The sequence below is a fragment of the Panicum hallii genome, chromosome 2 (genome assembly GCF_002211085.1).
Source record: "Panicum hallii strain FIL2 chromosome 2, PHallii_v3.1, whole genome shotgun sequence".
Taxonomy (NCBI): Eukaryota; Viridiplantae; Streptophyta; class Magnoliopsida; order Poales; family Poaceae; genus Panicum; species Panicum hallii.
In genome coordinates this window covers 35,813,779-35,879,610 of record NC_038043.1, presented here as the reverse complement: position 1 = coordinate 35,879,610, position 65,832 = coordinate 35,813,779, and the positions used below count along the sequence as shown (strand labels likewise).

General features: G+C 45.6%; 2 protein-coding genes across 3 annotated transcripts; both read right to left on the bottom strand.

Moving 5' to 3' along the window:
• Positions 1–14,023: 14,023 nt before the first annotated feature.
• Positions 14,024–22,535, bottom strand: LOC112880974. Its single transcript, XM_025945696.1, has 2 exons — positions 21,773–22,535; positions 14,024–14,397 (listed from the first exon to the last, which is right to left on the bottom strand). Exons 1-2 carry the CDS (start codon positions 22,533–22,535, stop codon positions 14,024–14,026), a joined length of 1,137 nt encoding a protein of 378 aa, XP_025801481.1.
• Positions 22,536–59,907: 37,372 nt separating this feature from the next.
• LOC112882554 (methylsterol monooxygenase 1-2-like) lies at positions 59,908–61,943 on the bottom strand. Of its 2 annotated transcripts, none has more exons than XM_025947633.1 (5): positions 61,563–61,943; positions 61,054–61,376; positions 60,789–60,936; positions 60,636–60,668; positions 59,908–60,546 (listed from the first exon to the last, which is right to left on the bottom strand). In XM_025947633.1, exons 1-5 carry the CDS (start codon positions 61,896–61,898, stop codon positions 60,511–60,513), a joined length of 876 nt encoding a protein of 291 aa, XP_025803418.1. In that variant the 5' UTR covers positions 61,899–61,943; the 3' UTR covers positions 59,908–60,510. The 2 variants fall into 2 exon arrangements, with proteins under 2 accessions (XP_025803418.1, XP_025803419.1); XM_025947634.1 differs by having other exon boundaries at positions 59,908–60,543.
• Positions 61,944–65,832: the final 3,889 nt, after the last annotated feature.

The following is a 65,832-nucleotide window of genomic DNA, read 5'->3' as shown; positions in this document are numbered from 1 at the left end:
GTTTTGCTTGCTGTTCGTAATCGTTTAGCTGCCCTTGTACGTGATCTCATGTGCAAGGGCAGCACCTTGCTCTGTTTTTGCTTAGTAGATCTAATCTGTTATGGTAGTTCTTTGTGTTACAAGGAATTGGTTTAATATCCGTATGATTAGGCCCTTCAAACGGGTTAAATGTTCCGGCTGCATGTTTGGTGCTTTGCGGTAATCTAAGAAGGGATTGTTCCGGGAATCGGCTTGTTAGTTGGTTTTTAGGCCTCGTTTTAGGTTAGCGTTCTGTTATCTTCATGTTTGTTAGGCTTAACCACGCGTAGGATGTTCCGGTTATACGGTGAAGACTTTTACCGTCGCAGATTGGATTAGCTTGGTAATTATAGAGCATGTTTTATATCTTTCATATCGGATTCGTACAAGATGCTTGAATATTAGTAGATCCGATCTGTTAAATAGAGCAATCGGCTTCTTCTAGCCGATTTTGAGAGGTACCCGAAAGTCCAACCTGGCACGAAGTCAGGTCCGACCTAGTACAGTGACTCCGTCGGCTTCTCTAGCTGATTTTGGGAGTCGTTGTAAGAGCCGATCACGGTTCGGACTAATGTTTGATATGGCTGTGTATGCAGGGAAATAGCTGACAACAACTTCTACACCTTCCTGATCAGGTATAGGTCAGGTGGCACGCCTAGCACTTCACCATGCCAGGGCGTGTGCCGGACTTCTAGACCGTTGACCGAGGGACCGGGACCCACCAGCAGTCCCGGGAGCCTCTCGGCTCCTCGTGTTGCCTGTCGCTGCTCGCCGGTGGGTTTTGACCGACAATACATTCTGGCATGCCCGGTGGGACCACATCGACTACTTCATCGATAACATCGACTACTTCCTTCGGCTACGTCGACTACAACCGACTGCATCATCTTCTTCGGCTACATCGACTTCTGTTGCCAAGATGCCGAACGAGAACCCGATCACTTATGAAGAGTTGTCTGATGAGCATAAGCAGAAGTATAATGAAATAAAGGCTGCTTTTGAAGCCGATCTCATCGGCTCATTTGAAAGAACTCGTCACCACGGCATCAGGTGGAAGGGGTTTTCACCTGAAGGTGCACTCGACGAGGTGGATCTGTCTACTCCTACGGAGGAACGTACGCGAGCTCTCCGCCAGGAAGTCAACTACATGGTGGCTCATTCGTTACATCGACATTCTGAGAGTCTAGTGAATACCCTTGAGCGCGTTGCGGTACGCGTGGTACAGGAGATTATGAAACACCAGTACTCTTCAACAGGACCTGCTTTAGGGAGTCACAAAGGGGAGTTGCCTTCTCAAGCCAGACCACCGGTGCCTTACACATTTGCAACTCCAGAACGACATAATTCTCCAGCATATGTCATATACAAGGTGGGAGGTGACCCTACTGATCACCAATTCTTCAGTGAACCCCCCAAGGAGGTACCACATGGGTATGTTTGTGCATATATACCAGATGGCGGTGATCCGGCGCAGCCCACACAGAGGACAACTGGGGAAACATTTGCAGTCGATGCTGACAAACAGGCATGGCTGGCTACTTACGCAACAGGGCCGAGTCACGAGGGTACGCACTCGGCCCCAGGAGTCCATATAGTGGATCAGAATAGTGCCATTCTAAGAGATCAGTTTGGCATTCTCCCAAGAAGGCGAGCGATCAGCTACACCAAGCCGTACCCAAGTGAGTATGACTTGATTCCCCTGCCGCCCAAGTATCGGCTACCTGAGTTCACCAAATTCAGCGGAACGGAAGGATCCAGTTCCATACAGCATGTGAGCCGATATCTGGCGCAGTTGGGGATGATCTCGGTGTCGGATCCATTACGAGTAAGGTTTTTCTCGCAGTCTCTCACAGGACCAGCTTTTGGGTGGTACACATCATTGGGTCCTGATTCTATCCGCACCTGGAAGCAGCTAGAAGAATAATTCCATATACAATATCATTCAGAAGCTGCAGAGGCCGAAATTGCTGATTTGGCACAGGTCCGCCAGAAGCGGGGAGAAACAGTGGCGGAGTACATCCAGCGTTTCAGGAAAGTTAATAACCGGTGCTACTCGACTAGAATTTCAGAAAAAAGAGGCAGTCGAACTGGCATCTTTGGGATTGGCAAAACCGATCAGGGATCTGGTTTTCCAGCTGGAGTTCAATTCTTTGGTGCATCTGGTACAAAAGATGACGGTATACGAGAAACGTCACCCAGAATTATATCAAGACAAGTTCAAATGTCAAGTGGTAATGGTTGATGCTGAAGACTCCGAAGATTCTGGAGATGACCAGGAGATAGCAGTTGTGGAGTAGGCATGGGGGCAAAACCCGTGTCCTGCAAGTGGGTGAAACAACAAGGACCTTTGAAGGGATTTGATTTTGATGAGAGCAAAGTCGAACAGATATTCGACTTACTCTTGAAGGAGAAGCAGTTGAAGTTCCCTGAAGGTTTCAAGATCCCAACAGCTCAGGAGCTCCAGTGGAGATTATAGTGCAAGTGGCATAATTCTTTCACTCACGGTACCGGTGACTGCAAGGAACTCCAGCGCCAGATACAATCGGCTATAGAGCAAGGCCGATTAATCTTGGGGCAGTACGCCATGAAGGTTGATACTCAACCATTTCCGAATGTAAATATGGTGGAAGGGTACGACCGATCAACACGTCGTTAGCTGGATTTTACGCTCGGTATTAACATGGCAGGGCATGCATCACGTCAGCATACAAGGAGGCAACAGGCCGATTCCCGCGATCGGCCCCAAAAAGAAGAAAGGAACTACATCACCAAAGAGCAGGTGAGGCATGTCAGGAACCAGCGACCAGTTTCCTCTCATCTTCTGAGGAAGTACCAGTATCAGTATCAACAGTGTCTTCAACGCGAAACTGAAGAGGAAGAATACGAGCGGCGCATCGGGAAACGCCTCAGGAAGCGGGAGGATACGCGAGATCATTGGCATTGCCCTGACTCCCCACCCTTGAAGATTGTCTAGAGTGCAAGTCCCAGAGGCAAGATGCAAGGAATGCCTCAGTTTTTCAGCGTTTGGGACCAGAGCAGCCTCGCCATGGACAAGCCGAGTCAACATGCACAGGGGGAAATTCAGAAGATGAGGAAGACAGGTATCACAGACCACACTGGTGCCCTGATGGGCTCAACCGGTCCTAGAAGCGGAGGGTGCAGCGGCTGCGCAGCCTGGAAGAAGCCGAGGCCCAATACTTGGAAACACTGAGGAAGGCGCGGCCGGATTTGGCGGAAAAGGTCCACAACCCTCGAAAGGCAGAGAGTTCTTCTAGGAAGGTGTGGCGCCTTAAGAAGTCGAAAGCCGATGTAAAGACATCGGCTGATGCACATATGGTGTTTGTTCTTCCTGCAGAGTTTCATGCACCAGGCCATGAGGAGGTGCCAGTGGCTCAGCTTGATTTGGGGCCACGGCCAGTCATATTTGAGAAGCCCCGAGAGTGGAATTACAGTCACCTGAAGGCTTTGTATCTCAAGGGTTACATAAACGGCTAGCCTGTCAGCAGGATGCTAGTTGATACAGGAGCAGCGGTCAATATAATGCCGTACTCAGTGCTGCGCAAGTTGGGGCATTCTGTGGGACTTGATCAAAACCAACATCACGCTAAGTGACTTCAATGGACAAACTTCAGAGGCGCAAGGAGTCCTCAGCGTGGATTTGACGGTAGGAGGAAAAACCGTCCCTACGTCGTTTTTTATGGTCAACAGCAAGGGCTCGTACACCGTTCTGCTTGGAAGAGATGGGATCCACACCAATTGCTGTATCCCTTCTACAATGCACCAATGTCTGATTCAATGGGATGGAGATGAAGTAGAAGTAGTCCATGCAGACGATTCTGTTGAAGTTTCGCATGCCGCCATGAGTGTCTGGGACGCGGAAGACCAGGAGCCGATCTCATGGATTAGCTTGGAGGGCTGCGACCGTGTGGAAGCTACAAAAAATGGGGTGAGGCTGGTCTTATCCACTCGCCTTACAGAGTAGATGGGGTGCCAAAGTTAGTTTGCACCAAGGTAACACGAAAGGCCGAGCCCAGCGATCGGCCCCAAAAAATAAGAATCAAGTTGTTTTTGTCATCCATGTTATATTGTTATGATGTTCACAAAGAGGCCCGCTCGAGCAGCCGGCCATATGTTGATTATAAAGTGGCACAAGTTAATGAAAAGAACAAGTCGGCCGATACATGCAATCGGCCGAATCCTTTTACATCATATTCATTGTTTATTTGCAGTGTCCACTTGATGGATGAAGGAAAACTAGGATACGGGTTTACATCTGCTAACAAGCTGGAAGAAGTCGACATTGGTCCTGGGGATAAGCCACGACCAACATTTATTTGCAAGAAGTTAAATCCAGAGTTGCGAGAGATGATGATATCATTGCTAAAAGAATATGCGGATTGTTTTGCCTGGGATTGGGTTGGACAGAAGTATTGTTGAGCATCGGCTCCCTCTTAAACCAGGATTTCGGCCGTTCCAGCAACAAGCACGGCAAATGAAGGCCGAAGTCCTAGAAGAAGTCAAGAAAGAAGTTGAAAAGATGATAGAAGCAGGCTTCATCAGGGCATGCAGGTATGCTGAATGGATTTCCAATGTTGTGCCTGTACAAAAGAAGGATGGCCGGTGGAGAGTCTGTGTAGACTTCAGAAACCTCAACAGAGCAACACCAAAGGATGAGTACCCGATGCCGGTTGTGGAAACGTTGATTAATGCGGCTGTTGGTCATAAGATGTTGAGTTTCATGGATGGCAACACTGGTTATAACTAGATTTTTATGGCTCTAGAAGATATCCATAAGACTTATTCAGAGTACCAGGTGCAGTGGGATTATTCGAGTACGTGGTCATAACTTTTGGGCTGAAAAATGCTGGTGCTACATACCAACGGGCCATGAATTACATGTTTCATGACTTGATCGGTAAGCTGGTGGAGATTTACATTGATGACGTGGTAGTGTAATCCGCATCGGCTGAGGGGCATTTAGAAGATCTACAGCGGGTTTTGGAACGAACTAGGAAGTTCGGGCTTAGAATGAACCAAAGAAGTGTGCCTTTGGTGTATCGGCCGGTCAGTTCCTAAGTTTTCTGGTTCATGAACGAGGAATTAAGATCGGCCTAAAAAGTCAAGAAGCTGTGAAAACAATGGTGCCGCCTACTACAAAGAAGGAACTCCAACAACTCATTGGCAAGATCAACTTTGTTAGGAGATTCATTTCCAATCTGTCAGGAAGAATCGAGCGATTCATGGAGTTGGTGAAAATTAAAGCCAATGACGAGTTCTGCTGGGGGACAGAGCAGCAACAGGCGTTTGAAGATATCAAAGAATATTTGTCCAAGCCGCCTGTGTTAGTCCCGCCCCAGCAGGGTAAGCCATTCTATATTTATCTGTCAGTAGGTGACACTTCCATTGCTTCGGTCATCGTACAAGTGCAAAATGGCAAGGAGAGAGTTATTTTTTATCTCAGCAGAAGGATGCTAGATACAGAGATAAGGTACCCCGAAATTGAGAAATTATGCCTTTGTTTGTTCTTTACCTGCACGAAGCTCCGCCACATCCTGCTTTCTACCGAGACGATTGTCATCTCCAAATCAGATGTTATCAAGCATATGTTGTCGGCCCCGGTATTGAAAGGCCGACTTGGTAAATGGATGTTTGCTTTGTCAGAGTTTGATATCCGGTATCAGCCTGCGAAGGCAGTCAAAGGGCAGGCGCTAGCCGACCTCGTTGCAGAAAGGACTAGCTCAGACATAGCAGCGCTTTCCATCCACGCGTGGGCAATGTATTTTGATGGGTCAGTCTGTGGAGATGGCTTTGGCATAGGCATTTTGCTCGTTTCGCCTCGGGGGGCAACATATTCTTTTTCAATCAGGTTGCCAATAATTTGCACCAATAATCTAGCCGAGTATGAAGCAGTGCACAAAGGTATGGAATTACTTCTTGAGGCTGGAGCAGAAGCAGTAGAAGTTTTTGGGGATTCAAAACTTGTCATCTCTCAGCTCATGGAGACGTACCGATGTGAGAGTGAGTTGTTGTTTCCCTTGTGGAGACAATGCCAGGAGCTAATGGCCCAGTTCAGATATATAAATTTCTACTGGATTCCAAGAGTACAAAATTCTGAGGCTAATGATCTTGCCCAGATGGCTTCAGGTTACAAGAACACAGTGGATGGAGCTGATTTTCCAATAAACCTGCTGGATCAGGGGGATTGGAGAGCCGATATCTTCAATTACTTGAAGGATCCGGCTCGGGGGGCACCTAAGAAGATATGTTACAGAGCCATGAAGTACGTCCTGATAGGGGACGACTTGTTCTACAGGACCCTGGAAGGGCTACTGCTTAAATGCTTAGGGCCGATTGAATCCAATCGGCTTTTACATGAAGCCTATGAAGGTACGTGTGGTACTCATCAATCAGCCCACAAGATGAAGTGGTTGATTAGACGCTCGGGATATTATTGGCCTGATATGTTGGAAGATTGCTTCAAGTATTATAAAGGATGCCAGGCCTGTCAAAGGTTTGGGAAGATACAATTTGTACCAGCGTCAGCAATGAACCCTATCATCAAACCTTGGCCGTTCAGGGGCTGGAGCATGGACATGATCGGTAAGATTAACCCTCCATCGAGTAAAGGCCATCAGTTTATTTTGGCTGTTACAGATTATTTCACCAAGTGGGTAGAGGCTGTTCCTATGAAGTCAGTAACATCGAGGGACGTCATCAATTTCATCAAAGAACACATTATTCATAGGTTTGGGATTCCTCAGACCATTACAACAGATGGTGGGTCAGTGTTTATATCTGATGAATTCAAAAAGTTCGCTGCCGACATGGGGATTAAGTTGATCAGATCATCTCCGTACTACGCTCAAGCAAACGGACAAGCCGAAGCGTCCAATCAGAGCTTGATCAAGCTGATCAAGAGGAAGATTGATGAATACCCACGGCGTTGGCATGAAGTATTATCAGAAGTGTTATGGGTTTATCGTGTTTCATGCCATGGGGCAACAAGAACTTCACCATATCATTTAGTATATGGGCAGGAGGCCGTATTGCCATGGGAAATTACGGCCGGTTCAAGACGAATAGAATTTCAGAATGATTTGACCGCTGAAGAATATGCCACACTAATGAGCAACAATGTGGAAGACATTACAGAACTCAGGCTTTGGTCGCTTGAAAAGATCAAGGAAAATAAGGCCAAGGTAGCCCGCGCGTACAATAAGAAGGTTAAGATGAAGGAGTTCCAAGTTGGAGATCTAGTATGGGAAGCGGTGCTACCATTGGGGACTAAGGATGCGGCATATGGCAAATGGTCTCCAAATTGGCACGGGCCTTATAGAGTTGACCAGGCTCTACCAGGGAATGCGTACATGCTTGAAGAATTGGATGGAGTTAAATTTCCGGTAGTCGTCAATGGCCAACATCTCAAGAAATATTTCCCGAGCATGTGGGAAGACGAGTGATGAAGCCGATGTAATGCATCAGGCTATGGACCAATGCAATCAGGGTATCTATGAGGGAAGCCGATGTGATACATTGGGCTGCAGGTCGATATGATCGAGTACTGGGTGGTGCATTAGGCTGCAGGTCAGTATCTATCGGGTACTTTAAAAGCCGGTGCAATGCATCAGGCTGTAAGGAGGAATGAGTTAAACAAGTCAGATATCTAAAGAAAAGCAGTGCAGACTAGTGCACGGAGTTAAAGATTGTGTAGCCGATGTTAAGCCATCGACTTCAGGAGCAATAATGGGAACCTGCAAGTCCCGAGTGTCGATAAAAAGCAGAGAAGTTGGTTGCAGGTGTCCTTTGATCTTGGAAGAACAGGTTCGACTTCTTTGCGGGTTCTTCTTGATAATCATATTTTTTGACTTGATCGGGAATAGGGGGAAAGCAGTAACAACATAAGCAGGTTTGACTTGCTTTGTTACATAGCCAGATGGCAAAAGAAAAGAGGGGTAGATCTTGGCAGAATACTCTTGGTCATTAGCGAGATCATTTGAAGGGTACTCGAGTTCTTGGAGGTCTCTGAGGTTTCCGATCCAGGATAAAGGAAAAAAATACAGGGGATTGGATTGGACAATTCAAGGAGAAGGGCCGATGCGATGCCATCGGACTTTAAGATTAGATTTCAGACATTGGCTTGCTGAAATAAAAGGATTCATTTACAAAAGGTTATTACAAAAGAAGCCGATCTACCGGCTCTGCGCACAATGGCGGAAGATCCTATGAGCTACCACCAGTGAGTCCCTAAGGACTTGCGGCGCTTGTACGGGGGGGGGGGGGGAGGGGGCGCTGGAGTCATCATTGCTGTAGCTGTCGCCGCCGCTGGTGCTGCAGCTGTTGCCACCATCATTGCTGCTACGACTGGCATCGTCCCTGGCGTCCTCGTCGTCTTCTGAAGTCGACGATCCACCACGCAGGAACCCTCCTGTTGCTGAGTCGTCATCTGTGGAAGTGTCCTGGACATCTTCTTCCGAGGAAGAAAAGAAGTCGCCATCCCAGGAGTCGTCATCGTCTTCATCCAGATCCCCATGAAGGAGAATCCGGAGGTCCTCATCGTCGGTCAAGGACTCATCGTCCTCTGACCAAGTGCTGAAGTCCCACTCCTCTGCGTCCCAATGCAGAGGAGCGAGAGCCTCGTACGAGGCTACTGGATCGAACTCCGGCGTTGCCTCCCTGGAGGTTTTGGAGTCAAGAGAGGTGATGGAAATTATGGAAGAAGAGGAAGAGGAATTGGACGAAGTAGAGGAAGAGGAAGCCATTGTTGGGGGATGCAGAATATGCTGGTGCGGTTAATGTGCGGAGGAAGAAGATGGATAGAAGTAAATCCGCTGATGCCAGTTTATAAAGGCAGAGATGGAAGGCGAAGCGGCATTATCGCGATGCCCGAGGGAGAAGTCGAAGGGTCGCGCCCGATGGCATTGAGAGGCAGCGCGTGCCTACAGGCCCTGGAAGCCGAGGGGTCGCATCCGATGGCATTGGGAGCAGCATGTGCAAATCTTAGAAGTCGAAGAGGCGATGGTTTCGGAATTATCATTGCCAAAACCAGGGGGGCATGTGTTATCGCCATAATTTGGCTGGGCCAAGGAATGGACCGAGAGCAACATGGGCTGAAGAAAATCATCGTAATGGTCTGCGAATCGGCTTCTGTGCGGACATGTCAAGGGCCGAGATGGCCATGTATCTAGTAAGGATAATTTAAATATAGTAAGTTAGAGATTGTATCGTAATCAGCTAGGGTTAGTTGGAAAAGATCAAGTCTCCGGACTATAAATATGTATCGTGAGATTCAATAAAAAATCAATCCAACATTCACAAAAAACTCTCGGCGCATCGCCACCCCTTTCCCAAGGGTTTCTCCAGGTAATCGACATGCTGCCGCGGTCATGTTCTACATGGCCGGGGCAGCATTGTGTTTATCTGCCTATCTTTGTGTTCCTCGTGCTGAAGCATCATTGATGGTGAGTAACACTAGTTATCTTAAGCGATTATGATGCTGCATTGATTTTGAATAGTAAATCCATGTTTTGCTTGCTGTTCGTAATCGTTTAGCTGCCCTTGTACGTGATCTCATGTGCAAGGGCAGCGCCTTGCTCTATTTTTGCTTAGTAGATCTAATCTGTTATGGTAGTTCTTTGTGTTACAAGGAATTGGTTTAATATCCGTATGATTAGGCCCTTCAAACGGGTTAAATGTTCCGGCTGCATGTTTGGTGCTTTGCGGTAATCTAAGAAGGGATTGTTCCGGGAATCGGCTTGTTAGTTGGTTTTTAGGCCTCGTTTTAGGTTAGCGTTCTGTTATCTTCATGTTTGTTAGGCTTAACCACGCGTAGGATGTTCCGGTTATACGGTGAAGACTTTTACCGTCACAGATTGGATTAGCTTGGTAATTATAGAGCATGTTTTATATCTTTCATATCGGATTCGTACAAGATGCTTGAATATTAGTAGATCCGATCTGTTAAATAGAGCAATCGGCTTCTTCTAGCTGATTCTTAGAGGTACCCGAAAGTCCAACCTGGCACGAAGTTAGGTCCGACCTAGTATAGTGACTCCGTCGGCTTCTCTAGCTGATTTTGGGAGTCGTTGTAAGAGCCGATCACGGCTCGGACTAATGTTTGATATGGCTGTGTATGCAGGGAAATTGCTGACAACAACTTCTACATCTTCCTGATCAGGTATAGGTCAGGTGGCACGCCTAGCACTTCACCAAGCTCTGTGTGTGCCGGACTTCTGGGCCGTTGACCGAGGGATCGGGACCCACCAGCAGTCCCGGGAGCCTCCCGGCTCCTCGTGTTGCCTGTCGCTGCTCGCCGGTGGGTTTTGACCGACAACAGGCGATTAGTCCTTTTTTGATCAAAGCTTGAACCCCATACTTGTCTTTACTTCATACACATCCGCAATTTCAGATTGCGCGCGTATACTTTCTTGCTTGTGTTCTTCGATTCGCTTGCAGGATTAGCTTTCTTGGAGAGGTCAATCAAGTTGTGCTTGGTTGATAACCAACGGAGCAGTGGTATAACGGTTGCAGGGATTCAAATCATGACTGATTAGAAGCTTGGGTTGCCAATATCGTGACTCCACCAATCGAATTTACCATACCTATCGGAAGATCGGGCCAGTGCTACATCAAGTGGTATTAGGATTCAGGTTAACCGTGAGGTATATGTTCATGTTCCCCTTTAGATTCATCTCGTTTTCATTACCTACCGTCCATAAAAAGCCAAATTTTTTTACACTTTCCGCTATCCTATCACCTATTTTAGCTTTTGCAATTTCATTTCAGATTTGTTTTGCTGAGTTTGTGTCCGTGGTCGAGTCGTTGTTGCTGGTTTAGTGTGTTCGTGGTCATAGTTCAATCGCCCGTCACAATTTTTTCTTCCGCCGCTATCCCATCCACCTTTGCCCAAACAACAAGTTGAGCCCTCACGTTACTTGACTTGCCCCCCGCTAGCTGCCTTGTGTGAACTCTCGCTGCGCAAGCCCTAGATAGATTGCAAGCCACCGTGTATTTTTCGCCTTGCATCGCAACCCTCCTTATTTCATCTGGCGATACCTAATGCTGCATACACTAGGGAAGCTTTGCCCTAGGTTGTTCACTTGCTGAGAGGCTTTGCTCAGCCTTGTTTCTATGTTGGTGCACAGGGACGCTTGGCCCTAGCCGCGCTGACGCGTTCTGCCTTGTTTTTGACCTCCAAAAACCCTGATTCGGAGGCCCTTCTTTAAAATAGGCATTACTTTTGCATACGAACTCGAAACAGGTTGAATTTTTTTGAAATTGGATGAAATTAAATTTTGCATCCAATCGTGACTCGGGGAACCCGATCGGAGCGAAAATAGAACCCCAAAATTCGCTTTCTAAGTGGGAGATCTCAAGCTCCAAAGTTGCTGCACACTTTTCAGTGAACGTGCCTGATTTTAATGTAGACCACATCTTAACTCTGTTTGGGCTGAAACTTTTTGTACTTCTAGCTCGTGTGTTCCCTGTTTAGAGAAAAATATAAAAAAATAGTTGAAAATTTTAAACAGTTGCAAAAAGAAAAAACAACAACGGGAGGGAAAATCAGGGAAATAGACAAAAAATAATTGCATGAGTTGCTGGTTGCTTTTTCTTTGAGTTATGTCCATCATTCTTTGTTCCAACTTGTTGTGCTATGCCTAGGGACATATCTTAGCCAGCAACGGTGACTAGTACTTTGGATACTTTTTGAACTTTGCTAATCTGCTTTTTGTGCTTACCCAAGATACACATATACTTCTGTCAGTACAACTGTTACACTCAAGCTTGACAATAGATTGTACCACCCTGTTGGCTTTGGTTAGAACACTTGCAAAATGGTGGTAAGCCGCTTGAGCTATTGCACTCCGCTTTCACCACCAGCCGATAGCTGTTAGTTGATAGAGATAATACCTTGCTGTTATATTTTGCTGTCTTCTAACCATGTCAGGAGGACCAGGGAAAGGAGTGGAGTCCCCTTCGGACTTCAACGAGTGTCTGTCCAAGGATAAGCTTACAAGGCTTCTTGATGACCAGTGCACCTACATGAATGGGAGATTTGAGGAGATGCTGAAAACTGTTAACAATCTGGTCACCTGAATTAAACATGTTGAACAACGGCCTCCTTCGCGACGGCCCCGACATCAACCCCCTGACATCAACCACCGGAGGGTGAGGAGGAAGATGACGATGATGCCGACCTTGATGCTGATCGTCTTCGGCGTAATCGTCATGGTATGGGAGGTAATCATAGTCATGGTAATAATGATCCTTTTGCTAAAACAAAGTTTACCATGATTCCTTTTGCTGGTACTGCTGACCCTGATGTCAGACCTGGGCACACGGTACTGTGCATATGGTGTACTTTTCCTAGGATATGGGATGAGATATGGCCCACACCCTACATCTGTTGTAACTACTCGTAGTGCAGTAGGACTACTCATACAGTAGTGAAACTAGTCGGACACGGTAGGAAACTACCCGAGAAGTACTGGGGTAGGACTCCTGGGCTTGTACCCGACTAGAACTTCCATGTAAACCTGTCCCTCCAGACTATATAAGGGCAGACAGAGACCCTCTTCAAACAGAGGAGATCACCCGATCACCACCTAAGGCAATACAAACCACATAGGACGTAGGGTATTACCCTCTCGGCGATCCGAACCTGTCTAAACTTTATGTTCCTTGCACCTTCAAGTTCCTGATCTCAGCGACAATCTACCTATAAACTCACCACCTCAGGGGTATCCCTCAGTGGGTGTGGTCATAAAACACCGACAGCTGGCGCGCTAGGTAAGGGTGTTCATCGAGCATCCACCGGAGAATTCAATGGCATGCTTCCACTTCACCAGCGCTGTGCTCGACGAGGGCACAACCTTCATCTTCGGCTCCTGGATCTGTGTCGCCAACGGCTTGGGTGGCTACAACAGCCACCTAGTCAACTCCAGGAGCTGGAGGCCTCACATCAACTCAAAGCAGCAGCCTCGACGAGTTCATCGACAACCTCGACGAGCTTTGCTTCCCGATCTAGCCCCGCAAATTGGAAAGATGTCCGTTTTTGACGTGACTTCCACTCGTGATGTATGAGAACTAGTCGGATCGGACTCAAACCAATCTGAGGGACCACACAATCCAAGTCCCTCTCTGACTTGGAGGAGGACTTAGATCTACTGCTCAAGCTCAGGTATGTGGGAGCCACCCCTTGCCGGGGGCCCCTTGTTTTCAACAACTACTTGAACTCCAACAAAGAGTATTCGTCGTTCAGTACTACACCTTCAAGCCAGTCTTGAGGAGGACTCAGAGATGAGGGAGCCACCGTCCGTCGGGCGGCCCCCGCTCTTGAAAACCACTCGCAATCCGATGGCCACACCGAATCATTTTTGGGCAGCCATCGGGGTTTAACCATAACATCAATGCCGCAAGGCCGTTTCGTGTACTGGAAGGGCTTTGAGCCCTCCGAACTACTCAATTACGAGTCCCGCCTTGTGGCCTTCATGCAGGAACTGCCCTTCCAGGAGGGCAAACCTCTCTCTCCCATCGAGGAAGAGGGAGATAGTAGCATAGAGCTACTCGAGTACAGCCTTACAGCTAACAACTTGTCGGATCGTCAAGTCTGCATGGCCTCCCTTCGTGATGTGGAGGACGATGAGCTAGGCCCCGAGTATGACAACGAGCAACTCGTAGACATCTCCGCCGATGAGCCCACAGCTGACGCCCCCAGGTTGAGAACGAGGAGCACCAAAGGATCCGGTGGGTGAAGAACGCTATGCGCGCCCAGCGCAGGCGGAACGCGGAAAATCACGCTCGCGACCCAATATACCAAAGGAACCTCAACAACGCTTTTGCAGCAGTTGCGGATCGGGAGTACCGTACACTGATCAGTGCCATTGCAGAAGCAGCTCTACTTGCCCAACAATTACCACCCAACCCTCAGATACAACGGCTGCAGTATCTGACCCAGCGCGCACTCGTACAACTTGATGTGCAACATCCAGTGTCTTCCACTCGGAATCTACCCTCGAGGTCTGAGCACCATGGCGAAACCTTGCTGATCTGTCATACCCTTGGAGGAGGCCCCGAGAACTGGAGGAACAACAGCTGCCAGCGGAATGAGGGCCACCCATCCGCGTATGGCATTGATGAACAAGAAGTATAATAATCTACTCGCCAACCTCGCAACCAGCGAGGCGCAAGGCCTCAAGGCCAAGCTCCACTCGAGGCCAGCCTTCACGATGCTCCCACGGTCGACCTCAGGCAGAAGATCAATGACGGCCACGATGCACGGCGTGTTGTCGAAGCAAGGAGAAGGGACCGTACCGGCAAGTACCATGATGATGACGACAGCGATCACTTTCCTGCCTTCACCTCCAACATCACCAACAAATCCTATCCCAAGGAGTTCAAACCAGTCGAAATTCCTAAGTACGATGGTAAGCAGGACCTGTGCTAGTGGATTTGATGCCACTCCGTTGCTATTGAAGTTTTAGGGGATCCAACTCCACAAAAGCTCTCTACTTCCCGGTAGCTCTGGAGTCCACACCCCTCACTTGGCTTCAAAGCCTCAAGCCAAACTCCATCGACTCGTGGGGGGAGCTCAAGCGGGCCTTCATCAACAACAACTTCCAAGGATCCATGTTCAGAGCGGGCACTCGCCATGATCTATCCTCGGTGTAGCAATAGATGAACGAGACCATGTGGTCCTATACCCGGCATTTTTTCAAGATGCACGCCACCATCGCCAACATCACCGACGAGGACATCATCCGCTGCTTCTAGAATGGGCTGTTCTCGAAGCACACATACCATGACTTCAGACGCAATCGCCCGACTACTACCGTGGAACTGCGTGACATGATGGCACGGTGCGCTGACCAGAAGGACGAGTAGAACGATTGCTTCCCCAAGCTCAACCACGACAGGCAAGACAATGGCAATGGCCACTTCGACAAGAGCCAGTGGAACCACTCGAGGAACACCCGAAAGCGCAAGCCAGACCAAGAAGTCACGGCTGTTGAGCGCAATCCGCGTGGTAAGAAGTCGGGTAACTATGACACACAATTCGAGAAAATCTTGCACAAACAATGCCTAATACACCCGATGTCCCGACACACGCTCTTCGAGTGCGTCAGCCTCCGCATGTCACTCAATGCTCCACCCCTCCCTCAAGCAGGAAAGCGAAAGGACCAGGAGGATGACTAGGAGGGTGACAAGTCGGGGGCTCAAGACTTCCAGGATCCGAAGAACATCATGAACGTCATCTTCGATGGAGACAGCGGATTCAAGGCTCGGGGGCTATCGGACATGTGTCATCAGTGACTTATTTTTGAAATCTGCTGGAAGATAAGTACCGAAGATTCAAGATTAAATTGACCCTTAGCCTGATTCTACGAGTTAACCTAAGGCTTAGGGGCTACTCCATATGGAGTGCGAGTTCAATCGCGCCCTATATAAAAGAAGACTTAACAGACTACTCGGGGCATGAGCACATCACAGCCTCGATGCAACCAAGGAAGTAATCGGAAGACACCTTCAAGATGAAGTTCAGGAGAACTCGAAGACGCCTTCAGAAGTACTCGGACGCCTGCAGTACTCGACTATGAAGAGCTCGGGGCTTGTCAGACCTGAGCACACGGGACTGTGCACATGATGTACTTTTCCTAGGATACGGGATGGGATATGGCCCACGCCCTACATCTATTGTAACTACTCATAGTGTAGTAGGACTACTCATATAGTAGTAAAACTAGTCGGACATGGTAGGAAACTACCCGAGAAGTACTCGGGTAGGACTCTTGGGCTTGTACCCGACTAGAACTTCGATGTAGACCTATCCCTAAGACTATATAAGGGTGGACAGAAACCCCCTCCAAACAGAGGTGATCACCCGATCACCACCTAAGGCAATACAAACAACACAGGACGTAGGGTATTATGCTCTCGGCAGCCCGAACCTATCTAAACTTTGTGTTTCTTGCACCTTTGAGTTCCTGATCTCGGCGACACCCTACCTACAAACTCACCACCTCGGGGGTATCTCTCAGTGGGCGTGGCGGTAAAACACCGACACCTGAGGCTTATTTAGATTGGGAACTTGCTGTTGAACAAAAGTTTAATTCTCATTTGGTTCCTACTGAGCATAGAGTTAGACTTGCTACTAGTGAGTTTACTAGTTTTGCTCTATTTTGGTGGAATGACCTTTACACTGCTCCTAACAATGCCAATGCTATACCTCAAACTTGGAATGCTTTAAAACAACATATGAAATCTCGCTTTGTGCCTCCTTATTATCAACGTGATTTGCGTTTGAAGTTGCAAACTTTGAATTAGGGTGATAAAGGGGTAGATGAATATTATTAGGAGCTCATTATTGGTTTAGCATGTTGTAACATACATGAGGATGATCAGGATACTTGTGCTAGATTTTTTGGTGGTTTGCATCGTGATATACATGATATCCTTGATTATAAAGAATGGACCAGGTTTAGCCAATTGTATCATCTTGTTCCTAAAGCTGAAAGAGAAGTACAGGGATGATGACAACAGCAGAATTTCAGGTCCAACCCTAGAAGATCTTTTCGGCAGCGTTCCGACCTCAACAAGCCCAAGATACATGTTGCTAAGCCATCAGCGACACCGCCGGCTACTACACCTACTTCCAAGGTAAGTAATGTATCTTCTGTGTAGTCCCAACTGCATAAGAAGGTTGTTTCTACTAGTGCTTCATCGAGCTGCTCTACCAACATCGTGTGCCACCGCTGCAAGGGTATGGGACATGTCATGAAGGATTGCCTGAGTCATCGTGCATTCATTGCTACCAATGATGGAGGGTATGTAAGTGCTAGTGATGTTGAAGATGATCTGGCTCTTGCTGCTAACCATGTTGCAGATTCGGAGAGCGAAGAAGAGGCCATTGATCCTATGACTGCTGCTGCGGGCTACAAATCTATTCTTGTGCAGCGTGTGTTGAGTACACAGCTTGATCACGAGCCGGAGAAGCTACAACGCCATAATTTGTTCAACATGTTTCTCATTATCAAGGATTGTCGTGTTCGTACAATAATTGATAGTGGAAGCTGCAACAACTTGGTTAGTTCGGATTTGGTCAAGAAGCTTGGCTTGACCACACGTGATCATCCCAAACTTTATCACCTCAAATGGTTTAACAATAATGGTAAGGCAAAGGTAACTTGATCAGCAAGAATACACTTTTTTATTGGTTCATATCATGATTATGCTGATTTTGATGTTGTACCTATGCAAGCATGTTCGCTTTTATTAGGTCGTCCATGGGAATATAATGCTGATGCTTTACACCATGGTAGAAGTAATACATATACTTTGATGCATAAGGGCAAGAAAATTGTTTTACTTCTTTTAACGCGTGCTGAAATTGTGAAACATGACAAAGAGCTTGCTAAAATTTCTAAGAATGATTATGCTTTAGACCCACCTGTTGCTACATCCCAAGAGATTAAGTTGAAAGGAGGTGCTTTACTTGCTAAGACATCTCTTAACGCTGAAAATTATATTGATGCAGCACCATGCCGTACCATACTTTGCAAATATGTTTCGTTTTTGCATGATCCTACTCCTATGTTTAGAAAAATGCGTGCTGCTGTCACTAACCTTTTGCAGGAGTTTGATGGTGGGATGGAGTCGAGGACGACTCCAATTCAAGAAGGGGAGGATGATGAGGATATCACCATGCTGAATACACCCAAGATTTGGTCTTCTACGAGTTACAAGTCGTCACCAACTTGGTCTTTATGTCCGGTTCGAACTCAGCCGACAATCCTGAACGGAGACATTGATATCTCCTTTATACGATGTCAAAATGATGTGTTCTTCGATGTGTTGGAAAGAAGACAATGAAAGCTTTCTTTTGGTTCTAGTCTGACAATGAAAGCTCCAGAAGATTCTGAGTGACTACAAAAAGGTGCTGCGTCACCTATTTTGGGCTAAGTCAGCCTTGTATTGTGTTGGGCCTTAAGCCTAGGCTGAGGACGCCCCCACCTGGTCGCCCTCAACCCTAGGATGTCCCTCCTTCGGGATAAACTCAGTAGCAACCTCCACATTAGGATTTGGATTTTGTTTAGTTCTAGTTTTCCATTGAGAAACAGACATCTTCATTGTATCAGTGATGTCGAGTCCTTTTGCTGTGACTCAGGGCCCCATTCTTGTTCTTCATCAATATGGCGATTAATCCTTTTGTGATCAGAGCTTGAACCCCATACTTGTCTTTAGTTCATACACATCCGCAATTTCAGATTGCGTGCTTATACTTTCTTGCTTGTGTTCTTCAATTCGCTTGCAGGATTAGCCTTCTTGGCAAGGTCAATCAAGTTGTGCTTGATTGATAACCAACGGAGCAGCGGTGTAACGGTTGCAGGGGTTCGAATCATGACTGATTAGAAGTCTGGATCGCCCACGTTATGACTCCACCAATCAAATTTACCATACCAATCGGAAGATCGGGCCAGTGCTACATCAACTACCATTGGTAATGTCAAAGCATTCCTTTCCAACAATTAGTTAAAGGAACATACAGTTGCCAACTCTAATAACCAATTGACATTAGATCCACAAGCATTGTCATGTGTCTCAAAACTAACTGATTCTATACAGAAGAAGGGCAAATCTAGTGCTTGCAAGTTGCAACAACCTAAGGGCTATTTGATATAGCTCTACCTAATTTTGATTCTCTGCGAGAGGTAATTCTCTGAGAAAAGTAGCTGAAAGTGATTCTCTATTATTATCTAAGATTAATTTTATGAAAAATAGATTCAATATGAGAAGTGAATCAGGAGAAGCTACTTTTTTCAGCTCTCAGCCCCTAAGTTTATTTCAGAGAGTCACTCCAAAAATCATTTCTCTCGGTAAAACTGTTTGGCACAACTTCTCCTGGATTCAGCCTAGAAGTTGCTCTGGAATCTCTGCCAAACGGGGCCTAAGAGAAACCTAACATGCACTCATACAGTGCCCAAAAGTGAGGACATGATTCAGTTACCGCACTCACCCAGAACTTTGAAAGACGCATCAAGCATATTTCACTACAAGTTTGCACATAAACATGTATGACACAGGAAAGAAACTATTCTAGTCTGAAAAGAAACAGATCATTTTGAATACCTCACACCATCAGCAGCACTCTAGAGTCTGGACCATCAGTTTACTTCAAGATGTCTCTGAAATTGGGTTCAATAGGCATACAATGTGACAGCTCGTTCAACATATGCATGGCCTGTGGGAAGGCTACACTGAACATGTGCTGCACTTGAGGAAACTTAAAAGAGTACAACCTTCTTCTGCTCGACTTCACCAACAGAATAATCAATTATACCCCAATAACAGTCCCAAAGAAGCTTCATCAACCCATTTGCACTGTTGTCATATCAGCACCAATTGAACTGATCTGGAGGGCTACAGGAGGCTGTGTACCAGTAGGTGCAGCAAGTGTTGATTGGGCTTGACCAGATAGCGAGCTATCTGGTTCAAGAATTTTCATCAAATATTGCTTCCGTTGACATCTCAACTTCCAGTGGTATTGGTCCATGTTGCAGTATGGAACTTTGGAAATGATCCTGCTGTATTTTTCTGGATTTATATTGCTATAAGCTGACGAAGTCTCCGAGATATGCTTCTGATCAGAAAAAGGTTTGCAGACTCATTCAGCAGAGATGAGTGCTTGAGCAGCAGATGCGCATAATAGCTTCTAAAGTGCCGCAGCAACCAGAGCAAATGCTGAATATCATAAGGAATATCACCAGATTTGAAGCTGCCACCTTGAATCACAGTAGCAACAGCAATCATGTCTTTTGTTCTCTGCTTGACTTTGCACCTTTTTAAAAGCTTCAACTTACCTTTCTTCACCATAGGACGACCAAAAGTGAGTTAAATATCATCTGATGAGATCTCACCATTGAGTGCCCACCCGGCAGAGTGAAGACAGCTGAACCACTCCAGGATTGCTAGTGTTAACAGTCTTGCCAAGTCTGTTGATTTCAAGCGTCGCTGATCACCGACGGTCCTGACAAATTAGGGGCCCGGGGCAAGATTTAATATAGAGGCCCTTATTATAATAATATATATATAATACATGTTGCTAATAAACATTTAAAAATATATCAAAAAATTATTCATCATAAGAAAAAAAATATAAATATGTGATTACCTTAAAATTGTCTTCTAACATGTCTCGAAGCGAAATCATTGATGATAGCATCAGTATCAATTTTATCCAATAATATTTTCTCGATGCATAAAATAGCCAAACCATTTAGTGTTTCTTGAGACATTTTGGACCTCAAATAATTCTTCAGCAACTTCAACTTTGAAAAACTTCTTTCAGCTGACGCAACGGTCACGGGCACAGTAAATAAAAGTCGATAAGCAATAGAAGTATTAGGATAAGAATCCACTTCTCTAACATACTCAAAAATATCCATGGCAGACATTGGTTTATCTGATAAAGTCAACTGCAAAACACTAAGCTCTGAAATTAGATCATTTAGATCAACATCTGATGAGCCATCAAAAGAGAAAGTGTTTGCAAATTTGGTGCAACATTCTCTTAGTTCAATAGTATCCAATGACTTCAAGGTTATGGAGTCCATCAAAAATCCAAATATGTCTTTGAATGATTGGAGTTCTTCAAATCTACTTTTTAATGAACTAATTGCAATATCAACCATGGCCAAAAAATAATTAACTTCAAAAGCTTTTTCAGCTTCAAGATTTGCTTCCTCACAATCAGTTTCATCATATTGTTTCTTCCTCTTAGCATGACGTTTCACTGGTAATGATGGCTCTACACCCAATTCAGATGCAATCACTTTGGCAATGATCAAACTAGAAGCAAATCCATTATTTCTATAGTTCTGAAAGTAACTCATTGTATCTTCTATTCTCATTAATGTAGCATCAATGCACATGGATGGGGATTGCAACTGCTTGCTCACTTTGTTTACTGTAAATAAAATATCATACCAAATAACTATACCAAGTATAAAATCAAAGGTACCAAGAAGATCAAATAAATTTTTTGCATCACTCCTATCCTTTGATTCGGTATCCTTATCGGTACTCAACTGAAGCAAAGCTGACCTTATCTGAGGAGCTTGAAATCTTATTGCTTTGACACTTTTGATCCGACTCTCCCAACGAGTATTGCACCATGACTTCACAGTTAAACTTTCAACATGATATTTCAAAACATCCCATCTTTTAGTAGAACTAGAGAAAAATGTATATATTCGTTGCACAATTTCAAAAAATGAAATAGCTTTTCCACAAGATTTAGCCATGTCACAAAGTGTAAGATTAAGACTATGACAAGCACATGGCATAAACAAAGCTCTTGGATTTATATCAAGCAGTCGTCTTCGCACGCCCTTGTGCTTTCCTTTCATGTTAGATCCATTATCATAACCTTGACCCCTAACATCTTCAATATTTAGGCCAAAGGACTTAATGGAATCAAGTAATGAATTAAAAAGTCCCTCACCAGATGTATCATCTACCTTCATGAAACCCAAAAAATACTCCTCAACTTTACCAGTAGACATATTAACACATCGGATCAACAAACTCATTTGTTCTTGATGACTGATATCAGGGGTACAATCAAGGATAACTGAAAAATATTTGGCCTCTTTAACAGTGTTTATGATAGATTTAGTGATGTCAGAAGCCAAAAGAGAAATCAACTCATTCTGAATTTTATGACTAAGATAGTGATAATGAATCTCATTGTTTTGAATACGTCTGAGGTGATCTTGCATAACCAAATCAAATTCAGCAATGATCTCAACACAAGCTAAGAAATTACCATTTTGATCATTGTAAAGTTGCTCACTTGGTCCTCTGAAAGCTAAATTCTGCTTACCAAGAAATTTCACAACAGCAATTATTCTTTGTAAAACTTGCCTGATACGCTCTTTCTCCTTGGTGATTTGCTGCTGAATGTTTTTGTCAATTGTTTCATGCTTACCGAGCCTCACCCTCAGTTCATTCCAAGAGTTCATGCTTGTAATATGTTGTATACTAGCTTCATGTTCTTTCAACCTCTCATTAATATGCTTCCAATCTTTGAACCCCTCATGACCCAATGAACTCTTGCAGTTTTCTGTATTGAAAAGCTTACATGAAAAACAAAACACTCTATCAACATGTTTTGAATATACCAACCACTTTCTATCATAAACTTCTCCATTGCTCATCTTTCTAGAGTAATGAGTATATGAAAAATGTCTGCCATTGGTATCCAAAGGAAATTCAATATTTTCATCTACTATTATGTCCCTTGACTTGTTATCAAGATTATCCCAATTTCTTGGATCATAAATATCCTCAGTAAAAACAGGTTGTTCATCAACACTAGCATTTTCTGTAGGAGGTGAATTAACCATAGGCTGATGATCACTCACATTGTTATCATTCCTATTGGTGTCAATATTTTCTTCTGGTGTAAAGCCCTGATCTTCTGGGTTATTATCAGGTTGCTCCTTCATAGCAACTATAGCCATCTCATTTTGATTCCTTGAAGTTCTTGAATTACTAGAAAAAAATTTGTCCATGGCTCCTCTCTGTGTTTCTATGAACTCATCTGCTTGTTTCTTCCTCTTCCTTTTCTCAAAACCGGATGGATACCTTCTAGATGACATGGCTATATGCTGAAATTAAAAAAAAAATTATGAATTGAAGCTATCGCTTAGTTACAACAATATTGAATAAACTTAAAAAATTATTACCGATTATGTGGCACTGATGAGCCAATGTTCACCAATGAGCAAAGCGATAACGAGATAATATTAAACCGATGAATTACAAATGGCTTGCTATAAATTCCCAAACAATTCATTTAAATATCTAAACAATAGTCTAATTAGTAATCAATAATCATCTAAAGCATAGAGAAAAAATTATACCACGGATGGTTGCCCTACAGCGAATCAGCGTCTCAGCGATCTGCTACTGCACTGTTGATGCAGTGTCGCACTTGCGCTGTGCGTGGCCGGCGTGGGTGACAGACTGACAGTGTAACATCCCAGTTTTCATCACTATTGAAAGAAATGCAAAATAACCCTCTAGTTCCTTCTCCACTAAGTAAGAGTGGGATATTTTCAAGGCAATACTCTAGTTCCTTCTCCATTAAGTAAGAGTGGGATATTTTCAGGGCAACCCTCTAGTTCCTTCTCCATTAAGCAAGAGTGGGATATTTTCAAGTCAACCCTCTAGTTCCTTCTCCATTAAGCAAGAGTGAGATATTTTCAAGGAATACTCTAGAATTAGTAATAAGTGAAATTTTGAAAATGCTAGGATATTTTGGAATTCTCTAGGAAGGGGATACTTGTCCTAATACCATAGCTTTCCTTGACCTATAAATAGAGCCCCCCCTTTGCCATGCCATCCACCCATGAGCAAGGTAGATAAGTTGTGGTAAGGCTAGAAGGGCGAGTGCTGGACTAGCCACTTAAAGGTGTGCGTTCCTTCATGACTTTGTCGATCCAATAAGGTAAGTGTTAGTCTCCTGGTTAAACTTGAGTACTTAGTATATAGGTTGTGATTCATCTGTTGGTAGGCTCCATCTCGCCATAAATCGGGGTCGTCGCACACAATGCCGGCCGAGATATTTTTCCGCCGCGCGAACCACCTCACCTCATTTAAAAAGGAAGCCGACGCACCTCCCTGCCGTCCCCACCCGCGCTCGCTTTCGCTCGTGCACGCGCGACACACCGGCCCCACGACGGGACCGCGCACTGCCGCCGGCACCGCGCCGTGCCGCCCACCTCCGCGTCCCCACCTTGCCCATGCCCCTGCAGCGTCCTCGCCGGCTTTGCCGCCTCGACGCTCGCGTCTTCAGTGCTGCCACTGTTTGAGCTGACGGCGAGCTGCCGCAGCCCACGCCGTCGCCCGTCCCTGTGTGACGCCGCTGCTACTCTCCTCGCCTATAAAAGAAGCGAGGCCGTGATGAACTACTCCATCAGCCCTAACACACCGAGCCGCTTCACCTTGCTAGTTGAACCACTTCTCCCGAGCCCAGTTCACTCACGAGACGAAGCTCCAACAGTTGACCCTCTTCCTCGAGCTGTTCCACGCCAAGGTGAGATGGCAGGCGGCTCCCCAATCATTACCTCCACAATACTAATAAAGGCCCAAAACACCCACCAAGCCGTGAGCACCTAATCCAATCATTCTATTTAAAGACCAACCAATACTATAAACTCAACATCTCCTTCGTATCAACTCCTTTTCACATAATTCTTTTCCTAAACTCTCCTCAAATCATATACTATCTATTTCTCCTATTTTCATCTCCATTTGAGCTTATTTTATAGCTTGCTTGTGTTGTTTGCCGGTTGTGCCGTTTCCGCTCGTAGATCACGGAGTGACCGAGGAGGAGCCGGCCAAGGAGTACGAAGGCCAGTACAGCGCGCCGGAGCCAGAAGACCCGTACCGCAAGCAGGAAGCCGCCGCCGCCGCCGACGCGTACGTAAGCGAAGGCAAGTTTCATCGACCCCTACGTGAGCGGTTGCATCCATGTGAGGACGTCTAGTTGTAGCTCTGGTTTAGGATCGATTACATATACCGGTGCTTGAGTGATTGAGTGTGCTCATACATGCATGTGAGTAGTTGTGCATATCCAGAGTTGAGACTACGATATGAAGGGTTTTGGCTGAGGCTAGGGCAGCTGGGTATGCTAGAGCCGGCGCTACCGTGGTGGTAGACTGGCAGGTGAGCGCTACCGTGGAGGTAGGCTCGAGTTGACATGTTGAGGAATGGTTGCTGCCCTGGTGAACCATAAGGACCGAGTTGTTTTGACATCTCACCTAGCTTACTTTAGTACGACCACAGGTTCCGTTATGGGCCGGACTTAGCCTAATCCCACTGGTTAGCCTGACGGTCGTAGGGATGGTTCACGGGTATAGACCATTGGGGTCAGGGCCCGAGGGTTTGTGCGGCCGGGCTGGGGCGTGACCATGGCTGGGTGTCGGCTATGTTGGTTGTCCGTTCGGGCAGTCGAGCTTATGGGTACAGTGTACGACCTCTGCAGAGTGTAGAATCCATTCGAATGGTCCGTGTCCACGGAATGGACAGGCTACGGTGTGGTCCTGACAACTAGTGAGCTACCTACTGTGGGATGTGTCGGGAAGAGTTGCATATCATAAGGAGCATTACTAATGCATTGTGCTTAATGTGTGTCGTGCATGTCATTCCCCTCCCGTAGGGTGAGGTGGAACTTGCTGAGTACTTTTGTACTCACCCGTTTATGACTTATTGCAGAGGATCCTGATTTCATGCCTGAGGAAGGCGAGTAGTTCGTGCCCTATACCCAAGTCTGGAGTGGTGCCGTTGCAGTAGAAGCCACCATGTCAGATGAAGAGTTTACCCTTGCGTTTATCACGGCTACTGTTGTATTCCTAGTTTATATTATTATTGTAATCGAACGTATTAAATAAAGCTATGTATGACTGTGGCACCACTTGTGTAATGTATTTTCACCAGGGACTATTTTTCTGGTGTTTAAATACATGTTTAGCTCTGGTTGTTTAGACCGGGGCATTTCAAGTGGTATCAGAGCCATGCTTAGCTGTAGGACACGAACCGGTAGTAACGATGACCGTAGGAGCCCTAGGATGGTCAATCCTTGAGACCCTATTAGTCCTTAAAACTTTATCCTTAATATGCTAACCCTACCTTTGTAAGTTAGATGGCGGATGACTAGACCACCACCTACTGCATCAACGAAGATGGATTTCCCAGGGTGCTTGATGCTGCCACGGTGCGACTAGGTATTCCGGAACGACCGGAGTATGCGGGTCGCGAGTTCATGGAGCATGGCACCGAAAGCTGTGAGGTCACCGTCCATATTGGCGCCAGTGATAAATACTTGGAAATGCAACCCTGGAGCGTCACCGCCACTGGAGCCCGTATGCCTGACACCATTCAACTTGCCGCTCGCAAGGCACTGCGGTACCTATGCCAGATGTTCGAATGGCACCTGGGTTCCACTCCCATGAAGTACTTTCCACCGTTGGACCGTAGCCGTCCTGCTTGGGCGGCGAGGATCCGCAACCTGGAAAGTCCCGCAGGGACAGAGAAGAACCCCACAGTTGTCGCTATGTCGGGCTATTTGCTTAGCCTCGATGATTTGTGCGACCAACTGCATCAGCGTGTGAGAAATTTAATCCAACGTGCTGAGGGAGCGGAGTCCCGTTGGCATAAGGCTAAGCTGGCCTTAGCTCAGGTAGAAGCCCGAGCGGCTGAAGCTGAATGCCGCCTCGCCGTGGCCGAAGAAAACCTTAGGGAACAGGCAGATCGCCACAGTCAACTCCTTAGAGGTGTCTACCTAGTGGACCGTGCCAAGCGCAAGGAACGCCATCCCAGGACCGCCGCGGAGCCACCAATCTTGGAGGGGATCCCACTGTACCCTTTGTCCCAACCGCGCAGGAGGATTTGCGAATCAGTGCTGCCCACGCCTCCCGCGTCTCCCCGAGATCACGGAAACAGTGACCCCGAAGACCGTGTTGTAGAGTTCAGTAGTCGAGTCATCCCGGCCGACCCTTAAAAGTCGAGCTGCGTTATTGTAATCCGTCGTGTCATGTATCCCTGCTTGTTTGAATGAATGCTTGGTGCTTGAATGATTTGTTTGTGTTGTGTGCTATTATATATATATATGCAAATCTACCCTAGTAATAAATTAGGAGAGCCACCTAATCGTACCTTATCCCTCCTTGACCGCAAATGTCCCATCGTTCGAGTTGAGTCCAGGGACTCCATGCTCAGGAAGATGGTGACGAAGTCAACCTGAGAAACCAGGCCCATTTGAACGTAGCCCCAAGAGCACCAGAAAATGGACACCCACCGCCGCCACCTCCCCGTGCCCCAGCACCCATTGATCTGGCAGCCATACTGCAGCAGCAGAACCAACTCCTTCAAGTTCTTGTGACGACTCTCACAGCTCAAGCTCAAGCCAATCCTGGCAACAATAGACCTGCAATGTATCATGGCAATGGCAGCAGAATTGCAGATTTCAACCGCTTGCAGCCACCTAAGTTTGGAGGATCTGATAACCCTATTGAGGCAGATGATTGGCTGCGAGAGATTGAAATAAAGCTCGAGGTGGTCCATGCAGATGACAGAGACAAAGTTTTGCTCGCAGTACAACAGTTAAGGGGACCAGCCCTTGCTTGGTGGCAGAGTTATCGGGAAATAAATGAAAACGCTAACGAGATGGTATGGGCTGACTTTGTCAAAATCTTCAGAGAACATCACATTCCCAGCAGTGTCATGAAGCTCAAGAGGGATGAGTTCAGAAAGCTTTGTCAAGGTGGTATGAATGTGACGGAGTATCTTCATAAGTTCACGGAGTTGTCTCGTTATGCACCAGAGGATATCAATGATGACGAGAAGAAGCAAGAAGCTTTTCTTGGTGGGCTAAACCCTGAAATCAGGACCTTGGTTGAAGTCACCACCCACAGTGACTTTAATGCCATGATCAACAGGGCTATCACCACTGAGAGAAATAGGAAGTCAGAACTCAGTGAGCGCAAACGACGGTTTGAAAGCAAGAAACACCAGCAGATGGAGAAGTTCCAGAAGTCTCAGTATCCGGCTCACTCAGGCTAGAGGAGCCAGGGTGCAATCTCATTCAAAACGCACCCCGGTTCTTTCCAGAAGCCAGCCCAGTCAGCTCCTGTTATGCAGACCCAGAATACCTCCCGCACCCAACTGACTGGCGGAAGTCAAGTGACCAATGTGAAGGCCTGTTTCCACTGCCTCGAAGTCGGACACTACAGGGCCAACTGTCCGTATCTCAATCAGCCGGCCCCTTCTATTTTCTCCAACTCTGTTCAAGGACCAAAGTAGCCGACGGGAACCAACCGTACAGCACCAGCTAGGAGCCAGCAGCAGTCCTTCGGCAAGGCAAAGGTGAACCATATGCATGCTAAAGAGGCAGAGGATGCACCAGGAGTGATTTTCGGTGAGTTTCTGGTCCAATCAACTCTAGCCTTAGTACTCTTTGATTCTGGAGCATCGCATTCCTTTATATCCTCCCACTTTGTGGAAAAGCATGATATCCCTACTATAGCCCTTAAGAGGCCGTTAATGACATGTTCGCCTGGAGGTCATATACCTTGCCACTTAGGCGTCTTAGATATCCCTATGAACCTAAGTGGGGTAGTATTCCTTGCCAACCTAGTAGTCCTTGCTTCCAAAGGGATAGATGTCATACTCGGTATGGACTGGCTCACCAAGCACCGAGGAAACATAGCCTGTGCTGAGAGAGCAGTGACAGTCACCAACCACCAACGGTCAACAGTCACATGCCTAATCCGGTCTAGCCTATCAGACTCCATGGTGAACCACATTCAAGCAGAGTCCCCAGAAGATGTGACAGTAGTTCAGGAATTCGCAGATGTGTTTCCAGATGAGTTACCCGGTATGCCTCCAGAAAGAGATGTAGAGTTCACTATTGACTTAGTCCCTGGAACCAAGCCTATAGCAAAGAATGCCTATCGGTTAGCAGCCCCAGAGCTTGCCGAGTTGAAGAAGCAGCTTGAGGAGCTCCAACAAAAGGGATTTATTAGACCTGCTGCTTCTCCATGGGGAGCCCCAGTGCTCTTTGTGAAGAAGAAAGATGGAAGCATGAGACTTTGTGTGGACTACCGTGACCTGAATGCAGTCACCATCAAGAACAAGTACCCTCTGCCTCGGATCGATGACCTGTTTGATTAGCTGAAGGGAGCTAAGTTCTTCTCCAAGATAGATCTGAGGTCAGGTTATCATCAGCTCAGAGTGCGACCAAAGGACATCCCTAAGATAGCCTTCAGGACCCGTTATGGCCAGTATGAGTTCACAGTGATGCCTTTTGGTCTAACTAACGCCCCTGCCTTTTTCATGACCCTCATGAATAAGGTGTTTATGGAGGAGTTAGATCGGTTTGTCGTAGTATTCATAGACGACATACTGGTCTACTCTAAGAGTGCTGAGGAGCATGGACAACATCTTAGAGTTGTGCTGGGAAAACTCAGAAAACACGAGCTATATGCCAAGTTTAGCAAGTGTGAATTCTGGATGCAGAGAGTCAGTTTTCTGGGTCATGTCTTAACAGCCGAAGGTGTTGAAATGGATCCAGAAAAGGTCAAGGCAGTATCAGAATGGAAGCAACCAACCTCAGCCTCAGAGATTAGGAGTTTCTTGGGATTAGCCGGCTATTACCGGAGATTTATAGAAGGTTTCTCTAAGATAGCCCGGCCTATGACCGAGTTGCTCCGAAAGGACACAAAGTTTGTCTGGTCTGAAGCTTGCGAGGGAAGTTTTCAAGAGTTGAAGAGGCGACTAACTTCTGCCCCGGTGCTAATCTTGCCAGATAATCAGAAGAGCTTTGTCGTTTATTGCGACGCATCCTGACAAGGATTGGGTTGTGTGCTTATGCAAGAAGGAAGAGTTGTAGCTTATGCCTCAAGACAGTTGAGAACACATGAGCAGAACTACCCCACCCATGACTTGGAGTTAGCCGTGGTGGTGCATTCCCTCAAAATTTGGAGACACTATCTAATCGGGAACAAGTGTGAGATCTACACGGATCATAAGAGCCTGAAGTACATTTTCACCCAGTCAGATCTCAACCTTAGACAGAGAAGATGGTTGGAGTTGATCAAAGACTATGATTTGGAAATTCATTACCACCCCGGAAAAGCTAATGTGGTGGCTGATGCGCTCAGTCGTAAAGCGTATTGCCATCACCTAGTTACGCAAGCCCCAGAGCTGAGTGAAGAAATGAGGAAGTTGAACCTAAGGGTTATACGCCGCTCCTGCAACCATAATCTTAGTGTTCATCCCATCCTGGATGACCAGATCAAGGAAGCTCAGATGGAGGATGAAAGATTGGTATGGATTAAAGATCGCAACAGTGAAGGCAAAGCGCCAGATTTCCGGATAGATAAGGATGGAGTCTTGTGGTTCAAGAAAAGATTATGTGTGCCTAAGCAAGGTCATTTTCGCAGGACCATCTTGGATGAAGCCCATAACTCCACTTATTCCATTCACCCCGGCACTATGAAAATGTACCTGGACCTTAAGGAGAAGTATTGGTGGAATGGTATGAAGGGGGATATTGCTCGATTCGTCGCTCATTGTGATGTGTGCAAAAGGGTTAAGGCAGAGCACCAGAAGCCCAGTGGATTACTCCAACCGTTGCCAATTCCAGTATGGAAGTGGGATGAAGTTAGTATGGATTTTATCACCGGTCTACCAAGAACCCAGAGCGGCCATGACTCGGTTTGGGTAATTGTCGATTGACTTACTAAGGTGGCACACTTCATCCCAGTACGTACCAATTATGGAGGGGATAAATTAGCCAAGTTATATATTGAGCGTATTGTGAAGTTGCATGGAGTACCTAAGAGGATTGTGTCAGATAGAGGCACCCAGTTCACTTCGAGATTCTGGGGCAGGTTACATAAAGCACTTGGTACAAAGTTGGACTTCAGTTCAGCATATCATCCCCAGACCGATGGCCAGACCGAAAGAATTAATCAGATCCTTGAAGACATGCTAAGAGCCTGTGTTCTTACTTATGGCAAAAATTGGGAAGATAGTTTACCATATGCGGAGTTCTCTTACAACAACAGCTACCAGTCCAGTTTGAAGATGTCGCCGTTTGAAGCCCTCTACGGGAGGAAGTGCCGCACACCTCTCATGTGGACTGAAGTCGGTGACCGCATTATTGAGGGCCCAGATTTTATTAAAGAAGCAGAAGATAAGATAGCGGAAATCAGAGAGAATATAAAGGCAGCTCAGTCCCGCCAGAAAAGTTATGCTGATAAAAGAAGGCGTACTCTCAGCTTCAAAGTTGGGGACTATGTGTACCTTAAAGTTTCCCCAATCCGCAGCACACGCAGATTCCAGGTACAAGAAAAGTTGGCTCCACGTTACATTGGACCTTTTCCCAATTATCAAGAAAGTGGGAGCGGTAGCCTATAAACTTCAGTTGCCAGCGGAGATGTCAGATGTACACGATGTATTCCACGTGTCCCAACTCAGAAAGTGTCTGCGAGTACAAGAAGAACAAGTGGCCCCAGAAACAATCGACCTACAGGATGATCTCAGATACCAAGAAGTACCAGTAAAAATTCTAGATATTGTGACGCGAAGAACCCGCAACTCAGCAGTCAAAATTTGTCGAGTCCAGTGGAGTGGGCATTCTGAAGCAGAAGCAACTTGGGAGAGAGAAGATGCGCTCCTAGCCGAGTTCCCCAGTCTCTTTAGTGGTGAAGCTGAATCTCGGGGATGAGATTCAACCTAAGTGGGGTAGGTTTGTAACATCCCAGTTTTCATCACTATTGAAAGAAATGCAAAATAACCCTCTAGTTCCTTCTCCACTAAGTAAGAGTGGGATATTTTCAAGGCAACACTCTAGTTCTTTCTCCATTAAGTAAGAGTGGGATATTTTCAAGGCAACCCTCTAGTTCCTTCTCCATTAAGCAAGAGTGGGATATTTTCGAGTAAACCCTCTAGTTCCTTCTCCATTAAGCAAGAGTGAGATACTTTCAAGGAATACTCTAGAATTAGTAATAAGTAAAATTTTGAAAATGTTAGGATATTTTGGAATTCTCTAGGAAGGGGATACTTGTCCTAATACCATGGCTTTCCTTGACCTATAAATAGAGCCCCCCTTTGCCATGCCATCCACCCATGAGCAAGGTAGATAAGTTGTGGTAAGGCTAGAAGGGCGAGTGCTGGACTAGCCACTTAAAGGTGTGCGTTCCTTCGTGACTTTGTCGCTCCAATAAGGTAAGTGTTAGTCTCCTGGTTAAACTTGAGTACTTAGTATATAGGTTGTGATTCATCTGTTGGTAGGCTCCATCTCGCCATAAATCGGGGTCGTCGCACACAATGCCGGCCGAGATATTTTTCCGCCGCGCGAACCACCTCACCTCATTTAAAAAGGAAGCCGACGCACCTCCCTGCCGTCCCCACCCGCGCTCGCTTTCGCTCGTGCACGCGCGACACACCGGCCCCACGATGGGACCGCGCACTGCCGCCAGCACCGCGCTGTGCCGCCCACCTCCACGTCCCCACCTCGCCCACGCCACTGCAGCATCCTCGCCGGCTTTGCCGCCTCGACGCTCGCGTCTTCAGTGCTGCCACTGTTTGAGCTGACGGCGAGCTGCCGCAGCCCACGCCGTCGCCCGTCCCTGTGCGACGCCGCTGCTACTCTCCTCGCCTATAAAAGGAGCGAGGCCGTGATGAACTCCTCCATCAGCCCTAACACACCGAGCCGCTTCACCTTGCTAGCTGAACCACTTCTCCCGAGCCCAATTCACTCACGAGACGAAGCTCCAACAGTTGACCCTCTTCCTCGAGCTGTTCCACGCCAAGGTGAGATGGCAGGCGGCTCCCCAATCATTACCTCCACAATACTAATAAAGGCCCAAAACACCCACCAAGCCGTGAGCACCTAATCCAATCATTCTATTTAAAGACCAACCAATACTGTAAACCCAACATCTCCTTCGTATCAACACCTTTTCACATAATTCTTTTCCTAAACTCTCCTCAAATCATATACTATCTATTTCTCCTATTTTCATCTCCATTTGAGCTTATTTTATAGCTTGCTTGTGTTGTTTGCTGGTTGTGCCGTTTCCGCCCGTAGATCACGGAGTGACCGAGGAGGAGCCGGCCAAGGAGTACGAAGGCCAGTACAGCGCGCCGGAGCTAGAAGACCCGTACCGCGAGCAGGAAGCCGCCGCCGCCTCCGACGCGTACGTAAGCGAAGGCAAGTTTCATCGACCCCTACGTGAGCGGTTGCATCCATGTGAGGACGTCTAGTTGTAGCTCTGGTTTAGGATCGATTACATATACCGGTGCTTGAGTGATTGAGTGTGCTCATACATGCATGTGAGTAGTTGTGCATATCTAGAGTTGAGACTAGGATATGAAGGGTTTTGGCTGAGGCTAGGGCAGCTGGGTATGCTGGAGCCGGCGCTACCATGGTGGTAGACTGGCAGGTGAGCGCTACCGTGGAGGTAGGCTCGAGTTGACATGTTGAGGAATGGTTGCTGCCCTGGTGAACCATAAGGACCGAGTTGTTTTGACATCTCACCTAGCTTACTTTAGTACGACCACAGGTTCCGTTATGGGCCGGATTTAGCCTAATCCCACTGGTTAGCCTGACGGTCGCAGAGATGGTTCACAGGTATAGACCATTGGGGTCAGGGCCCGAGGGTTTGTGCGGCCGGGCTGGGGCGTGACCATGGCTGGGTGTCGGCTATGTCGGTTGTCCGTTCAGGCAGTCGAGCTTGTGGGTACAGTGTACGACCTCTGCAGAGTGTAGAATCCATTCGAATGGTCCGTGTCCACGGAATGGACAGGCTACGGTGTGGTCCTGACAACTAGTGAGCTACCTACTGTGGGATGTGTCGGGAAGAGTTGCATACCATAAGGAGCATTACTAATGCATTGTGCTTAATGTGTGTCGTGCATGTCATTCCCCTCCCGTAGGGTGAGGTCGAACTTGCTGAGTACTTTTGTACTCACCCGTTTATGACTTATTGCAGAGGATCCTGATTTCATGCCTAAGGAAGGCGAGTAGTTCGTGCCCTATACCCAAGTCTGGAGTGGTGCCGTTGTAGTAGAAGCCACCATGTCAGATGAAGAGTTTACCCTTGCATTTATCACGGCTACTGTTGTATTCCTAGTTTATATTATTATTGTAATCGAACGTATTAAATAAAGCTATGTATGACTGTGGCACCACTTGTGTAATGTATTTTCACCAGGGACTATTTTTCTGGTGTTTAAATACATGTTTAGCTCTGGTTGTTTAGACCGGGGCGTTTCAGATATGGTCCTGGGTAAGGCGTCCGCCTCATTAGGGGGAGTTATGACCACTTTGACTTGAAACCTTAGCAGATTGTCATAAGTTATGGAATCTTTGTAAAGGCCTCGTAGTGAATCCCTGCCACTCACCTCGGAAGTGTTTAAGGGCCTTGCAAACCTGGGCATCAAGGGAAATACGAATTGTGGGTAAAGTGTACAACCTCTGCAGAGTGAAAACTGATATATCAGCCGTGCTCACGGTTAAGAGCGGCTTGGACCCTCACATGATAATTAAACTTAAAGATGATCTAAATCGTTGGTTTTGTCAGTTTTTATCTCTGTGTTGCGGATTGATTCACCCCAGATAGTTTATTTAAGGGCTGGTATATACTCACATTTAGCTAATGCTTGCCTAATTAAAACTCAACCAACTAAAAATGCTTATCGCAGTCAAACTATGTCAGCTTTTCCTTGATTTGGCCTTGCATGTCATAATATTCCCTCCACTTGCTGAGTACCAACCATAAGTGTACTCACGCTTGCTTTATTAAAACCAATGCTGCTCAGAATAAGACATTTGTCCGGAGTTTCCTGAAGATATTGGAGAATTCTAGGCGTATGTCTCTCCGTCAACTGCCTGTGAAGTTGAAGTCCGCTGCTTTTTTATCGATGTTTATTTAATTCGTTTAAGATTAAGACTGTCGGTCATGTAATAAAGTACTATTATACTCCTTTTCGTTAATGCATTGCTTCGGATATTCGCTTGTGACGTCTACTGTATGTGCGGAACATGATTCTGGCGCACATATGGGATGCATTCGTTTACCTTTCCTAAACCGGGTGTGATAGAAGTGGTATCAGAGCCGTGTTGACTGTAGGACGTTAGCCTAGATAGTAATGGTCGAATATTAAGTCTTATCTTGCTTAGAAACCAAGCTTCTGCCTGCTTGCTTTCAAAAACTGCTTATTTCTTGATTACATCACTATCTTTTTCTCCTTGAACTCATGCTTGTCTCCCAAGTGTGTTGATGTTTTACAAAAATGCAATCTTGCTTTAAGGACACTCATAGCATTTTTCTAAACGTCCTCTATCTTGCGCTGCCCCCACTTTTGTTACAGATAGCCAGAAACAAGCAGACTGCCCGTAAGAGCACCCGTGGACCACCGCATTCGATTCATCACTCACAGGAGGTGTCTGACCCAGAGGACAACTACTACTACCACGATCATTCCGATGGGGGATGGGTGGACACCGACACTGAGGAGGAGCCCATGGAGTTGCCAGAGGACCATCCAGAGGTCTCAAGTGGCAGCAATGAGGGCCCTACAGGAGGAGATGGTGGTGATTCAGGTGCCGCATATGGAGATAAGGATGAGGGTGGTGATGATGACTCCGGTGCACCAGGAGATGATGACGACGATCCAGATGATGATCCAGCGCCAGCCGCCGCCACAAACCTACCACCACCTGAGCCTCACTATGAGAAGCAGATACTTCACTTGGACTCTGCTGAGGGTCCATTCCCCGCGCTTCTCTGGAGGGCCATGCAGAGGATTGGCTTTCCGCGGAAGCCGCATTACGAGGCCCACTTGTTCAGGAATGCACAGCAGGAGGAAGAGTGGTTGGTGTCAGTGTTGATCTATGTCCCGGACGAGAGACCTGGCTGCTGGGTGGAGTACTCCAAGCACATTGACGAGGTGCCCAGGAGGACCCTAGCCGCTGGGACTAGTGAAGCTGCCAGGAGAGCACTTTACTACCTCTGCCACGCTTACAAGGATGAGCTCCAGGGCACTGAGTTTCAGCAGTTTCCACGGCGCAAGAGGGGAGCTACGTGTGCATAGATTCCTACCCCACCCCCTGGGGAAGGAAGCCTGCTCATGGACACTACACAGGAGCTGGTCGCTACTCTCAGCACGGATCTAGACGCAGCCAGGGTAGAGATCCAGGAGGTCAAGAAAAAGCTAATGAAGACCATCAGGGAGAAGGCAATTCTGGAGGCTCGGCTGAGAGGAGATCCAGTGTTACCCCCGGAGTACGACAGTGACGAGCTGAGGGAATACTTGCCTGAGTCACCCCCTCGCAAGCGCGTTCACTACGAAGAGCCCGGCTATTGAACCAGCTATCGTTAGAGAGGATAGAGTTAGGAATTAAGATAGGAGTATATTTTCTTTCTAGATAGGAGTTTTTAAGAGTCTTTTGTAATCGCTAGTTCCAAAGGGCGGGATGTGGTGCCGAGGGGCATCCCGCCCTTTGGTCGGGCGGGAGGTCCCCCCTGGCTATATAAGCCCCAAACTGCCCCAAAATTTTCATTTTATTCAGCAAAAACAAGAAAAAAAGAAAGAGAGGAGAGGAAGAGAGAAGAGGAAGCGGCGAAGCCCTGTTCACACGTCGATTTGGAGATATATTCTCATTCTAGCCGTATAATTACTTGAAAATAACTATAATTTAGGAAATATTTCTTAGAGTAGTTATGTTTTGAAAAGTTTTTAGTATTTTTAATTGTTTTTAGTATACTTTATATTCTGAATAGTTTAGAATCTGTAAAATATAATTTGGGAGTCGCTGAAACTTAGGGTCATTGTGTATTAACATGTAGTATAACTAGTTTATTAATGATTGACAGATATTGTGGCAGAACTAACCTGAATTATACCGGCTCAAGCACGCGAGTCCACTCTAGAGGGCTCTAACGTACTTCAAACGGTATAATCCCTTGGTCTGTCGGGTAGCGTCCCGATAAACCAACGATACAGGATCAAATAAGGTTACCTCACACGAAGGTGAGTTCAGAGATACAGTCACCATCATATTTTACATCACAGGGTAATTACTTTACAAGAGTTTCCAAAAGTAGTACAAAGTTCCATACTGAGTAAAGTTATTACAAAGTTTGCAGAAATAGCAAAGGTTCCAAACTAAGAGTCATTATTACAAACTAGTTTTAAAGTTCAAGTTCAAACAGCGGAATTCAAAGTACGATAACTATACACATCACCAGTAAAGACGTCATGCTAAGCCATGACATGACATCACTCGTTATGATCCGGGTTGGTCGGGGACGGGTCCCACTCTACGGACCAACCATCAGGCAAAGCATAAGGCCAAGGCATGGGGTAAGTAGGGTCTTCCAAGACATTACCTGAAACAAAATCATATAGCAAGGTTGAGTACTCTAATACTCAGCAAGACTTACCCGGAATTTGGGTATACTTATCCCATAACTAGACCATGAAGGCTTAACAAGGATATAGGTTTTGTCTTAGCTGAAGAGCGATAAAAGTAGGTCCTTACTTTTATATTTTAACTTTCAGGTTCTAGTTCCTTTAGCCATTCTAGGTAAGCACCTATAACTACTCAAACAAGGTAGAGTCTCTTAAAGCATACATCAGTATTATTCCTCATAAGATTTCCCTTGTTACTCTATGTGGCAAAAGAGTTAAGCAGTCTCAATCTTCGTGAGAAACGGACGATTCTGAATCGAATTTTAACCCTTGCAAGGTAAACCTAACTCACACGCTTGGAACATCCACAGATCGTTCCGAAGCAACCGTTTGCCTTTCATTCCGGGTCGTAGAACAAAGCCACCACAAGCGACTGCTGGACCGTACGCACATTCAATGTGCAGGACATACGTCTGTAGCGCGACTACATGACCGTATTCCCGTCTACTCTGCAGAACGTACTCCCACAGTCGGTGCATGTAAACATAAAATAAAAGTCGAGTGGTGGGGGACAAGTCCACTTGCGGGGCCGATTGGTTACTAGGCTTACCGCTTACCATATTTCGCGGCATGTGGCTAGTACTTTCAAATGCTTAACTGCCACTACCACACACTGTGATCTTAACCAATTTCATCAACACAGACGGGGTACCATTTCTTTCCAAGATACTACACATAACCCCGTCCGTCATCCTTATGGTGAGTGCAGTATTGTAAGCAACCAATTCCTATATCGCGCGAGTGACCGGAAATCACTCGACTTCTACCGGTCCTATTAGCATAGCACTAGTTGGACTCAATTTCTAATATTCAGTACATTGGTTCCTAGGGAGATGCATCTACGGTTTCCAGACAACTCCCAAGAACTTAAATGCACAAGTATATAAATATATAAAGGTAAATTGCAGTGTAAATAAGATACTGGGTTTATGTCCGGGGCTTGCCTTCACTGGCGGGGCTGGGGTCAGAGATACTAATAAATTCTGCCGAACTTGGGTTCGGGGCTTCAGTTAATTCTCCAACGACGTTCCTGGCGTCTTCAGAGATTTCCACTTCGGTTTCTGGGAGGACCTGATAGTCACCGTCGGGGAGAAACGTCGAGTCTACATGTGATCAAAATGATGCAGTTTAGGAAACGCATAAATTGGTATTCTACTTCACGATAAGGTTGCAATCCAATGAACAAAACATTATATATTAGCAAACAACACAATTTCCCCTTATTGGGCAGTCATTTATCAGGTATTAAATAATTCACTTAGTTACATTAAGCAACAGAGTTATCTACCCCAAACATTTAGCTAACTACCTTAAGTAGCATGGTTGATTATTTTAGAAAATTACATTAATCACACTTAATAAGTTTTATCTATTTGACTTAGTTAATTATCTCTAATAACCCTAAGTTATTAGTCATTATGAACCTACTAATCAAGTTCTATTTATTTTAGGGATTCTACACCTGATCATAGGTTGAGAATTTGTAGTTATGCTACACTACTTAGAAACAACACCTTAGAAAATTTTTATAATTTTTTATGAATAGAAGCTAGCATAAATGACTCATTTTTGTAATTATCCCAAATTTCATAACTTGAAGTATGACCTACCATTAATCCTAATATTTTTACTTTGGATTACACATTCAAAAAGGAAGTTATGGTTAAAATTTCAAATACAAACATCAACAGAAACACCCTTAATTAAAAATTTAAGCATTTCATCAACATATAACAAAAGTACTCGAAATATAAGTAAAAGGGCAGTAAAGAACTCGAGATTTTTATACAGAGCTATATATGGCATATACAATCTAAGTTCCAAATTTCAGCTATAACACATGCCTACAACATGAGATACAAATAAAACACTTATTTTCTAGTATTTAATCTATAACAGAAATTATATATATAGCTCAAGTTTACTATACAAAAGTAGTTGAATTTTACTCGAGGATTCCAACAAAACTAGTTTGGCATTTTTCTGAATTTTCTACAATTTTCTACGAATTTTTGAAGTTCACAGCTTTTGAATTGGGGGGGCTCTGGAATCTTACAGGGACACCCTTAAAACTTTTGAAATCTTTACAGGGATGTCCTTGGCTCGTCGGGGAAGAAGGCAGTGAGGCTGCCGGCTAAATTCTAGTGAGGGGACGGTGAGAGGTTGGAGGAGAAGTGGTCAGCGAGCACCAGGAGGTCAAGCCGCACCTGCTAGAGGTCTTGGGAAGGGGAGGGGATGACCGGAGGGGGCTTTCCCACGGTGGCCGAGGCGGCGGCGGAGGGGTGCTCATTGGCGAGGAGGTTCCCGGCGAGGAGGAGGGCGAAGCTTGGGCTCAACAGCTGCAGGAGGATGAGGGGAAGCTATTGGATCAGTTGAATTGGGTGGAGGAGGGGCGGAGGTACAAGCTCGACGGCGGCAGAAGCTTACCGGCGAAGGGGAGAACAGCGGCGAGGTAGCTCCGGTGGAGGTCCGGCCTCGGTAAGTGGCTGGTGAGCTTCAGTGGGGTACGAGGAAGCTTCCTAGGGGTTGGGGTGGGCAATGGAAGGCTCGTGGTGGGGGCTCCGCGGCGAACAGAAGGGCGCCGGAGTTGGAGGAGATGGCTGCGGTGGTGCTCGAGGTCCTGGGCAAGTAAAGAGCAGGAACAAGAATGGAATGGAAAGACAGGGAACTAGTGCTGCTCTGGAACCAGAAAAGAGAGAGTGAGGGGGCGTGCACGGGCGATGCCACGGCGGCAGAGCCGCGGGACAGCGTGGCGCGCGCGCAAGAGGGCCAGAGAGGGGAAGCTAGAGCGGCGCTCGGGTTGGGGTCGATGCGTGGAGAAGCTAGGAACTGGAGGTGGCGCCGGGGAGCGGCCGAGGCGCAGCACATGGCCGGGGAAACGGTGCTAACACCGGCGGCAGGGGTGCAGCGGGCGAAGCAGAGGAGTTGCCAGAGGAGGAAGAAGAGAGGAGGAGGTCCGAGGGACTTCGTAGGAAATTGCAAAAACCTCAGGGACTTCACTGTAAATAGAAATTTCCCACTGATCCCAAGCTCTGATGAGAAAATAGTCAAAATAGAAGTTGTAGAACTTTTCAAATCCTAAAACTTTGCTTTAGGGCTCAAGTCCAGAAACCTAAAGCACACTGTGTTGTTTTACCATTTTGCTCTCAACTTAAAAGTTACAAAAGTTTTGTCCTAATGATGTAAATTTTATGAACTCTTGGGCTTAACTGCAAGCATTTAAGGCCGGTAATGATTACTTTCACCTTTTTCACTTTGACCCTTGGTAAATTTTGGATATTACTTTGATACTTCAACTAAAGTAAATAAAAGGACTTGTATTTTTATAAATTTACACAATTACCCTTATTTTCACAACTTTGCTAGATTTCCACACAAATTCACACACACCAAACATTATTTCTATTGGTTTGCTCTATTTGACACCTAGGGTGTCACAACCTCCCCCCCTAAAAGGAATCTCGTCCCGAGATTACAGGAATGTTATAGCAAGAGAGTAGGGGCATGTTTGGAGCTCTGCCTAAGCCGCCACCGCCTAACCTTAGGCGTGCCACACAATGTTAGGCTAGCGTTTGGATCCTGGACTAAAGTTAGCGCGCCACACATTCTTAGGCGAAGACCAGCTCGCTCGCCGCACGAAAAAACGCCACAGCTGCGGCGCTCGATTTGGCCGCCACACCCAAATCGTGCCGCAGCTCGGTCTCCTCCCTCCTCCCGTCCGCGCCGCCCAAGTACTGGTCCTCCCGCCGCCGGCGCCGCCCCCCCCACCCCTGGTCCGCCGCCTCCTGGTGCCTCCCGCCGCCCCCCCCCAGCCCGCCCCCCCCTCGGAAGGTCCGCCGCCTCCTGCCCCACCCCCGATCCGCCGCCTCCTGGCGCCCCCCCCCTCCGGTTCGCCTCCTCCTGGCGCCCCCCCGCCGCCGCCGCCTGGGCCCGAAGGTCCGCCCCCCCCCCCCCCCCGGGTTGCAGGGTGAGTTGACTTTGGAGAACTGCTTGGTTAGCAATCTCTTAATTAGTTCACTCGATTGATCTTGTCTAGGATAATTTCTGCTATTGTATTTTAGCTTTCTGTAACATCTTGCTCTGCAGGGTATCTTTTTTTCCCTCCATATTTTCATATCATTGTATGTTTCCATCTCAGATCCAAATGTTTGGGTCATGTCTAATCCTTGCCATGCATGAATAAACTTTAAGCCTATTAGCCTAATGCTTCTACACTAGTATTTCTTCTTGGAAATATTTATATTTTTATTGCAAGCATTGTACATTTCCTGGTTGCTACAAAATTGGAATGCTCCACTCCTGTTCTGGCAACTAAATGAAACATCAATTAGATATCCTATCATCACATAACTATATTGGTTTTAGCTAATAGATTCCCTTATTTTGCAGTTTCACTTGATTTCTTCGATGACATATGCATCCCTGGACATTTGATGCAGTTTGGCACAGAGAGGTTTGTCACAATCCTATACTTTTTAACTTATTGTGGTAGTACATAAATGACTAGTGTTATTTGAAACCGAGGTTATTTTGCGCTTTGGGGGTTATATTGAACATTTTAGTTTTAATTGTGTTGGATTAGCATTTCACTATTCTTCATTTACATTAATCCCTGATAAACTAAAATGAAATATGACTAGGAAAAAGAGAATGGTGTTTCCTCTTTGCAGCAAGTAGATAGCACTTTCATAGTAGCTAAAATAACCTTAGTTAACTAATTGCATTGATGAAACAATGATCTTTTCCTCTGCTTCAGCAAGAAAGTATTTCCAGAGAGAAGTTCAGTTTATTTTCTTTAGTTCTCAGCTATATCTAGGTCTAGATGATGAGGTATTTTAAATTTTAGCTTTATTTTGTTTTTGTTTACTGCAAAGCAATGACTACTTCCTCAGGTCACTGCCCATGCCAAACTCATGGTCAATGCAATAACTGTGCAGATAAGGTTCTTGGTATCTAGCACAAAGTACCTGCCTATCCCAATTGAGCAAAAGGAGGGTGATCCACCATTTGCTCCAATGCAGATCGTTGTAAGCACTGTTTCCTTACGCATATTGTTGTACATATATGCCCAGCTTAGCTCTGTTTATATTCATGGTCTCATGGATAGTCATTTCTGACTAATCTCATGCATTGGATGATGATGTCCGTGTTGGATCCACATCCATGCTCGTTCTACATGGCAAATTCTTAAGCACCACTTCAAGTTGTATTTACATCCTTTCATGCTTTGGTGAGTAACTGCTGTAGTAATGCTTTTCCAGGGAAGTATTAAAGGAGATGGTCTTGGTCTTCTTGATTGGTGGGCAGCTGACGAAGAGGGGGAGGAGGCGGCAGAGCAATAGTATAGTGTTGCTTCAGGGATCTCTTTGTGTAGTTTACAATCTCATCCTACTAGCATGTTAGGTAACTGTGGCCCCGTTTAGATCGCAAGTCTTTATAACTTTTGGAACTTTTTGCTACTGTAGTGTTTTCGTTTGTATTTGACAAATTTTATCTAATCATGGACTAACTAGGCTTAAAAGATTCATCTCGTGATGTACAATTAAACTGTGCAATTAGTTATTTTTTTACATACATTTACTGCTCCATGCATGTGTTTCAAAATTGATGTGATGGAGAGAGAGTGTAAAAAGTTGGAAGTTGGAAGGGATCTAAACAAGGCCTGTATCTAGTAGCAGTAACATGATACTTAGGGACCTTACCTGGTTTTACATGTTATGTATTCTTTGAGTTAGGCGTGTTGAATCTCTTCTGGCACTCCCAGTTGTTACATGTCTGTTATGAACGTGTTATATGGCTGTTTCCAATACGTTATATGGATGTTATGACATATTATTAACATGGTATGGCTGTTTATATGGATTTGTGTACATGTATTATCAGCTTGTTGTATTTTGTTTGAATGGTATACTCAAAAATCGCTTACAAAATTATGTGGCATAAATGAAGTTAGGCAGTGAACCAAACAGCTGCTAGTCTGCCTAACTTGAAGTGTGGTAGCAGTCCAAACAGCAGCCACACTTTTTCCATGTACGCCTAACCTTAGGCGTGGCAATGAACCAAACGCAGAACTTAAGCTAGGCACCTTAGGCACGCCACATGTGTGGCAAGGTGCTAAGGTTAGGCATGGCGCCTTAGGCGCAATTCCAAACAGGCCCTAGATACCTAAGAATTTTTGAGGAAGTCTGGGAAGTTCTTCTGAAGATAGTCTTTGGTTTCCCAGGTAGCTTCTTCTTCTATATGATGATTCCATTGGATTTTAAACATTTTGACTGTTACTCTTCTAGTACTTCTTTCCTTGGTATCTAAGATTCTGATTGGAAGTTCTTTATAGGAAAGATCGGACTCGATGTCGATACTTTGTGTATCAACGATTTCGGTAGGAACACGAATACATGTCTTCAGCTGGGATACATGGAAGACATTATGAATGGCTGCTAGCTGAGGAGGAAGTTGAAGTCGATAGGCTACGGGTCCACAAATTTCAAGGATTTCAAAAGGACCAACATAGCGAGGAGCAAGTTTGCCTTTGATACCAAATCGTTGAACGCCTCGAGTAGGAGATACTCGCAGGTATACAAAATCGCCTACTTCAAACTGTATTGGTTTCCTCCTTTTATCTGCGTAGCTCTTTTGTCTTGATTGAGCCACTTTAAGATTGTTCAAAATGATCTTTACCTTTTCTTCTGCTTCATTAACAAGATCAGGTCCAAAGATTTCGCGTTCACCAGTCTGAGACCAATTCAGAGGAGTCCTGCATTGATGACCATATAAAGCTTCAAAAGGAGCCATTTTGAGACTCGCTTGATAACTATTATTGTAGGAGAATTCTGCTAAGGCTAAGCATTTGTCCCAATGCTTGTCGTATTGGATTACACAAGCTCGAAGCATATCTTCTAAAATTTGGTTGATCCTTTCTGTCTGCCCATCCGTTTGTAGATGATATGCGGAGCTTCGAATTAACTTGGTTCCAAGAGTTTATTGAAATTGCTCCCAGAAATGAGCAACAAACTGTGCTCCACAATCAGAGATGATCGTTTTAAGTATCCCATGGAGACGTACTATTTTGTCGAGATATATTTCTGCATACTTCCTAGCAGTGTAAGTGGTATGCACTGGAATAAAATGAGCGGTCTTGGTTAACCTATCCACAATCACCCAAATAGAATCATGCCTTTGGGAAGTATTGGGTAAACCTACGATAAAGTCCATACTGATATCGTCCCATTTCCACGAAGGAATAGGCAAAGGTTGTAGCGTACCAGAAATCTTTAAGTGACTGGCCTTAACTCTCTGGCAAACATCGCACTCAGAGACGTACTTTGCTATTTCTCTTCTCATACGAGTCCACCAAAAATTCCGTTTCAAATCTTGGTACATTTTCGTACTGCCAGGGTGCATAGCAAATTTGGATAGATGTGCTTCATTCATTATTTGTTTGCGAAGCTGATGGTTTCTGGGTACAACCATGCGTCCATTAAACCATAGAATTCCTTTAGGGTCCTCTTGGAAACATTTATATTTTTCTTCTCCTTGGGCTAATTGTTGCTTGATAATTCTGACTCCTTTACCATGTCGTTGTGCCGTAACAATACTATCCTGGAGTGTAGGCTCAACTGCTATATGATTCAAACTGCCGTGAGGAATGATTTCCAGACTAAGCTTCCTCATTTCCCAACAAAGAGTGTCGTTGAAAGCTTCTACTGATAAACAATGACAATGTGACTTGCATCTAAGTGCATCCGCAACCACTTTGGCTTTGCCTGGATGGTAGTGTACTTCAAGGTCATAATCCTTTATAAGCTCTAACCAATGTCTTTGCCTCATATTCAAGTCCACTTGCGTAAAGATGTACTTTAGACTCTTATGATCTGTGTAAATATTGCACTTAGTATCCATAAGATGGTGTCTCCAAAGTTTAAGTGCATGTATAACAGCTGCAAGCTCAAGGTCATGTGTAGGATAATTCTGCTCATGGGTCCGAAGTGCTCTGGAGGCATATGCAATCACGCGATTATCCTGCATGAGTACACATCCAAGTTCGGTGCCTGATGCATCACAATAAACATCAAAAGGTCTGGATGTGTCTGGCTGAGCCAAAACTGGAGCAGTGGTAAGATGTGCTCTTAAGGTGTGGAAAGCTTCTTCACATTTCTCATTCCAGGAGAATTTAACTCCTTTCTTCAACAGTTCTGTCATGGGCTTGGCTATCCTGGAAAAATCTGGAATGAAACGACGGTAATAGCCAGCAAGATCGAGAAAACTGCGGATCTGATGGACTGAAGTAGGGGGTTTCCAATCCATCACTTCTTGAACTTTACCTGGATCGACAGATATACCGTCCTTAGAGATGGTATGACCCAAAAATTTGACGGTATCCAGCCAGAATTGACATTTAGAAAATTTGGCATACAGACGGTGATCCCGCAAACGTTGAAGAACAACATGAAGATGTTTAGCATGATCTTCGAGAGTTTTAGAATAGATCAGAATATCGTTGATAAAAACCACGACGAATTTATCAAGTTCCGGCATGAAGACAGAGTTCATGAGATACATGAAATATGCCGGTGCATTGGTAAGACCAAAGGACATAACCAGATATTCATAGAGTCCATATCTGGTGGAGAAGGCGGTTTTCGGAATATCACTTGGTCTAATCTTTATTTGATGATACCCGGAGCGAAGGTCAATCTTGGAAAATATCTTGGCTCCGGCTAACTGATCAAACAGGATATCAATGCGGGGAAGAGGATACTTATTCTTAATAGTAACCACATTGAGGGGACGATAATCAACACATAGCCTGAGACTGTTATCCTTTTTCTTAACACAAACAGAGCAGGGCATCCCCAAGGTGAAGCACTTGGGCGAATATACCCCTTATCTAGGAGTTCTTGAAGTTGAAGTTTTAATTCGGCCAGTTCATTGGGTGGCATACGATAGGGTCTCTTAGAGATAGGGGCTATGCTAGGTTGTAACTCTATGACAAACTCAACATCTTTATCCGGAGGCATTCCGGGTAACTCGTCTGGAAAAACATCTAGGTATTCACATACAACAGGAATATCCTCTGGCTTGATTCCTGCTGTAGCATACACACAAGAACTAATATATTCCTGTGATGGAAGATGAAGGATGGTATGTCCATATTCTGGGGAATTTATTTCAACCTCTCGAGAGAAGATATCTAAAGATACTCGATGTCTGGTCATCCAATCCATGCCTAGGAGAATATCCATCCCTTCTAGATTTAATGCAATTAAGGCTGTTCTTATTAAAGTGCTACCCATCTGGATCGGTACATCTCTACAGATTTGATTTGATGCAATTCTACCTCCCGGGGTTGTTATCATATAAGTTCCATTTGTGGGGTAGAAATCCAAACCTATTTTGATCCTAAACCTCGTACTGATAAAACTATGGGTTGCACCAGAATTGAAAAGTATAATAGCAGGGTAATGGTGTAGAGTGAATGTACCCGTCATTACTGGTGCACCTTCAGGAAGTTCCGATAGAGTAGTGAAATTTACTCTTCCTTGACGGACTTGCATAACCTGCCTTTTGCCCTTGTTCTTGGAGTTGGAGTTGGAAGCCTGTCCAGGGAATGTTTTCCTTGGTTGTGGGCAGTCTTTAACAAAATGTGCCGGACTGCCGTAGTTGAAACATCTATTGATATTATTCCCTTGATTAAACTGTGGAGGATTTGGCCTTGGACCGACTGGTCACTGCTGCTGTTGAGGTTGAGGCACTGGTGGCCTGTTGAATCGGGGCTGCTGAGGAGGCCTAGCTACCCATCTGCCTGCGGGAGCATTTCCAGGTGGAGCTCGGGAAGCCGGGTTTTGAACTAACCGATACCTCGAAGGTTGTGCATTCGAGGGTCCAGTAGACACTTTCTTCCTCTTCTCAGCACGATGTGCTGAGATACAATCCTCTTGGGTAATGGCCATGTTGACCAATTCGTTGAAATTGTCAGCCCTGACCAGATTTAAGCGCTCTTTCAGCTTGGTGTTTAATCCGCGATGGAATCGATCTCTTTTCTTGGTGTCCGTATCAGCATGATAGTCCGCATACTGGCATAAGTGATTGAAAGCTTGCGCGTATTGGAGTACAGTGCGGTTCCCTTGAGTTAGTGCCAAAAATTCATTGAGCTTCCGCTCAATGAGTCCTTCCGGGATATGGTGCGCCCTAAAGGCTGCCTTAAATTCTTCCCAATTGACGACATGTCCATCCGGTTGCATGGCATAGTAATTGTCCCACCAAATGCGAGCATTACCACGGAGCTGTTGGGCTACGAAGAGAGTTTTGTTTGCTTCGGAGCACGGGACCAGGAGTAATGCAAACTTGGACTCGATGGTACGGAGCCATGCATCTGCATCCAGGGGTTCTTCAGTCTTATGAAAGAACGGGGGCTGCGTACTGAAGAAATCTTGATAACCAGCCGAGGGATGCTCTTCACATCCACGTTGAGGAGAACGGAACTGTTGCTGCTGGGCCTGCACTAGCATATTCAGAAGTTCAGTCTGACGGGCCATCACTTCCGCTAGATTTGGTGGCGGCGGAGGTGGTTGTTGTGAACCACTAGCTTGATCTGGTCTGAATCCCTCCGGGGTTCTGCGCGTAGCGCTAACCATCTGAAATATAGAAGTTGTCCATTAGCATTCACCAATACTTACTCCTATTTTCAGAAATCATATCATACCAACATAGCTTTATTTGAACAATGCAAGGTAATAAATCCAAGTCACAAGTGTTAACTTAACCATCCAAACAGTAACTCAGATTTACATAACCAACTGAAACTTGTTCCATATTACATCACATTGTTCCAAACCAAACCATGCATAGGTTTGCCACATATTCTCCAACAAGTGGCTCGCAAGTTATCTAACTACTCACTCCCATGTCACACTATCTACATCTAGGATGCCGTCAACTCAAACGAGACTAGAAGTCATCAAAGTTGCCCACAGATGACTGACTACCGGATGAGGAATGATAAGGACTAAGAACAGGATCTCCATGCTCAGAATTGATTCCAGAAATTCCTTCGACTTCTTCAGGGTCTTCTTCTTCATCACCCTCAGGCTCATTGTCAACAGGCTGCTCTGGTTGCTCATGAAACATGTTGATGTGGTCAATAGCTTGGCCAAGGTTAAGGTTGAGCTCATGAACTTGTTCCTGAAGAAAGTCAATGACAGTGTCACGCTGGGTAATGAGAGTATCGCTCTCAACAATCTGCTCCTCTCGATGCTGAATGGTTTCTTCCCGCTGAGTAATAACCTCTTCCCTAGCAGTGACAGTGGCTTGAAGTTCCTCAATCTGTAGATTCTGCCAGCCAACTTGGTTACGATGCCTTTGGGCTATGCTGGTCAAGCGATAAATACCGTGCTGCTGAAGTGTCTGGTAACGGTATTGTGCATTCATAAATCTAACTGCCGTGCGTAAAGTCTCTCCGGCTAGGGTTCCCAGTAAGTGGTCACAGTATGTCACTCTGAAAGTCCATTCTGGATCATGAGAATCCATTGCAGGAAATAAGCCAATAAGATATCCTGCAACTTCCTCAGGATGCTGATCGCAAAAGATGTGAATAGCTTCTATAGCTGCTGCTTCAAAAGTATCGGCAAGGCAATGACCAATCACATTTACTTCAATAGGCTGCCACAGAGATAAGATAGGATGTGGAGGAATAGTCATTTTCACCCTACAATGGGGAGCACCTTCTTCTTCATACTCTACTCCATCATAAGGTGGAGGGTCGGTGTAGCCAAACACCTGAAGAGATTCCCACAAAAGACGAGGAAAACCCTCCCAATGCAAAGCATTGGTATGAGCGTGTCCTGCAGAATCCCAAAAGAACCTTGAAAGCTCGGCCATCTAAAACAAGGATTCAAATGGTGAGATTACAAGTTTTCAACCATACACCTTGAGAAGACCTGATAACAGCAGAATCTGAAGATCTAAAGATTGTTCTAGATCTTGAGAATAAAGTGATAAAGGTAACAACATTAACCTTAAGGCTGTCAAAAATAACCATTTCAAAATTATACTGGTTACTAACTCATTCTAGATATCCCTAAATCCACAAACCATGCCACTCATTCAATCAAATCAAGGAATATGCATGCACGTGCTACGCGTCCTCTCAATTCAAAATAAATGCCAACTGTGTTTGGACTTACGGGATTAGTTTCGGTGGCATAATATAATCGTCTCTCCCTACAATAACTAGTCGTATATCCTTATTCGTCTTAACCTATTTAACCGAGGTTAGCGTACCTGCAGAAAACCACCATATATATGAACCTTTCATGCCACACTCATGAAAGTGTCCTCAATCATTACTGTTTACTATAGAAACAGCATCTGTACAATTACCACCGTACAGACGATGTTAACATACGTTATTGAAACAACATATTCACAAGATACCGCAAAATGCGGGGGTAATGTTGTTCATACCCTGCAACTAACCATATACTCCCAATATAGTCAACCGAAGTTGGTACATTGGTAGCATCTCAAGTAGGCCACTGCTTGAGAAACAGCGTTCGGTTCGCATCACCGACGGAAAGGCTAACTCCCTAGTTAGCTGAGGATCCTTACCTTCTTACCTAACCATCGAAGATGTCGTTACAGAATGTAAAGTTGGGTTGTGCATAAATTTAAGTTTCGACAGAAAGGTAATGCTGGTAGTTAGAGTTATATATTTACATACTATAGCCACCTATACTTCCCATATTAACATTACCCTAGGGCTTTACGTACTAAGCACAATCCTTAACGAAACCAACGTAGTTTTGCCAAACATTTTGTGGGTCAAACTTTTATACTGAAAGCATTTAAGGAAAAATGTATCTCCGAAATAATCTTATAGCTCTGATACCAGCTGTGGCAGAACCAACCTGAATTATACCGGCTCAAGCACGCGAGTCCACTCTAGAGGGCTCTAACGTACTTCAAACGGTATAATCCCTTGGTCTGTCGGGTAGCGTCCCGATAAACCACTGATACAGGATCAAATAAGGTTACCTCACACGAAGGTGAGTCCAGAGATACAGTCACCATCATATTTTACATCATAGGGTAATTACTTTACAAGAGTTTCCAAAAGTAGTACAAAGTTCCATACTGAGTAAAGTTATTACAAAGTTTGCAGAAATAGTAAAGGTTCCAAACTAAGAGTCATTATTACAAACTAGTTTTAAAGTTCAAGTTCAAACAGCGGAATTCAAAGTACGATAACTATACACATCGCCAGTAAAGACATCATGCTAAGCCATGGCATGACATCACTCGTTATGATCCGGGTTGGCCGGGGACGGGTCCCACTCCATGGACCAACCATCAGGCAAAGCATAAGGCCAAGGCATGGGGTAAGTAGGGTCTTCCGAGACATTACCTGAAACAAAATCATATAGCAAGGCTGAGTACTCTAATACTCAGCAAGACTTACCCGGAATTTGGGTATACTTATCCCATAACTAGACCATGAAGGCTTAACGAGGATATAGGTTTTGTCTTAGCTGAAGAGCGATAAAAGTAGGTCCTTACTTTTATATTTTAACTTTCAGGTTCTAATTCCTTTAGCCATTCTAGTTAAGCACCTATAACTACTCAAACAAGGTAGAGTCTCTTAAAGCATACATCAGTATTATTCCTCATAAGATTTCCCTTGTTACTCTATGTGGCAAAAGAGTTAAGCAGTCTCAATCTTCGTGAGAAGCAGATGATTCTGAATTGAATTTTAACCCTTGCAAGGTAAACCTAACTCACACGCTTGGAACATCCAAAGATCGTTCCGAAGCAACCGTTTGCCTTTCATTCCGGGTCGTGGAAAAAAGCCACCACAAGCGACTGCTGGACCGTACGCACATTCAATGTGCAGGACATACGTCTGTAGCGCGACTACATGACCGTATTCCCGTCTGCTCTGCAGAACGTACTCCCACAGTCGGTGCGTGTAAACATAAAATAAAAGTCGAGTGGTGGGGGACGAGTCCACTTGCCGGGCCGATTGGTTACTAGGCTTACCGCTTACCATATTTCGCGGCATGTGGCTAATACTTTCAAACGCTTAACTGCCACTACCACACACTGCAATCTTAACCAATTTCATCAACACAGACGGGATACCATTTCTTTCCAAGATACTACACATAACCCCGTCTGTCATCCTTATGGTGAGTGCAGTATTGTAAGCAACCAATTCCTATATCGTGTGAGTGACCGAAAATCACTCGACTTCTACTGGTCCTATTAGCATAGCACTAGTTGGACTCAGTTTCTAATATTCAGTACATTGGTTCCTAGGGAGATGCATCTACGGTTTCCAAACAACTCCTAAGAACTTAATGCACAAGTATATAAATATATAAAGGTAGATTGCAGTGTAAATAAGATACTGGGTTTATGTCCGGGGCTTGCCTTCACTGGCGGGGCTGGGGTCAGAGATACTAATAAATTCTGCCGAACTTGGGTTCGGGGCTTCAGTTAATTCTCCAACGACGTTCCCGGCGTCTTTAGAGACTTCCACTTCAGTTTCTGGGAGGACCTGATAGTCACCATCGGCGAGAAACGTCGAGTCTACATGTGATCAAAATGATGCAGTTTAGGAAATGCATAAATTGGTATTCTACTTCACGATAAGGTTGCAATCCAATGAACAAAACATTATATATTAGCAAACAACACAATTGCCCCTTACTGGGCAGTCATTTATCGGGTATTAAATAATTCACTTAGTTACATTAAGCAACAGAGTTATCTACCCCAAACATTTAGCTAACTACCTTAAGTAGCATGGTTGATTATTTTAGAAAATTACATTAATCACACTTAATAAGTTTTATCTATTTGACTTAGTTAATTATCTCTAATAACCCTAAGTTATTAGTCATTATGAACCTACTAATCAAGTTCTATTTATTTTAGGGATTCTACACCTGATCATAGGTTGAGAATTTGTAGTTATGCTACACTACTTAGAAACAACACCTTAGAAAATTTTTATAATTTTCTATGAATAGAAACTAGCATAAATGACTCATTTTTGTAATTAACCCAAATTTCATAACTTGAAGTCTGACCTACCATTAATCCTAATATTTTTACTTTGGATTACACATTCAAAAAGGAAGTTATGGTTAAAATTTCAAATACAAACATCAACAGAAACACCCTTAATTAAAAATTTAAGCATTTCATCAACATATAACAAAAGTACTCGAAATCTAAGTAAAAGGGCAGTAAAGAACTCGAGATTTTTATACAGAGCTATATATGGCATATACAATCTAAGTTTCAAATTTCAGCTATAACACATGCCTACAGCATGAGATACAAATAAAACACTTATTTTGTAGTATTTAATCTGTAACAGAAATTATACATATATAGCTCAAGTTTACTATACAAAAGTAGTCTAATTTTACTCAAGGATTCCAACAAAACCGGTTTGGTATTTTTCTGAACTTTTTACAATTTTCTACGAATTTTTGAAGTTCACAGCTTTTGAATTGGGGGGGCTCTGGAATCTTACAGGGACACCCTTAAAACTTTTGAAATCTTTGCAGGGATGCCCTTGGCTCGTCGGGGAAGAAGGCAGTGAGGTTGCCGGGCAAATTCCGGTGAGGGGACGGCGAGGGGTTGGAGGAGAAGTGGTCAGCGAGCAACAGGAGGTCAAGGCGCACCTGCTAGAGGTCATGGGAAGGGGAGGGGATGACCGGAGGGGGCTTTCCCACGGTGGCCGAGGCGGCGGCGGAGGGGTGCTCGTTGGCGAGGAGGTTCCCGGCGAGGAGGAGGGTGAAGCTTGGGCTCAACAGCTACAGGAGGATGAGGGGAAGCTATTGGATCAGTTGAATTGGGTGGAGGAGGGGCGGAGGTACAAGCTCGACGTCGGCAGAAGCTTACCGGCGAAGGGGAGAACGGCGGCGAGGTAGCTCCGGTGGAGGTCCGGCCTCGGTAAGTGGCTGGTGAGCTTCAGTGGGGTACGAGGAAGCTTCCTAGGGGTTGGGTTGGGCAATGGAAGGCTCGTGGTGGGGGCTCCGCGGCGAACAGAAGGGCGCCGGAGTTGGAGGAGATGGCTGCGGTGGTGCTCGAGGTCCTGGGCAGGTAAAGAGCAGGAACAAGAATGGAATGGAAAGACAGGGAACTAGTGCTGCTCTGGAACCAGAAAAGAGAGAGTGAGGGGGCGTGCACGGGCGATGCCACGGCGGCGGCGAGATGGCGGCGGCAGAGCCGCGGGACAGCGTGGCGCGCGCGCAAGAGGGCCAGAGAGGGGAAGCTAGAGCGGCGCTCGGGTTGGGGTCGATGCGTGGAGAAGCTAGGAACTGGAGGTGGCGCTGGGGAGCGGCCGAGGCGCAGCACATGGCCGGGGAAATGGTGCTGACACCGGCGGCAGGGGTGTAGCAGGTGAAGCAGAGGAGTTGCCAGAGGAGGAAGAAGAGAGGAGGTCCGAGGGACTTCGTTGGAAATTGCAAAAACCTCAGGGACTTCACTGTAAATAGAAATTTCCCACTGATCCAAAGCTCTGATGAGAAAATAGTCAAAATAGAAGTTGTAGAACTTTTCAAATCCTAAAACTTTGCTTTAGGGCTCAAGTTCAGAAATCTAAAGCACACTGTGTTGTTTTACCATTTTGCTCTCAACTTAAAAGTTACAAAAGTTTTGTCCTAATGATGTAAATTTTATGAACTCTTGGGCTTATCTGCAAGCATTTAAGGCTGGTAGTGATTACTTTCACCTTTTCACTTTGACCCTTGGGAAATTTTGGATATTACTTTTATACTTCAACTGAAGTACATCAAAGGACTTGTATTTTTATAAATTTACACAATTACCCTTATTTTCACAACTTTGCTAGATTTCCACACAAATTCACACACACCAAACATTATTTCTATTCGTTTGCTCTATTTGACACCTAGGGTGTCACAGATATGTCTTCCGAGAAGGGTATTTTCAGTATATATTACGGAGAAGGAAATGTGATTTATGGGCCGAATGGGGTAGATTTAAGTGAATTCAACTGTGCGGTCAGAGGACTTACCAGACCGCACGAGAGGACATTTGAATCCCTATGCAACTGGTTAATGAGGGGATTAAGGATTAATCAGGAGACACACACTGTGAGTATTCAGTGTGTCATAAATCGTACCACTCACGCTTTGATCTGGGAGCTGATGCCACTTGCAAGCAACGAGGACTGGTTAACTTATCTGTAAAATGTAAGTCATTGGCAATGGCCACTGGTACTCCTTGTCAATGTGCACCAGAACCCTTTGATAAACATTGAAGCTGCTCCGGGGGATGAAAATATTGATGAAGAAGTTGAAGAGCCAAACATTGAGGTAGGTGGCACAGCAGCACCTCAATGCGTGGCTGATGAGGGCGAGAACATACCCTTTATTGTTGAACAGCTGCAAGACGAAGAACGTGAATTAGATGAAGCCATGAATGCCGATTCGTCTGATGATGACGATGATGTGCCTGAAGAATGGGTAAGCAGCGACTTCAGTCATCTTGTCGTAGATGACGGATCTAGCGTGCCTTCTGATTGCAGGGAGAATAAAATTGTCCAGGGTGCGAGGTACCACTCAATTGAAGAGGTGAAGGAAGCTGTTAAGTGCTGGTCTCTCTCTCTCTTATGCGAGAGTTTAAAATAGTCGAGTGCAAATCTCGTATGTATGATGTGGTATGTGTGAAGGAGGTCTGTCCGTGGCGGGTGCATGCCTATAAGGGTAAATGGAAAGATTATTGGGAATGCTCAATTGTCACTCAGTACACTTGTCATTTGCCGGGGGTGCAGAAGACCCATCGCAACCTTACATCGCAATACATCGCAAATAAGATGTACGGGATGATAGTAGAGAACATGTCATTTGAACCAAAGTCTATTATCAGGCATATTCAGGAAAAGTACAAGTATACCATCTCGTACAGCAAGGCGTGGAGTGCAAAACAGAAAGTGTTGGAGATGAGGTTTGGTACGTTCGAAGCTGCATATGATAATATTCCTCGATTGCTGGCCATCCTATGTCAGAGAAATCCTGGAAGCTATTATAACCTGAAAAGTCTAGACAGAGGAGAAGGTCTGCCCTACATATTGCAGCGGGTCTTTTTCAGCTTGGGTCCATGCATTAATGCATTCCAACACTGCCGACCTCTCTTGTGCATCGATGGGACCTTTCTCACAGGAAAGTATAGATTGCAAATACTGACAGCTATTGGAGTGGATGGAAACAATCAATTGCTTCCTGTTGCTTTTTCTTTTGTTGAGAGTGAGAACACAGACAGTTGGTACTGGTTCCTGGAATGGGTGAAGCTTGCAGTCATTCGGGATAGGGAAGATGTCTGCCTGATTCATGATCGTCACGCCGGCATACTGAGGGCAATACTAGATTTGCAGGAGGGGTGTGTGGAGACCGGAGAGCCACCCAAGTGGCGTGATGTTCGCAGTAGGTGGTGCATGAGACACATCGGTGCAAACTTTTTCAGGCAATTCAAGAACAAGCACCTTATGGATATGTTCAAGAGGCTATGCAAGGAAACAAATCAGCGAAAATTTAACAAGCAGTGGCAGAAACTTGATGAATTGACCGGGAAGAAAAGAAGCGAGGATGCAGCAAAAACCAGAACTGCACAGGATGAAGCAGAGGCTTTGTGTCCTTTGCCAACAGATACTGCACGTACTCGCAGAAGGTATGGGTCAGCGGTGAAAACCTTTTCTGAATGGATTGAGAATGAACCGAAGGAGAAGTGGGCGTTACTTTACGATACCGATGGTGCAAGGTATGGCATAATGACCACCAACTTTGCTGAGGTTTACAAGTGGGTGCTGCGAGGTGTTCGTGGGCTTCGACTGGTTGCAATTGTGGAATTCATCGTCCGCGGGTGTACCGATTACTTTAGGGATCGGTTCTCTAAAAATCAGGCATTCATGCAAGATCCTGACAGATATTTTGGGAAAATGATGACAGAATATATGACTAAGAAGGCAGCTAGCGTCCAGCTACACCACGTACGGCAATATGGTACACAGGAGCTCAAGTTTGAGGTAGCTCCCAAAGACAGAGCACGACGTGGCATGAGACGTCAAACTACTGTAAAGGAGTGCATTCTCAAATTTGATGGAACTTGTTGTTGCTCATGCATGAGGCCAAAGTTGCTGCACATACCTTGTTCTCATGTAATGGCTGCTTGTGCGGATATTCGACATCCTGTCGATATATATGTTTCCCATTACTTCAGAAAGGAGACAATTGCCAGCACCTGGCAGTATGAGATCTACGGGTTCCGTATGGTTGGATCGTTCACTGAGATAGCAAATCCTATGATATATATTCCAGACCCAAGATCAGCTCGGGTTAAGAGAGGGCGCCGTCAGATACGGCGTATTCGTAATGATATGGATGAGTCAGAGCTCCGTCCAAGGATACAGCGCTGCAGTGCATGTAATCAGAGTGGACACACGTATAAACATTGTCCAAACAATGATGCTGGCCCCATTTCTGCTGAAGCTGGCCCTACAGGTGATGCTACAGATGGAAGACCTCCGGAAGCATCAAGGAGTGGGAGACGTTGCCGATCGAGTGCTACTACGTCATCAGGCATCGTTTAGTTGTAATTTTATTTGAACATTGTTTGCTCATGTGTAATATTTACCGCGTTGAGTTTGTATCAGACCTGGATGTGTATTTATAATTTTGGTAGACCATTTGTAATATTTTCCGTATTGACTTTTAAAAGATCATTATATGCGTTTGTAATTATAACTGTGACTTGGCATTTGTATATTTAAACTTGTTTGTTATCCTCCTATTTTATTTTTAATGGCTTGATGTATCGTACTATCGTAATATTTGGATTCTACGTTGCAAAACGTTATCGCTTAACGATCTTCATACGAGTTTTAGATACCGTAATCTTCTTCGTAAAATTAAACTAAATTTTTTATGTATACAAAAGAGTATGGCGAATAAATCTTGTATTTAAAAAAGTCTGGATTTTAAATAGTTTGTGAAACATAAATTCCAACAAAAAATAACAAAAACTGCCTCAGGGCCACCTCCCGCCCACTGGCCGGGCGGGATGCATCCTGCCCACTGGCCGGGCTCGAGGCCTCCCGCCCACTGGCCGGGCGGGATGCGTGCCTCAGGGGCCTCTTCGCGAATAAAAAAAGTTTCTTATTCGCGAAGAGACCCTCGGAAATAGTTTTCGAACCCCCCGCCCATCCATCGGGTGGGAGGTCCCCGGCCCCACGCCTCCCGCCCGTTTAGCGGGCGGGAGGTACCCATTTTTCTAAATTTTCCCAACCGGCACCCCTTTTCCGAATTTTATTTTTTTATCACCTTTTTTAAAAAAACTTCTCTCCCCATCTCTCTTTTCTTCCTTGGGCCCAGCCCAGCCGGCCCACCTTCCTCTTCCTTCCTTCCCTTCTCTTCCTCCCCCTACAGCCCGGCCCACGGCCTCTCTCCTCTCCCTTCTTTTCTCTTCCCCGCGCGCAGCCCGCCAGCTCCCACGGCCCAACCAGCCGCGGCCCTTTCCCCCCTCTTCTTTCCCTTTCCTCCCCGCACGCGGCCACCAGCGCGGCCTGGCCGTTTTTCCCCTCGGCCCACCAGCCGCGCGCGCTCGCCTCCCCCATCTCACTCGCTCTCGCGCTGACAGGCGGGGCCCGCCTGTCAGGCCTTTCATCCCCCGCACTGCACCGGACTCGAGCTCGAGTCCGGCTCATCCCCGCGCCGCTCCCCACCGCCTCCGCCTCGGGCCCCCACGCCCAGGCGCCTCCGCGGCCCCCTTATAAGAACCGCCCAAACCCTAGGGGTTTCCCCCCAAGCCGCAGCCGCCCCGCTCATCCCCGCGCCGCTCCCGCGCCACCCCAGCGTCGCTGCCATCAGATCTAGATCCGACGGCTCAAAACCGATCTAGACCCGAGTCAAACCAGCCTGAGTACTGGTCAACCGAGGTGTTTTTGCAGATCAGCCCTTGAGTTTTTCCAGAATCAACCCGCAGTCCTTTCCAGTTCAAAAGTATTCGCGTTTTAGTCCTTTTTCTTCTGTTTAGGCCCCTGCAGTTTTCCAAAATAGAACCCACCATCCTAGACCTGTCAGTTTTGCAATCTAACCCTTCTGTCTAGGGTTTAATTATGATCTAGCCCCTAGTTTCTTTGTTTTAGGCCCTTCTAGTTCAAATCTTTCGCAGATAAGCCCCTGGAACCCTGTTTTAGCCCTAACTTTTCCGTTTTAACTCCGATTTCATCGATTCTTGCGCTCACACGATCCTTGTGACTTATACAATGATTTTAAAGTATTATTTTGCTCTGTTTATATTATTTGGTGTATTGTTTCTTATTTATTTTATTTGTTTGCTTGTATGTACTTGTGTAATACGATAGAAGGTGCACAGTTCGAGGTTCCGTAGGAGCAAAGCTTTGAAGAATTTCCTGAGCAGCAGCAGTTTGCTAACGAAGGCAAGTGGTCCTTGATCATGTTTCGGTCCTATTAATATCACAATTACACCTTTACTTTATGTGCATGCATGTGTCTAGAATATGATGGAACCCAAGTTAAGGACATACCTAGTTTCAATTTAACTTCCTTGATTAAATCTGGGTATTTACATTTATGTTGTAGCTACGCTTATTGCTTCTACATAGATTGTGGTTGGATAACCTGGATATCAATGATAATGTTTTACCTATTCTGGATTTCTGTTTGGTGATAAATAAGATTATTGAATCAATTGGAACATGGAGAACCACCCAGGAAAACAGTACAACCACAATACTATATGGCTCTGATCTTGGCTAACTAATTAGAAGCTCTAGCTTATGATGATCTACCGAAAGGGCAAGCTGGGTAAGGCGTCCGCCTCATTAAGGGGAGTTATGACCGCTTTGACTTGAAATCTTAGCAGATTGTCATAAGTTAGGGAATCTTTGTAAAGGCCTCGTAGTGAATCCCTGCTACTCACCTCGGAAGTGTTTAAGGGCCTTGCAAACCCGGGCATCAAGGGAAATACGAATTGTGGGTAAACTGTACAAACTCTGCAGAGTGAAAACTGATATATTAGCCGTGCTCACGGTTAAGAGCGGCTTGGACCCTCACATGATAATTAAACTTAAAGATGATCTAAATCATTGGTTCTGTCAGTTTTTATCTCTGTGTTGCTGATTGATTCACCCCAGATAGTTTATTTAAGGGCTGGTATATACTTACATTTAGCTAATGCTTGCCTAATTAAAACTCGACCAACTAAAAATGCTTATCGCAGTCAAACCATGTCAGCTTTTCCTTGATTTGGTCTTGCATGTCATAATATTCCCTCCACTTGCTGAGTACCAACCATAAGTGTACTCACGCTTCTTTATTAAAACCAATGCTGCTCAGAACAAGACATTTGTCCGGAGTTTCCTGAAGATATTGGAGAATTCTAGGCGTATGTCTCTCCGTCAACTGCCTGTGAAGTTGAAGTCCGCTGCTATTTTATCGATATTTATTTAATTCGTTTAAGATTAAGACTGTCGGTCATGTAATAAAGTACTATTATACTCTTTTTCGTTAATGCATTGCTTCGGATATTCGCTTGTGACGTCTACTGTATGTGCGGAACTTGATCCTGACGCACATATGGGATGCATTCGGTTACCTTTCCTAAACCGGGTGTGATATGGCGGCGCGCGGCAGCGGCCTCACCGGACTTGGCTGAAAACGGCCGTCCGGGGCTTGTTTCAAGCGTGGCTAGCACAGGAAGAACGAGGGGGTGGGGGTGAAGAGGAATTGATAGCGGGGTCGATGTGGGCACACTTAATTTGAACCCTCCTATGAACTAGTACTTTGAAGCCAGTAATCTTAAAATTATTTGCTTTCTATGGTTCTTATACATGTGCTTTGTATATGGTACATGTGCTTATTTCTTGAGCACGTGGCAAGCATGTATCGGTTCACGAAGACTCTAGATGTGGGTTAGCATGTTGCCCACTTTTGGACAAGCATGTGCTAGCTCTCCTTTTAATGGAAATGACCGGCGGTTCGTTTAAATAGAGTACAAATCGGATGGTTGTTACACCCAGCTGCCACCGGTGACCTCGAAGACTTGCATTGGGCCGAGTTATGTATACTTGAGCTGGGGGCAAAGGGGACAGAGTAAACCCAGAAAAATCAGCGCCCAGAAAATCCAGAAATTTTTTTTGCCGTTTCTGTCCTGTGCCTAGGGAGAACTCGAGAGAGATTATTTCTGAGCTGCTTCGCAGAGCCAATGGTAAATGTATTCATTTTGCATTATTGGACCGCACGTGTTTCGGACTGATACATCGGGATATGGATCTGACCTGCTGTCAACGTCTTGATACATGGTATATCCGTATAGGAGAGGCGGTCTTTCAGTTAGCAATTCAGATACTCTCTAGTCTTGTTTCCAACTTTTGTATCCATCCATCAAACCTTCGTTTCATTTCTCGACTGTAATATTTGCCGTATCCTTCTGCTGGAAAATTTGAGATTCGTGGTTTGTCATTTTATTGATTTTCGTAGTATATTTCAGAACGGAGTAAGATGTCAAAACTATGAATATACCTTCATTAGGCTTGCCTTATTGTGCCTGTAACCCTGAAACGAAACAAGGTTTGATGCATCAGTTACAAACTTCCACCTGTTGCTGCTGTGCAAGGTTTAATGTATAGATCATGCTAAAACTTGCTCCGAATAAATTACTAATTAATAACATACTTTATTTGTCCCATATATATAGTCACAAATCTTAAAAAACGGAGCGAAGTTGCACTGGCTCCATCTTCCTCCAAAGTGATGCAAGTCGTGGCATTCTGCGCCTCCGTAGAACGGGATAAGCTTTGACGGGCTGAATGGGAAATCGAAACTGCAATTCAAACAACATGACCACGTTCAGGATACCATGTTCACCTAGAACAGTTAGTTTAGCTACCTATTGACTTACATAACCTAGCTAGGGGGTGAAAACAATTCAACTATTTACCCGCAGTGAGTGTCAATGGCCACGGCGCCACGGATAGCGAACCAGAGCCAGAAGGTGGACATATGGCATGGCACGACAACCGTGCCAATGAATGCCGGGAAGCCGAGGATGAGCAGCTCGACCCAGTGAGAGTGTGCCGCGGCAAATCCCATGGGTGCTGGGTACTCGTGGTGGACATAGTGGATCTTGTCGTAGGCCCACCCACAGTGGAGGAGGCGGTGGAGCCAGTAGCCCAGGTAGTCCTCAACAAGCATGTACACCACTAGCTGTGCTGCTACCTCCCCCAGCGAGGGCAGCGGCAGCCCCGTCCGGATGCCGGCGATCTGATCGTCGTATTTTACAATGTGTGATTCTCTCATATTTGCAGTTTATGACGAACTTGTACTAATATTTACTGATAGCATGTCATGCATGTTGATACTCAGCATTATATTCGATGTAATGAAGAATAATTGAATGGAACTAAAATAATAGCACGTTGGATGCAAGATTTGTATGTGTGTGTGGACCTTGACGATAGGGTACGGGAGGTACAGGAGGGGGCCAATGGTGAGGAGCACCAAGACGCGCGCTGTGTCCTTGTAGCAGCGGAGGAAGGCAGCCGGCGACAGACGCACCTGGGGCTGCAGCTTGTAGGGCGTGGTCAGCTTCGCCGGCGCATAGAGCTCGATCAGGGCAAGGGGAAGTGGCGTTAGAGAGTAGGCGGCGAGGAGGATGACGAGGCTCTCGAAGTAGAGGCAATAGTCCGGCGTCGACCCTGAGTGCCAGAACCACGCGGCCTCCGCCCATGTCAAGCCTCGCCCCAGCGCGGCCTCCGCCGCCTCTACCGTCGCGTAAGGGATCATCTCCGGCGAATCGGATGACCTACACACTACACACACCTGAGTACACTTACTCCTGGATAAGAGTGGCAGACGGAAATACATGCTCAGGTCTTTATAGCAGATGGTTTGCTCTCAGACTTGCGGGGCGAGCTAACACCGTAAAATATATATTTCATTTTATTACACATAAAAGTCTACCTAGGTATACTTGCAATATGTATTAAAACATGTCCTCGGTGAAAAGAGCAATATATTTGTAATGGGAAAGAGGTCCCAAAATAATTACTATGGTCGGCAGTTCGCTATGCCAGAAACACACTCATTAGAGACGCGGCTAGAGAAACGTCGGAGACAAAAAAAAAAATTCACATCACTAAATTTATGTCACTGATGTGAATCACATAGGTGACACGGAAATCCACGTTACCGATGAGTAATCATTGGTGACGTGTTTTACCAAAACGCATCTCCAATGACCCTCATCGGTGACAAGTTCTGCCAAAACGCGTCTCTAATGACCCGTCATAACGTTTTGGTAAAACGCGTCTTCAATGACCTATCATAGGTGACACGTTTTGGTAAAATGTGTCACTGATGATAAACTAAAAAATAAAAAAAAGAAAAATAGGACAGGAAAAGAGACAGGAAATAGGCCATACATATATCACAGTTTCCCCTCTAAGCACACATACATGCAAAAGATTAATCTTCAACGATTATTCATATATACATCTGTGCATCTCAAGATTCACTTACATACTGAAATTACATGGAGCTAAGAACAAAAATACACATTTGGATAAGGTATACATCGACAACCAAATGGACATTGTAAAAAATTTGTCTTCAAGAGTTGGAACCTACCACATACAAGATAACAATCAGCAATCAGCACAACTATATATGGAAACTTTTTACTGAACGAAAAGCTCTTACATCATATTTGTTGTGCTACTGTTGCAGGCTGCTGTAGATACCTTAGAAAAAATAAGTAACAGATCAGTTTTATAATTACTTAGCAAGGATGCTAGTCATTCTCAAGTTCATACAGCTAACACAACAATCATGAAGACTGAGAACTGACACTTGCCTCCCTGTCAGGAACTTTCACGACCACGATAGTGATTTAGGTCAGCATATCAAGAGTCTAAGTAAAATAGTAGATCAAACAGAGAAACTAGGTTTGCAGTCTACAAATAAGCAAGGCATTGCTTCTTTTTCACTCAACGTGAGAAGAATACAAACATCAAGTTGTCAAATTAGTCAGGGCCAGGCCATCATCATTGACAAAATTTCAAAATTTCAGATACAATGGGCCAAAGTCAAAGAGCAGTACAACTATAAATATTGCTTTACTCAATCATCCATTATGGAAAACAACTAATGTGAAAGAGGATACAACTCTACTGTAATAGAGATTAACTAGCAAATAATTAGCTATTTCTTCTTCTTTACAAGGACAGAATTAGCTAACCACTATAGGTGCAACACCTCCTTGATGAAACCAGCCGCGAGTAGTTTAGCTATTTCTTTTTTGATTGCTTCCCTTTTGTCTGGAGCGAACATACGAAGTCACTGCTTCTTAGGGATGGCCTTGGTATTCACTTTCAAACTATGCTCGATCAGCTCCCTGTGCACACCTGGCATATCCGCTGGTTTTCATGCGAATATATCTCAGTTGGCCCTAAGGAAACTGATGAATGCGCTTTCCTATTTGTTGCCGAGCCTTGTGCCGATTAGGGCTGTCTTGGATGGATCGCCCTCCTGCAGCTGGATCACCTTGAGTGTCACTTCCCTGGTGGCAGCCACCTTGGAGTTGTTCGCCTTCTTTGTCGGGATCTCCAGCCCAAACTGGGAGAGCTGCTATGCGGCTGCGAGTAATTCTAATGAAGGATTTGGCATAAGGGATGTTTAAGCATATTTGATGGCCGCTTCCTTCGTCGATGAGTACTCTGGTGAGCCTAACACTGGCCACCACTGGATCCAGCACAAGCGGAAATTTTCCCGGCTCCGCAAAGCTAGTCCACTGATCATCTTTTAAAAACGAGATGGGGACCTGCAACCATTGGAGTGACCGTGGTACCGCTAGCTTGATAGACAAGATCCCGCGGAGTGTTAGCTTTTGAGCTCGTTTGGAGGCGAAGTCGGATTCGCCACCGAAGATGATGTTGGCAGCCTTTGATGCATCCTGGAATTGGGCGCCTCCTGACTTGTCTTTTGGTTCATCCTCCTTCCCTTTGCCCTTTTTGTTTGCGTTATTGTCAAGAGGTGCGGCGTTGAAGGTTCTTCGGAGGTTGTAGCACTCGATCACCGAGTGCTTAGCGTTCGGGGGGCACGGGCATTGCTTGTGCAGGAGTTTTTCGAACTGCTCCTGCATCATCCCCGACTTCTTGCCTCACGGGGGGAGCTCAACAGCTGCGACTAGATCGTTTGGCTTGCACTTTCGACAGGATCCCGAGTAGTCCCGCTGACTTTTGTTGTTGCGGTGGTCGTTCCCCCGCTTGTTGTTGTTGTAGACGTTCCCACGCTTCGAGAAGCGATCGTGCTCCTGCTCCTCTTGGTCCGCCCAAGCTTGCATCATGTCGCGGAGGCCCGCGATGACGTCTTGCTCGAAGATGTTAGCGATCGTGGTGCGTTTGTCGAAGAAGCGGCAAGTGTCGGATCACAGGAGCTCGTTATGTTCCTATTTGCATTGAGACAAATCGTGACGAGTACCTGCTCAAGTAATTGCCCGTTGAAAGTTGTCGGTGAAGACAGCCTTCAAATCATTCCAGGAGTCGATGAAGTCTTTCCTGAGGCTTGCCAGCCATGTGAGTGGAGCGGTCTCTAGGCCCATCAGAAAGTAGATGACCTTGTTGGTTTTGAAGCTGCCTGCAACTTCTATGGCCCTAGAGTAGCACCTGAGCCACTGCTAAGGGGCTTGCTTGCCATCGTATTTAGTGATGCCGATAAGTTTGAAACCTTCCGGATACTGGTACATGCTGAACTGGCGCGTGAACACTAGGAAGCAATCACTGTTGTTCGGTACCTGATAGCCCTCAGCTGCAGCTCTTTCTTCTCGTCGAGCTTCAATGATGTTACAAGCGTCGCACCCTTCATTTATCTGGTCACGGAGATTGTTCGTTGGCAGGGTCTCAAGTGGTTGACGATTGTTGTGGCTACTGGCAGGTTGTTGTGGAGGTGGATGTGGTGGTTCCTAGTTGCCGCTTGGAGGTGGTCGTGGCCTCCCACCTGCGGAATGACTACCCTATTGAGCGTCGTTGTTGCCTTCGTTACCTCTAGGGGGCCTTCGGGGGTGTCCTCCGGGAGTCCGGCTGACCTGTGGGTGACTGCAACTTTCACCCACCTGTTCTTCAATGGCCGACACCGATGGAGCAGGATTCTGATGATAGAGCTACAGCCATGCCTTCTGACCTAGTCACAAAGCTTGTTGTGCGGCTGGGTCTTGGCTGGCGGCTAGTATGGCTGTGACACCTGCAATCTTGGCGATTGGGGCTTGGAAACCCCGTTCACTAGCTGCCGCAAACTCGGCATCAAGGTCGCGCCGCACACGGCGTTGGCATTCCGCGGTGTTGCTTCTGCATGTGGCGCGCTTCTGGTTCCTTAATCTGTGGGTAGCATGTTCAGCATCGTTCTCATCACCAGCATTAGCGGTGACCTCATCCTTGGAGATTTGCTTGAGTAGTTAGTTGGGGTCCTCGTTGCCTTTGCCTTTGACTTCCGCCATGTAGACGTGGCGGTGTGATGAGTGCTCGTCGGAGCTATAGTGGACCAGCACAGTTCCTATCTCAACATTGGTGGTGTGTAACACCCTAAGGTAATTCCTTAAATTTTAATGAATTTATTTGGGCTTAAATAAATTTTCCAGGGTTTTCCCTAATTTATCTCGCATTTAAAGTAATTTTATAACACGAGAAAATAAAATTTATCATAGGATTAAAGTGTTTGTGCATTC

Excerpts from the sequence above, each read along its gene's own strand:
- LOC112880974 (XM_025945696.1), bottom strand. The coding sequence starts at position 22,535 with ATGGCTATAGTTGCTATGAAGGAGCAACCTGATAATAACCCAGAAGAT. Across the intron at positions 14,398-21,772 it reads TATGCAAGATCACCTCAGAC|GATTTGTTGGTGATGTTGGA; the intron begins GTATTCAAAACA and ends TCCTTGGGATAG.
- LOC112882554 (XM_025947633.1), bottom strand. The coding sequence starts at position 61,898 with ATGATCCCTTACGCGACGGTAGAGGCGGCGGAGGCCGCGCTGGGGCGA. Across the intron at positions 61,377-61,562 it reads TCCCGTACCCTATCGTCAAG|ATCGCCGGCATCCGGACGGG; the intron begins GTCCACACACAC and ends TACGACGATCAG. Across the intron at positions 60,937-61,053 it reads GCCATTGACACTCACTGCGG|TTTCGATTTCCCATTCAGCC; the intron begins GTAAATAGTTGA and ends TTTGAATTGCAG.